The sequence below is a fragment of the Lactuca serriola genome, chromosome 5, assembly GCF_051521515.1.
Source record: "Lactuca serriola cultivar US96UC23 chromosome 5, Lser_US96UC23_V15, whole genome shotgun sequence".
NCBI classification, from domain to species: domain Eukaryota; kingdom Viridiplantae; phylum Streptophyta; class Magnoliopsida; order Asterales; family Asteraceae; genus Lactuca; species Lactuca serriola.
The window spans coordinates 158,602,071-158,674,159 of record NC_136412.1 but is presented as its reverse complement, the minus strand read 5'-3'; the positions used below and the strand labels follow the sequence as shown (position 1 = coordinate 158,674,159).

Sequence of the window (72,089 nt, the reverse complement as noted above, 5' to 3'; positions counted from 1 at the left end):
TCAATATGAGTTTTTCATACCCACTGGTCCTCAGCTCATATCTGAAATGCTACTGATCCCTCAGTATGAGTCTGGCATGCCCTACCCGGCCCTCAGATCATATCTGGATTGCTCCAATATCCTCAAGCCCTCAGTAGAAGTCTGGCATACCATTGGGTCCTCAGCTCATATCTGGAATGCTACTGAGCCCTCAGTATGATTCTGACATGCCCTACCCAGCCCTCAGCTCATATCTGGATTGCTCTAGGGTTTGTTGGAAATAGCACGAAGCAGTACAATTTCAACCCAATAAAATATACCGACATATAACAATCAAATATAGATAACCGTACATACAAAATCATAGGTAGTCCCACATATCTACCAGACTAGCATATCAAAACTATCATGCATATCTATCCCATACTCAACATATCAACAATATCAGGTTATCAAACCACTGGGCCGACCTTGGTGCCTTTGACCCGAAAGTATAGTGAAGAAAACTCATTTCACACGCAACACATAATTGATAAGGTCTGACTCCGAATCTCAGCTCTCAACTCAAATGCCTACAACCAACAAATGACCAATCCCATCAAAATCTCAGTAGCACCCAAAATACCCTCAAGGTCAAACTTGGTTAAAGTCAAAGTTAAGAGTCAAGGTCAATAGTCCATGTTGACCCAACACGCCATGTTTGCTAGCAACCACACCGTGTTCCGATAGCATCCAGACGATCAAGAAAACTCCAGCCAACACGCCTAGTTGGCTTTACAAACACGCCGTGTTTGCCCAAGTTCCAACAGCTTAATACGTTTAGCTGTTTTCTTCGATTCCAGGGACTCCAAGGCGCATATCTGGACCCAAATGCTATCAAGAAGGACAAAGCTTCCAACTTTATCCTTTGGAACTACTCCAATGGTCCCAAAACCCCACCACTAGGCTTGAAGGTTTAAAGGCTTAACCAAGAAGCACAAAATCCTTGAAGTCAGAAACCTTTCCTTTCGAGAAGAGATTCTAGAACTAAAACCATCCCAAAGGTCGGTGCTTTATAGACATGCATGTCCAATGCATGTCTTGAACCCAAAATAGATCAAAATTGGGGATTTATGACCTATTCTCCATACATGGCATCAAAACTCGACTATAGGCCAGATCCAAGACTCTACAAGGTCACTTAGACATGGAGATTCATAAAGTTGCTAACTTTATGAGATCCAACCATTCCCTCATTGAAGAACAACAACAAAAAGGCCCAAAACTCAAGATCTAGCAGCATAGAGGAATAAAAATAAGATCTTGGACACTTACAAAGGTCCATAAGAGTGCCAAACTGAAGGGTGAGGGCTTGCTTGTTGGATTCTTAATTCCTTCTTCCAATTTCTTCTTTCCTTGGCTCCAAAAACACCACACTGGCTCACAAGTAAGAATGACATATGATTAGGATGCTCAAGGGTTGATATGGGCAATTGGAGGCTGATAAAAGACCACCCATTGGGACTTAAGGAGATTATATAGGGTGCAAAACCCTGAAAATTAGGGTTTTCACAACCAGCCAACAACACACCGTGTTGCCCCTTAAACATGTTGTGTTAACCTTAAAGAAAGTTGTGTTTCTTCAATTTAGACACACCGTGTTGGTTCCTCCAACACGCCGTGTCTAAGAAAGGGGATTTATACCACAATTATTCCTCAAGATTTCTGGTGTTACAAAATGCAATAGTCAAAGTTGACTTCAGTCGACCATCATGTCGTGGCCATCCATGGCCACGTCCTAGCCATCCATGACCACGTCATGACCAGTAAATGACAACAAATACATGGATTTCCTAAATGCCATGTTGTGGTGACCTAAAGCCACGTTGTGGGCACTAGGTTCTTAATAGCTTAATAGGTTAAGCCATTTTCTTTTATTCTAGGAGCTCCAAAGCTTATATCTGGTCCTCTCTATGGTCTAGATGGATAAAGTTTCCAACTTTATCCCTTAAGACCTCCAAGATATCAAGATCTAAAACCCTGGGTCCAATAAAGGCAAAAGATAACATGGACTTAATCATTAAGAACTAAATCTTGAAAGTTCTTTAGCCATAAGTTCTAGAATAGTTTGTAGCAGTAACATTAACATAAAAATCCATGCTTTACAGACATGCATGTATAATGCATGTCTTGAACTCATATTAGGTCAAAATAAGGGTTTTATGACCAAGACTTCATGCATGACACCAAAACCCATTCTTACTTCAGATCCAAGGCATCAAACACCCCAAATGTCCCAGAGATTCATAAAGTTGCAAACTTTATGATATCTCATCATCCCAACCACCAAGACATGAAGAATAAGGGACACATCTAGAGATCTAGCAACTGAGAAATATAAAGATTGAGTCTTGGACACACACCAAGGTCCAGAAGATATGCTAGAAGATGAAGATGATGCTTGCAAGGTGAACCACCACACCAAAGGGCTTCCTTCTACTTTAAAAGGCCAAAAACACCACAAGATTCTTTACAAAGAGTTCAAGGAGGCTAGAACCATTTAGGGTTTGCAAAAGGGAGTGTTGGAGGCTGAAGGATCATGAAACCTAGCCATTATGCCCTTTAAGTATGGACTAAATCCCAAGAATTAGGTTTTTCTCCAAAACCAGCTACCACGTCGGGGCAACACATGGCCACATTGTGATTGCCATTAAAGCCCCGCGATCAAAAAGGCACTACCATGTCGTGGTGAATCTTCCACCATGGCGTGGCTACACAAAACTAAAATTAAAAATTAAAAATTAACTCATACATTTCGAGTGTTACACTATAAATAGGATGCTAGTAATCAAACCCGCTTACTCATTCATTGGTTTAGAATTCTCTTCCATTCTCTCCTTTGTCTCTTAAGAACATATTTTTGAACCATCTCTAGGTTTATTAGGAATTTATTCTCTCTCCCCGTTTTCTTTTGATTCTCCCTTTGACGTTCTTGGGTGTGAACCATTAGAGGGATTCTAATTTAGAACCTCTCAAACAAGTAAGGTGGCAAGGACAAGATCCTAAGCCAGGAAATCTCTTATTTCTAAAGAGGTATGTTATTTTGTTAAATCTAGTAGTTGTAGTAATAGATTGAAACTTAGATCTTTATAGGTTTCATGAGCACATATGAATCCTTTAAGTCTTTCATTGCTATATTCATGTGTTTAAGAATACCCTATAACCCAACAAGATTAACATTGTAATCAATTTGTATTTGTTGATATCAATACAAGAGTCAACTAAATATCGGATCAGATGTTACAAGTTGTCGATGCAAAGGTAGATGATCAAGCATTGTTCTAATTAAAGAATTGCTTCTAATTAGCTTGAGTTTCAATGGTCAAAACAAAAAATATCAAGTTTTGTTGTTCCAGTGTCTAGCATTGTTTCTTCATATCAATCACGTATAAGCATTAAATGGTTGATGCTTCTTATTTATCTCTTTTGAATGGTGAATTTAACGTATTTGTTAATTTAGTAAAAATATCTTGGCAAATTTTGTAACACCCGATCCCTGGTACGTATTTAAATTCAAGAAATGATGCAAATTACTCTGGGACTCGATGAGTTGGAGGCCCGACTCGTCGAGTAGACTCGTCATTTATCGGGGGTTTAAGTGGCCTACTCGACGAGTCGGGAGACTGAGTCGGCGAGTAGGAGCTGTCTGAGTTAAACCCTAAATTTGAGGGTTTGCATCCTAGTTAAACATTTTATGAGGACTCAATCCCAGCCTCCATCACCTGCATACCCTGTTCATGAAACCCCAAGCCTTATTTAAGTGTTCTTGATCTTTTTATTTCCATTTTTGTGTGATTGAAGCTTGAGAAGGGGAAGGAATCTTGTGAGATCAAGAGGGAGCAAGAAAATCTAGAGTTTTGGGCATATTTCTAGCTTATTTGAGGTATAAAGCTGAAACCATGGCTATTCCTCACTTAGATCTTGATTTGGGGCTATTTTCTGTATCTTTCTAAGTATTAGTGAAGTTATATTCGAGATTGGAGGTAGAAGTGGCTTTGTGCTTTAGATTTGGAACCATTGAGGGTTCCCGTGGCATAAAGGTGCCAACTTTATGACCATGGGAGATGCATACATCTTGTAGACCTCTTTCTATGGCCTTTTGAGCCAAAGGCCCCATGCATGTACTTCAAGTATGAAGCTTTACGTATAAAATGGACCCTAGGAGGCCAGGTCTATGGTTTTGACACATTAAGACCCATTATAATCAACTATATAGTTTTGTTCATAGAGGTACTTGGCGAGTCGTTCTTGGGACTCGGTGAATCGGGGTGCATTTTCCATCAAATCCTTCTGTTTTGGACCAGTTGTTTGATGGGTTTTGGTCATAAGAACATCCTATGTGCTCATACAAACCCTAATGCTTGGATCTAGCTTTCTCTATTGTACATGCAATTCATCCAAGACTACAAACCCTAGATCTAGCATATGATAATCAATATAGCATATAAATTAGGGTTTAGATCATACCTTGATTGTTATGTAGCAATAACAATCTCAAATCCTTCTTGTATTGACTTTAGAAAGCTTAGAGTCACAAATGTCACTCCTCTAATGGTTCACAAACACCAAGAGCAAGAGCATGAAGAGGAGAAGAGAAGGAGGCTGACCAAAACGTGTGGAAACCCTAGAGAACAAGTTCACCACGTTTTTGGGGCATAAGGGTTCTATATATAGTGAGGCTATTAGGGTTATCTAACAAGGAAACCCTAATTTGGATGCTTAAGCCCTAAGCAACCCATGGAATCCTCTCCTTAAAGGCCTTGGACGATTTCTAATGGGTTTCCCCATAGAATTCGTCCATCCTTATAATATAAGGCAATCCATAGCCCAATTGCAATTATCTTATAATTACAATTCCAGTCCCTTAAGTTTAATTAATCTCTTTTAGCCACAAACTTAATTATTATTAATTCTTGACTAATATTAATTAAAAAAATATGATTTCTCCTTTAATATATTATTCTCATAATATATTAATAAATCATATTTAATCCTTTCTCTCCATAATTCATCCTATCAAGTTGCTTTGGTGAAGGCAACCCAAAAGGACCATGCACCATCGGGTCAAGTACATACCAAAATAGTTATGGACTTAGACACTAATCCAACAGTCTCCCACTTGGATAAGTCTAATAACTATTCTACGTATGACTTCAGATCCTGATCTGCAATCGTAGCTTTCCAAAGCCGCTGTCAACTCTAATCCTATCAGATACGCGTGTCCTTTAGATAAGGGATCATATACTCCTCCATTCTAGATATCATATGAGACATGATTTCTAATCATTCTTTCTATATTATTTCTTGACTTCCGATTTATGACGATTGACTAATTGAACAAATCAAATTAGCCCTAGCCCGACCGAGCATTTACGTTTGTCATCACTAAATCATCGAGGGGCCCAAAGATATCGCTTTTATCCTACTTTGGATAAAAGGAACGGATAAACTTTGATTCAATGCTCGCTTGCACTCACTCACCGAATCACACAGAACAATATGTTTTATAACACCAAGTTACTGGTGCGTTTACATATTATCAATGTGCAACCGATTTGCAAGATACAACTCACACATCTCGGTTTCAAGAATATAAGATGTTATCGTCTCACCAATCACTTGTGATACAATTCATGAAGTGATCCAAGTGAGCGTGGGTTTAATCCAATGCTCAAATCATATTCATAAGCACTCATGAACGTTGCAGCAAACATTTTCTTATGTCTAATACTCTTTAGACAATCCACACACCAATTCACTACAGTCTTCATTCATACCTACTTCCAAAATATGAACGACTGTGGCCCGTTCGAATAATTTGACTGTTCTAAACCAATTAAATTATTCAGGAAGTCAAAACATGCAAAGTGAAACACAAGAATAATACTAATCCCATATGGCCTCAAATCTTTGAGTATAAATAAAACACCTTTTATTTATCACCATATCGATTACTCATTATTTGTTGTTTCGGGTAATCAACTTTTTACTTGAATTATTACACTTGTCCCATGCTCTTAGCATGCACACAATGTTTACCTATGGTTCTTACTTTGTGAAATAGATCAAACGAACACATTTCCAATCATACTCATTTCACAACTCCAAATCCTTTTTCATAAGTGAAAGAATATCAAATTCTTGCCACTTATTGAATGTGCTAGATTCTAACATTTTATGCAACGATCCTTTTGTAATGTCACTGCACTAAAGTCACAATGACTATTGCCAATGAAATCACAAAGTCCTCTATCGAAGATTGTTACAATACAATTCCTTAGATGTGATGTCTCTCACTCAAAGTACATTCCTTTGAACATCCTTTTGCATAAAATTTCTAATCTACACATTGATTCTCAATATCCAACTCCCAATATGGAAACCTTTCTATACTTACCATATGACAACTCATTCTCAATAGAATCTTATCTATTCATAATAATGTCGATGTGGTCCATCCAATACTATACTTCCAACTACTCACAAGCGACCAATCCTCGGAGAACTTTGGATTGTCCTTTGATAGTTGTTTAATTATCTTAGTCAAAACCGATTCTTGTCCTTTTTCCCTTTAAATCCGCTAGAAATTTGGAAAATTTTAGAATGGGCAAATATTATAGCATTTGCAATTGATCCTATTCCTGAAGCGTATGGGACATGAGATACTTTATCAATCTTCTGCCATAATATTTTATGTGCTACATTCTCAAAATTCGAACTATGAAGAGGAATGCCGTAATCATAATTGAAATTTAAGAACGCACTATGTATCATTGACTAATTTATTAACATTCCACAACCTAAACCTTTAGATTTGAAACGAAGCATAATATTCTCTCCCTTAATTATAGCAAAACAACTATTCAACCATTGCGACTTTGCAAAGTATAACTCTTGTTTTCTATAATTAATATTTCTAACTTGCAATACTTGCCTTAACAATCATACAATCCTAACATTTATGCTCCCACTATGATGATTATTATAAACATATCACTTATGCTCCCACTAGCTTTGACATTATTCAGAAACAGCTTAACTTTCAGAAAAACAATACCTATTGAATTTCTTAAGTTCATGTTTCTAATACCTATTGCTTTGATAATCCTTTATCTAAGCTTATACACCTTTGCCTTAGATAGATCATATGTGTGTCTAAACAATTCAGGCTAATTGCCAAACCTCAAAATTCAAATCATGGAAAGGGATATCGTAACCATAATCAAATTTGAGAATACAATTTCACAATCACTATCTTCTTAAAATCTCTATTAGTGAAAGCATTTCCTCACAGTCATTTTCATGAAGGAGGGAATCTTATGACACTTAGATTTTAATGGTGTATGTGTTCCTATCCATGTGAATTTGTCAAAACCAAAGTTCACGACAAATTCAAACTCATATGGACCGAATTTTCTTAATCTTGACTTCTTGCCTTATGGTAACACAGCTGCCCACCATGTCTTCCAAGTAGTTGAGCAGCTCACCCTTTCCTATCAATGTACTTTCCATTGATCAAGGTGCCTGCCTTTTATGCGTTCAAATGAGAACTCATAGAACTCACATGCATAATTAACTCAATTGGAATGGAACAGAAACAAAATAGTGTCAACACGATAGGTTGTAAACCTCAACTCATGTGCTAGTGATGATCGATAAGGTTTATTTTGATTTGTTCTTGAAACCTTTCAAGACCATTAAGACTCCCACTGACTCCTTAAGATATAAGATTCTCTTTTCAATAAACATTTCTTGACAAACAAATATTCAAGAGTTAGTGTAGTTTTTATCAAAACACTACATAAATTGGTCCTGGTTGGTCTTTGTCTTATCCAAGACATCACAACTTTCCACATTTGATGAATGTTATAAACCTTCTTAATACTTATCACTCAATTTCACAATCTTAACTCTAAGACTTGTTTTGGAACGAAGTATGATTGAATTCTTGATTTAACCATTTCTTCAATTCTTGATTCCTCTTCTTAGACATGCAATTGTACTAAGACTCACTTAGAGGATCAATTGAGATATGGTTCTTAATCATTAAGACCTATCATAAAGCATAAAAGGTACTCTCCCTTCTTCTTAGAATGGAGAAACTTTTATCTTTCTGCCTACTTGATTCTTCTTATTCGTTCTGCTATTGATTTAAACTTTTTCAATCAATTCAGAATTACACTTAATCTTATAAGTATAATCATATTTACTAAACCTTTAGTAAATCATGATGAATATCTTTGATACTCTTATGGTGGACTTGATCAACATGCAACTTTGTGTACTCGATCTCCTAGTCCTTCACTTGACACTTTGTCAATGAATTAGTCTAATTTCCAAATATGAAATTTCTCATTCATCGTGACCCCAAGTTGCATGATTCCAAGTTTCTGTCCAATTGAAACTTGGGCAATGAGAAACTCTTCCTATTTGGTAAATTCTCGACATTTTCACAAATAATATAATTAAGAATCAAATCCATTATTGCTAATAATAAAAACATTCAAACATCAATTTTTTCATATATGCCATTGCAAGGATAAATAAATAATATAAAATCAAATTTTATTTTATTGCGGAATTTTTTTTCCTTACAATGCAATTCATTGAAAAACTATGCTAATGCATCTTTCTTAGCAATCTAATTCTAACTCTAAGTAGCAGCTCGAGAATCTAATCTTCAAGTAATGCGATCGAAATCCATTCCTTCACGTTTAGATTCTGCTCACTTCTTCCCTTAAGCTTCCTCTCTTTTCTTTTATCCAACAAAACATCAATTGTAATCTTATCACATTATGTATTAAGAATCTAGAATAGAAGCTTAAAAGAGTTAGTTAATGGATTTTACCTAAAGCAAAGCCATACGTTTTGACTCTCCCATCTCTTAGATCTCTTAGGTAAATAGGACAGCTTCGTCTCCAATACCCTTCTCTTAACAATAAAAACAAATTGACTCTTTTGGAACAGGACATGGAACTACTTCAGACATTGCCTTTCTCTTATGATCAAACTTTTTGATCATAGCATGTCTTTCGTTGCCATTGTCTATATCCATAGAGGTCTTGAAGGCAGATTCACCAATAACCTTTGCTTTTTCTATTGCGCCAAACCATTGTTGATTCAGCAACAATAAGCATATATGTGAGATCTATAAGGGTCACGTCGCAGTTTATCATATAGTACTCTCTTACGAACTCACTATATCAGTTAGGAAGTGACTGAAGAACCCAGTCAACAACCATCTCCTCACAGACAACGAATCCCAACATTCTTAACCTATCAATGTGTGACTTCATCCCTAGGACGTGTGCACACACTAACTTTCCTTATTTATGTTTACTTGCCAAAAGGGCTTGAGTGAGCTTGAACTTTTCAAGCCTTCGAAATTGTGGGTTAGGGAGAATAATTAGAGGAGGTGGAGGAAGAGAAGCATGATCTCTTGTTCCTCGATCGAATCGTGGAATATCATCTTCATGCGGAATGCTTGTTCCACGGGATTTGGGAAGACCATAGTTGTCATACTTTGACATCTATAAAATGGGTGAAAACGAATTCAAGTTAGTTGATTGATTGAGTACTTAGTAAATCACCCAAATGAGATACTAAGGCTAGGACCCAACACAATATGCTACAACCTAGAAAAGGGATGCCATAATCTAGTTGTAGAATATTTGAAGGTAAGTGAATGACGATTCACTAAATATCGATATGCCCCTCTAGTTTGTGACTGAGATGCCGAGGATCACAAAGTGGGTGTGAATAACCATGCAAACTTACATGGTGCCCTCACATGTTACAGTCACCTATTCGATGTGCCGGTGAACCACACACGCTCCACCAAACTATGACAAACATTGAGTCACCCTTTGCTACCTTTGCTTAGAACCATTTAGTGTGTCGGTTAACCACATAAGCTCCACTAACGTCTTCGCAAGGGCACAAAGTGTAATTTCATGGAATTGCATCAATTCACTTTTGCCTAAGTAACTAAGATTGGGAATTTGTAAAACATTTAGTTACTTTTGTACTTCATTATACTTATAATGGAAGGTTTTATCCTATCCTACCCGTTCGGCTAACGACCCTCCACTAGTCAAGAGTGCGGTGGGTAAGAGTGGATACCCATTCAATCACCATTTTATAGGCAATTTCCTTAAACACCCCTTATAGACCAGCTTCGTGAATGAGGCCTACTAACGGTAAGACTGAATTTTACTCATACATATATATATATATATATATATATATATATATATATATATATATATATATATATATATATATATATAATGTTAGACTTTTAATGTTATACATAGTATAGGGTGTATTTTACACTTTTAAAATACTAGAAGGTCAAATTTAACAATTATACTTTTAATTCAATTAAATTGTAAACCTAAACTTTTATGGATTTATTAAACCTCTTTTAATTATACACCTTAATTAATTAATAAAACCATAAGGGTGTGATTTGAACTTTTCAAAACAATACTAGGGTTTTAGAATTTAACATTCGTAAATTAAACCTTTTAATCAACTTTTAAATTCCAAAACTTGAGGGCAAGTTTTGAAACATTTCAAAACATTTAGGTTTAGAATTTAAATATACATCAAAATTAAACTTTAATCAAAATTTAAATTCCAAAACTTGAGGGCAAGTTTTGAAACCTTTTCAAAACATTAGGGTTTCAACTATTTAAATTTTAAAACAAAACTTTGAGTTTAAATTTAAACTATAAAACCTAAAGGGGAAAAATTGAAACTTTTCATAACACAAGGATCAAATATAAATTAAAAAATGAATTTCATCATTATCTATATTTGACCTAATTTCAATTTCTTGCAAAATAAGTTACCCAATTAATACAAATAATCCAATCTTTATCATATACGGAAGTTATTATCTAATGAATTGGTAATTATCTTGTGATTGGGCAAGGATATTCAGTAAGAAACAATAAAATTCGTATTTTATAGGTTTAAAACGAATATGGTAATAATCCTTCAGCAAAACAGCAACAAAATCCGAAGTTTCCTCTGTCTGACGCTCCGACTCGCCGAGTCACACTTTGAAACTCGCCGAGTCCAAGTAGTGACTCGCCAAGTCAGGTCGAACAGTGAGCCAGAATACGATTTTCAGCTACATAATGCATCAATACAATAGAAACCAATCAAGACTCTGATACCACTGATGGGTTTTGGTCATAAGAACATCCTATGTGCTCATACAAACCCTAATGCTTGGATCTAGCTTTCTCTATTGCACATGCAATTTATCCAAGACTATAAACCCTAGATCTAGCATATGATAATCAATATAACATATAAATTAGGGTTTAGATCATACCTTGATTGTTATGTAGCAATAACAATCTCAAATCCTTCTTGTATTGACTTTAGAAAGCTTAGAGTCACAAATGTCACTCCTCTAATGGTTCACAAACACCAAGAGTAAGAGGATGAAGAGGAGAAGAGAAGGAGGCTGCCCAAAACGTGTGGAAACCCTAGAGAACAAGTTCACCACGTTTTTTGGGCATAAGGGTTCTATATATAGTGAGGCTATTAGGGTTATCTAACAAGGAAACCCTAATTTGGATGCTTAAGCCCTAAGCAACCCATGGACTCCTCTCCTTAAAGGCCTTGGACGATTTCTAATGGGTTTCCCCATAGAATTTGTCCATCCTTATAATATAAGGCAATCCATAGCCCAATTGCAATTATCTTATTATTACAATTCCAGTCCCTTAAGTTTAATTAATCTATTTTAGCCACAAACTTAATTCTTATTAATTCTTGACTAATATTAATTAAAAAAATATGATTTCTCCTTTAATATATTATTCTCATAATATATTAATAAATCATGTTTAATCCTTTCTCTCCATAATTCATCCTATCAAGTTGATTGAGTGAAGGCAACCCAAAAGGACCATGCACCATCGGGTCAAGTACATACTAAAATAGTTATGGACTTAGACACTAATCCAACATTGTTAAAATCGAAGGTTTCCCCAGTTGTTTAGGTTCACTAGGGACCTGGAAATCGTAGGACTCGGTGAGTGGATGAACAGACTCGACGAGTTCAAGGCAGTGTCCTAGCCATATGAAGACGGACTCGGGCGAGTTCAAAGGTAACTCGGCGAGTCATAGATTGAATATATTATTATGGATGAAGATGAACTCAACAAGTTCAAGGATGAATTCGGCGAGTCGGTTGGAGATTGTCCGATGTGTTTTTGAAGGCGAACTTGTCGAGCTCTTTCTAGACTCGACGAGTAGGGACGGGATTATGGCATTTTGTGGATAGGGGAACTCGACGATTTGATGGGCTCACTCGGCGAGTCGAGTCAACCAGATGTTGGCTTTGACCAAATGTTGGCTTTGACCATGGATTTGACTTAGACTTTGACTTGGACTGGGTGACCCTTATAAGGGTTACGAGTATGAGTTGATAACTTAGAAGAGTTGTCGTGTAGGGATTGAGGAGATGGGGAGAGTTGCTTTCCACACCAAGATCAGTGCAAACACTACACAGCTTCGAGGCGAGTTTCCTCCTAGTAGGGGTGGGTCTACATCCACAATGCCGGCCCACAAGTAAGAGTGTTGGATAGATGATTGTCTTTGTGACAATTATCTAGGATTGATATGCAACATGTTTACCGTGCTTGATGTGATTATTGTACTTGACATGCTTATTGCGTCTGATATGTGTTAGCAGTATTAAGGGGTATAATAGTCCCTGATTACCGGTTAAAAGATACCGAAGGGGAAGTTAGTTCCCAGTTACCGGTTGAAAGATATCGAAGAGGAGTCCAACTCCCGGTTACGCCTGGCATTTACCGGTTGGAAGATATCGATGATTATGCATTATTGTATATGGGTATGCTTGGGGAGCTCACTAAGCTTTATGCTTACGGTTTTTAGTTTTGGTTTCAGGTACGTCTTTATCTAAGGGGAAGGAGCCGGCGGTGTAGCAGCGTATCACACACTTGCACATGATTTCTGCATTTGAGAACCTGAGATTTTTACTCTGATATTACACTATTTGATGGAATGATTTTGGAGGCTTATGACTTGTGATTTTAAGTTAAAGGATTGTAATGTTGTTTTTGATGACTATTTCTAGAAGTAATATATTTTAAGACAAAACGTTTTGGGTCCCGATTTTGGGATGTTTCAAGTTTGTATCAGATCCTTGGTTTGAGGGATTCGGACACACCCTCGGGGGTGTCTGGACTCAAATCGAGGGCTCAAATGATTTTTACAAGATAATAGTTTTCTAAAATCTAAGTTAAGAAATTTTGAGAAAGAACAAGGTGTGTGATGCATGCGACCGACCGAGCTTGAGTAAGTTTTCCCAAGATACCCATACTTGTTATTTTATGTTATATGATATGATTATGAGAACTACATGCTAGATTAGGGCCAAGGATCTAGGGGCAAGGTTGTAGAACTCGTTACTCGGTACCTATTCGGCAGACTATCGAGTAGCAATTACTCGGGAGTACTTGGATTTGGAAATTTGTGTAGAAATATTTTTAAGGAAATTATATATGTCAAAATCATAAGATAAAATCATCAGTTGATTGAAATATATAACAAAATTGGATACATGTGAATACACAAAAAATGAAAAACACATAATGGTCTCACTTCGTGAATAATTACTGAAAATATAAGATATATATGTACTAATAATCACATGTGTGTGTGTTAAATAATAAATCATTAAGTATATTATACATATTAATCACCAAGTTGACCGAATTTCACAACACTACTCAGTTCGTAAGGGCCCGATCGGGGAGTACTCGGGATTATGTAACTCGCCTCGGCATGGGGGGGGAGTAGCGAGTACTCAGAGGAGTAATCGGCCAACTCAGTGAGTTTTACAACACTGTCTAGGAGGATGCCTTGTATGCCTGTTATATAATTTTGTGAACTACATGCTAGAATAGAACTAAGGATCTACGATGGATGCCTGATATGCCTGTTGTATGAGCTTATTGAGCCGTATGATAGGGTTGTCTACTCAGTAGTAGGATAGCCTGATTGGGTTATGTTTGATTTGGTTACTCAATGCACGAATGCTACTTGATTTGTGCTTATAGGTGTTCTAGCTAGCCTTAGCTAACTAGTAAGTGGATATGTAATGGTATTCGCGAACTAGTTAGGGAAGGATGGTAGGGACTCCTTGTGCAGCTGATGGCGGAGAGTAGGTCGGAGAGGGCCCTAGGTCAAGCCTAGGAAGAGATTAGATTGGAGAGCCGAATTGGTAGAAGGAATTTGGTGAAGTCAAGGCAGTCCTTGAGGAAAGTACAGATAGATGTGGAAGGTAGTATGGGCCCGTACTACTGGAAGGAGAGGATCCGTACTCGAGTCAAGGGAGGTTGAGATTGAACCAAGGACCTGGAGAGCATGCGAGACCTCTCGAGAGTGTGTGTGAATCTGATGTTTACATTTTTTATTTCAGAATGGTGGTTACGCGTCATGGAGCGGGAGGTTTAAGGTCTGGATCCGGTTCTAGATCAGGCTCAGGTGCGGGATCCATGCAGGTTGATGACGGGCTACGCAAGTTCATCGTGCCTGAGATCACGAGAGGTATCCTTGAGGCGACCCCGGTTATTTTTGGGTCAATCAAGGAGGGGATTGTTGAGCTGATGGAGGATCCCCTCCGGGCATTTAGGAGTGACTTGGCGTCCAGCCGGTCGGGTACGCGCACACTGTCCTTCAAGGACTTCCGAGGGAGTGGTGCGCCAGACTTTCACAGGGTGAAGGACCCCCATTGTGGCTATGAGATGGATTGCAGATATCGTGTTTGCATAGTTGACGAGCTTCTGCCCCAAGGGATCGAAGGTCCGCTTTGCTGCAGGATCTTTGAGGGATCGAGCTAGAGATTGGTGGGAGTTAGTGGGTGATTCACTGGGGGGGCCAGCCATTGAGGCTATGACTTGGTCAGACTTTGTTACCAGGTTCAAGGCTGAGCTCGCACCGGCTGTAGAGCTTCAGCAGCTGGCCTGAGAGTTTCTTGATATGAGGCAGACTACTAAGACTTTAGCGTAGATCACCGCAAGTTCCGGGAGAGGGCCTTGTTTATACCTCAGTACGCAGGGGATGAGGAGATGCGGAAGACCCGCTATCATGATATGTTGAGGGCTGACATTCGGGAGCATGTCGGCTATTCTGCTTGCCTGACTCTGGATTCCATGATTTCTAGGGCAAGGGAGAGGGAGATTGATTTAGAGCACCTCAGGAAGAGGAAATCAGAGACAGGACAAGTTGCTGGGGTTTCGGGGGTGAAACCCAAGGGATTCGACGCTAGGTCGAAGGGCTAGCAGGGCTGGGACTGCTGTGGGAAATGTGGTAGATCACACGAGGGAGTTTGCCATACTGGTTTGGGATCAGGCTGCTATATGTGCGGCAAGACCGGGCATTTTGGCAGGGATTGTACTGCTCCTGCCCACACTATGTAGATATCAGGCCTGATTTACTTTCATTGCAATCAGAGGGGCCATAAAAAGGCCAACTGCCCAGGTTGACAGCAGCAGCAGCACCAGTGGTGGCACCAACTCCAGCGACTACTCGGGTTATGGATGGCCGGAAGGTCAAGTCAAAGGCTCCAGTGGTGAGGAGACGAGCTTTCCAGTTGACAGCCAAGGAGGCACGTGCCGCACCTGATGTGGTGACGGGTATGGTTTCTTCTCTCTAACTTTTATAATATGTCGCTTGTGGTATTGATGTTTTATGCCATATGTTTTGTTTAGGATCGTTCCATGTGAACAGTATCCCGGTTCAGGTGTTGTTTGATTCGGGTGCTACCCGATCATTTGTCTCACTTGCGCTTAGCAAGAGGTTTCGTGAGTCTTCAGGCAAGTTAGATTGCACTCTAGAGGTCGAGATTTGGGATGACCGGTCATTCCGAGCATCAGAAGTTTTTAGGGACAATGTCTTGAAGTTGTACGAGGAGCGCTACTTAGTAGATTTGGTTCCAATACCTTTTCGGGGGAACAAGGTCATCATATGGATGGATTGGTTGAGCCCCAATGGGGCGGTGATCGACTGTACGCAACAGTTGGTTCGGATTAGGACCCAAGGCAGGGGAGAGCTGGTAATTCAGGGCGAGAGGCCACAACAGGGACCAAATTTATGTTCAACAGGGTTGTACATGGTACGTTGCCTATGTTTTGGATACCCAAGAGGCGGGACAAGCAACAGTGAGTGATGTGCCAGTGGTACGAGAGTATGCGGATGTATTTCCAGAGGAGCTGCCTGGGATTCCTCTGGAGAGACAGGTAGAGTTCAGGATCAACCTGGTCCCTGGTGCGGCTCTGATAGTGAAGGCACCGTATCGGTTGGCTCCTCCTGAGATGCAGGAGTTGTCTACACATCCGTAGGAGCTGTTAGACAAGGGTTTCATCAGACCGAGCGGTTCACCCTAGGGCGCCCCGATTTTATTTGTGAAAAAGAAGGATGGGTCGCATCAGATGCGTATTGATTACCAGGAGCTGAATAAGGTAAAGGTGAAGAACCGTTACCCACTCCCGAGGATTGATGATCTCTTTGACCAGCTTCAGGGAGCATCTTGGTTCTCCAAGATTGGTTTGTGTTCGGGGTATCATCAGATGAGAGTCAGAGAGGTGGATGTGCAGAAGACTATTTTTTGGATGCGATATAGTCACTATGAGTTCGTGGTGATGCCTTTTGGGCTCACCAAAGCTCCTGCCGCATTCATGGATCTCATGAACCGCGTGTGTAGGCAGATGTTGGATAGGTTTGTGATCGTTTTCATTGATGACATCTTGGTTTATTCCAAGACGCGGAGCAACATAAGGAGCCCTTGCGGGAGGTTTTGTATACTTTGAGGAGGGAGAGCTTGTATGCTAAGTTCTCCAAGTGCAAGTTTTGGTTGCACGATGTACAGTTTCTTGGGAACCTTGCCAACCAGAACGGGATTTCGACTGTCTCGGCCAAGGTGGAGGCCGTGATGAGGTGGGAGGTTCCGAGTTCTCTATCTAAGATTCAGAGCTTTCTTGGACTGGTAGGCTATTATCGGAGATTCATTAAGGACTTCTCCAAGATAGTTGTGCCGCTGAACCGGCTAACGAGGAAAGATATGGTCTTTCGTTGGGGGCCTGAGCAACAGGCCGCGTTTGAGACGTTAAGATAGAGATTGTGTGAGGTGCCAATATTAGCCCTTCTAGAGGGCATAGATGATTTTGTTGTGTATTGTGATGCGTCCATCTCGGGTTTGGGCGTGATATTGATGCAAAGAGGGCATGTTATCGCTTACACTTCGAGGCAGTTGAAGCCTCAAGAGGTAAACTATCTGACGCATGATTTGGAGCTGGGGGCTGTTGTTTTCGCCCTCAAGATTTGGCGTCATTACTTCTATGGGGTTCGTTGTACCATTTACATGGACCACAAGATCCTGAAGTATCTCATGGATAAGCCAAATATGAATATGAGGCAGTGTTGGTGGCTTGATGTGGTAATGCATTATGATTGCGAGATCCTTTACCACCCGGGGAAGGACAATATCGTGGCCGACGCGCTTAGCTGCAAGGCGGCGCCGATCAGGGATATATGTATGAGGATGACGGTTGTGACTCCGCTGTTAGAGCGAATTCGGGAGGCCCAACAAGAGGACATGAAGGAGGAACACCATAATAGTGAGCGTATTGTGGGTCAGATTTCCTCCTTTGATTATGACAGTCGTGGATTGTTGACGCTACACCGTAGAGTGTGGGTCCCATATCATGGGGGTGTGCGCCAGATATTGATGGAGGAGGTGCACAAATCCAGGTTTTCTATTCATCCCGGGGCGACGAATATGTACAGGGATCTTTGTCTTGATTATTGGTGTCCTTGCATGAAGAGGGACGTAGCTTGGTTTGTTTAGAGATACTTGACCTTCAGGAAGGTCAAGGCCGAGCAGCAGAGGCCGCACGGCAAGATGCAGCCGTTGGACTTTCCCATGTGGAAATGGGAAGATATTGTTGGATTAGTGTCTAAGTCCATAACTATAACGGGTATGTACTTGAACCGATTGGCTTGGTCCATTTGGGTTGCATGGCATCGGAACAATTTGGATAGACTTTTGTGAGAAAAGGATCATTATTATTTGTTAATATCTTATAAGTTCTAATATATTAATATATTTAATTAGTAATGATCAAGAATTAATTTGGAATTAATTTTGTGATCAAAAGGAGACTAATTAACTATATGGGGATTGATTGTGTAAATCATTCATTCTTATATATGTGGGCTTATGATCTATAGTTCTTCATGTTGGGCTAAACCCATGGAGTAACTCATGGATACTCCATGGAGGTTTTAACCCATGGATCATGAAGAATATGGAAAGACATGAGTTACATGGTGTAACCCTAACATCCACCATATATAAGGACCCCATGGCTCAAGAAATTGGCACTAGTGTGTGTACACATGAGGGCTAGCCGATTTGAGCATAGGAACCTTTTCTCTCAAGTAATTCCAAGTTGTTGGTGATGTTGTGTGAACCATTTGAGGTGTCACACTTGAGGCACTAGGCTCTTAAGCTCCATGGAATCAAGCTACAACAAAGAGGTATGTAATTCTACTAGAATTTATATTAAATGTACTTCATATTATGCTAGTTAGAACAATACCTTGGAAAATTGATATTTGCATGTATAATAGAGAAAACATTGATCCAAGGTATTTAGGGTTGCATGTACACCATAGGAGTGTTAGAATGCTCAAAACCCTTCAGTGGTATCAGAGACTAGGCTTGTTTTCTTTTATACTTGATGCAAATTGCTAAAAAAAAGCTGAAAAAATTGAATTTTTTGCTGTCTGGAAAGGGTACTCGACGAGTCCATTGAGGGACTCAATGAGTCCATGAGCAAATTCATCGAACTCGTCGAGTTGGTTCATGCAATCAACGAGGTGGACCCCCAAACAACATATTTTCGAGGTTTTTGGCTGGAATTGGACTAGGAAAATTACCCTAAGCTGTCTTTGAACTTGTAAACCTATTTTTGATGTGGTAATGTTCATGCTAATCCAATTTCATAGATAATTGTTAATAGATTCATGTTTTGTATTAGTTTAATGGTTAGGCTAACTTCATGAAAAGTGTTTGATTTGAATTATCTTGTTCTTATGAGTTGATTTAAATTAATAGAAAAGTTATGTGATAATATGTTTTCAATCCTAATCAATCTAAAAGTTGTTCATAATATGTGTTTTTATAACTTGTCCTCAAGTTATATGAAAACTCACATTTATGATTATTAAAACTCATAAGATTTCCATAAGTTATGAAAAATGGAGAGTCTCATTTTTAAATGTTTTAAAGTCTTCCATAACTTGGCCTCAAGTTATGGAACTTGAAGAGTTTTTTCATTAAAACTACTTTAGACACATAAGTTATGGAATTGAAAAGTTTTTGAATAGTTCAAAACTTGCCCTCAAGTTTTGAAATTTGTATAGTTTCCCCTCATGAATACTTTAGTTCCAAGTTAAGCCCTTGGAATTTTAAAAGTTAAAATTCAACCCTTATACTTTATAGTATTATAAGTTAATATATATATATATATATATATATATATATATATATATATATATATATATATATATATATATATATATATATATATATATATATAAAAGCAAGTCAGTCTTACCGTTAGTAGGCCTCATTCACGAAGCTGGTCTATAAGGAGGGTATAAGGTTACAGCCTATAAAATGGCAGTTTAATGGGTGTCCACTCTCACCCACCGCTTCCTTGACTGGTTGTGGGTCGTTAGCCGAACGGGTAGGACAAGGACTAGAATTCTCCCTTCATTAAAAGTATTAATGATTAATACTAAGTAACTAAACTATTATGAATTCCCATTCTTAGTTACTTAGAAAAATGTGAATTTTGTGCTAACCCATGAAATTACACTTTGCACTTTGCTTAAGTCGGTTAGTGGAGTGTGTGTGGTTAACCAACACACTAGCTTGATTTAACAAAGTAGGAAAAGCTTAACTTAATGTTTATCATAGTATCTGTGGAGCGCGTGTGGTTAACCGACACATCGATTTAGGGGTAAATATTAAGGGTACCAAATAAATTTGCATGGTTATTCACACCTTGTATTGTGATCCTCGGCATCTCAGTCACAAAACTTGAGAGGGCACAATCGAGATTGAAACATGCCATTGAAAAGTTCAATGAATATCAAAAGATCTAGGAGTTTCAAATCTAATTAAAACCTAATAAATTATTTCGTTTTTCATGGTGGAAATTTGTGAATCATCATTCGCCTACCTTCAAATATTCTATCTCTTGGATTACAACATCCCTCTTCCATGTTATAAAATATTGTGTTGGGTCCTAGCCTTAATATTTCATATTGGGTGTTATATTAAGGAATTTAAATTAACTACCTGAAAGATCTGAGAGAAGGTAAAAAAGTTTGACTCTAATTCAAGTAAGTCCACTATGTAACTCTCTTAAGTTCCTATTTGAAGATTCTTAATACATTTTGATGTATGGCAAGATCAAGCAAATGGAAGGAAACTTAAAGGAAGAGTATGTTGAATCTGATCGCGAAGATGGATTTCAATCGCATGGTTCGAAGATCGGATTCTTGAGCTACTACTTAGGAGTTATGATCAGATTTGCTAGAAAAATATGTAATAGCATAGTTTTCATTTGAAGTTGCATTGTAAGGAAAAAGTTTTTTTCTGCATTTTTAAATAAATAAAATTTTGTTTTATTTTATTATATCTCCTTGCAATGGCATTTATGAAAAATTGATGTTTGTATGTTTCTAGCAATAATGGAAATATGAATTTGATTCTTTCATTTGTGGTAGTGTCTAAATTTACAAAATAAGTAAAGATTCTCATCACCCAAGTTTCAATTGGACAGAAACTTGGAATCGTGCAAGTTGTATGATGAATGAGAATTTTTCATCTTTGGAAAATTAAGACTAATTTCTTGTTCACATGTATATGTGAGTCAAGTGAAGGACAAAGGGATCGAGTACACTTGGTTGTGCGCTGGTCACGCCCACCACAAAAGATCGATAAGACTAGTCGTCATGATTTACTAAAGTTTAGTAAATATGGTTATACTTAAAAGGTCAAGTATAATTCTGAAGCATTGGAAAAGTTTCGATTTATGGCAGAACGAATGAGAAGAATCAAATTTGGTAGAAAGATAAAAGTTTCTCAAATCTGAAAAGATGGGAGTACTTAGTATCATGTTTTATTATCATTTTAATGATTGTGAGACCATATCACAATTCTTCCTCTAAGGACATCTTAGTGCATTCTTATGGCTAAGAAGATGAGTCATGAATTGTTGAAATGGTTAAATCAAGAAGATGAGTCATACTTCGTTTCAAACAATTCTTAGAGTCATACTCCAAGATTGTAAACTGAGTGACATATCTTAAAGAAAGGTTTATCAACACTAGTCAAATGTAAGAGTAAAGAGTGTCCTACTCTTGTACATTTGAAATTGGTAAGTTATGATGTTTTGGATAAAACAAAGACCAACTAAGGCCAATTGTGTGAAGTGTTTGTCTTGATAAAGAATCTACACTATCTATTAAATATTTGGCAAGTGAGTCCTATATGTCAAGAGGATAGTGGGAGTCTTAAAGATCTAGAAAAAGCTTCAAGATCTAATCAAGAATAAAAACCTGTAGTTTATCACTAGCACACGACATGAGGTTTATAACCTATCGTGTTGGCATATTTCTATTTTTGTGCCCATTCCAATTAAAGTTAGCTTTGCATATGAGCTTTGAGAGTTCTCAATTGGTTGCATAACAACTTGGAAGCAACGGCAGGCCCTTGTGCTGCCAGGTGGAAAGAAGTTGAGACTGCACAAGTGCAATCCATCTGAGTTTAGATTTGTGACTAACCTTTTCTTGAGATTATGGTTTTGACAAATTCACATGGATAGGAACACATACACCATAAAATCTAAGTGTCATAAGGTTTCTCTCCGATTCATGAAAATGATGGTGAGGAAACGCTTTCACTAAGTAGATTTTAAGTAGATAGCAATTGTGATATTTGCATTCTCAAAGTCGTTAGTGGAGCGTATGTGGTTAACCGACACACTAACATGGACTTGTGAGGAATGGCAAAGGTCTAAACAATTTGTAACAACCCGTTATCCCGGGCATTATAAACCGAGTCTTGTAACCCCTTTTGAATGTAATGGGAATATCATCGATAAATGAATTGTTCAAAAGCTCTGATTTGGAGTACGCTATGTAGTAGATATCGTCTTAAAGGTTCCAAATAAATAAAGAACACTAAAATCTGAGTTATGGCGAAGAAGCTATGACCATTCTAAGATTTCTGTCAAAACCGACAACACCGATCAAACGAAAAACGCAAAGTTTCAATACGATAACATTTAGCCTTAGGTATCTAAATGAAAGTCATAGATAACATTAAACCGTGAGCGTACACAAAAAGAACGTCCAAATCTGACTTCGCATGAGGAAGTTATGATTTTTCAAAGAAATTCCTTAAAAACGATTAGTTATAAAATAAATAATAAAAATAATTTTGGAATTTGCCAACGGAGTCTAAACGAAAGTTGTAGATCGTAGTCTCACCTACGCGTGGATATAAAGACCATCGAAAACGGAGTTCGTATGAAGAAGATATGGATTTTTGAAGTTTATTAAATAAATTAATTATTTATTTAATTCAAAATTCGGATATTATCTGAAGAGGAGTCAGCGTCCTTCTCCGAAGTACGCGCTGCGTACTCCTGTACGCCCCGCGTAACCGAGAGGATTGGCCTCGGATCGTCCACGTCGCCATATCCGAGGAATCCGATCCATCCGACCCGCCCGACCCGTCCGACCCGACGTCCCATCCGACCCGGCGTCCCATCCGACCCACCTCCCCAGCAACCCGTCCCATCCGACCCGAGAACCCAAGAACCCGTCCCATCCGAACCGAGGCAGTCGAGGCTTCGGTCATGCATGACGTACGCGTACGCAGCGCGTACGAGCGTACGCCCCGCGTACCGAGGCAGACCTGCCTTCCTATAAATAGAATGCGAGGGTTTCCAAAGAAGGGGTTCATTTCTCTTCTCTCTCTCAGCATTTCCTCGTTTTCCGTGTCCGTTCAAACCCGAAGCTCTGGTCTTTTTGGCTCAAGTCCCGAAGGCCGATTCTACTCCCGAGATTCCCGAGAATCCCAAGAAAAATCAGTTTCCCGAGACGAAACTCTGCTCGGTTTTCCACCTCACAATCTTCAAACTATCAAGTGAGTTCATATCCCCTTTGAACACTCTTTAAATACATTTTAAATGTTTTATACTCTTTTTGGGGAGGAATACAAGTTAACACATGACTAAATTCGTGTGAAACATTAACCTTTTGATATACTTTTCATACTGTTGTTTTAACTATCTTGTGAAGTTATTATGATACAAAACCCCTCACAACACAGCTTTACCCTCTTTGGGATATAATATGTTTATAAATAGAAATATGTTTTATTTATACGTTTACATACAAACACATCATATCAAGGGTAACATTCTTTACTAAGTCATTTCATGCATTCAAAGAACTTATGATTATGCTTTGTCAAACATTGTGAAAGAGGTTAAACTTTGCATACAAACTACTACCTTATTACGGACTTAGTTGAGAATCCATGAGTCGTGTATATCTTCAAACGTTACTTTCTTTATTAGAAAATAATGCTACAAGTCCTGTCTATAACCAGAGTCTCCCGTTCGGAGAACGTGTCAAATGTGTATAGATCTATACGGGAAGTCATGATCCCGCGCCCTGACTGTTAGCTACAGTCCGTCTTTTGGGGTGACAGTTGTCATAACGCTACGACGCCTGAAGAACGTCGCTACAGGCATATTATGTTTAGTATGGTTATAAAACTCATCGGATATACAATTATTATGGTATTATGCTTTTATGAACAAGTAGTCATTAAAACTACTCTTCATTTAATAAGGGTGATTTTCGTATAGCTTTACTATGTAAAACTATGACACGACTTACAAGCACGTCGCTTGCTTGCAATTTTCGGTCTTCAAGACTGCCAGTTATGTCAGGAAAATAAGGGTTTTTCCTGTATACAAAACAAACAACTAATAGGAAAATAAGGGATTTTCTCGGTACAAATAGTTGCAATTTACATCATGAACATCCATATGCATCTCATACTTTTATAGGGAAAATAAGGGTTTTTCTGAAAAACATGCAAACACTTTCGAATGGCATACATCTTCTCAAAACACTACTTATGAACTCACCAACTTAAATGTTGACACTTTTTCTTTGAAATAACTTGTATTCACAGGAAACCGCTAGCCAGGTAGCAACTACTTCTGAAGACTAACGCACTGGCGTTAGTAACATATTTTGGATCGCCATTTTATATTTGATTTCTTTTGCAAACATGTAACACCTGCAATCATGTAAACTTTTCAAACATATTTATATTATGGTGGTGTGAACTTTCCTTTCTATGAACTGTTATGATACTGAATATGACGTCCTCCGCCCCCGAACGATTCCGCCGTTCTGGTTTGGGGGTGTGACACAATTGAGACTATGATTACGACATCCTTTTTCATAGTTCTGAAATTGTTTAGACACACATGTGTGCTATCTAAGGATAGGTGTATGATTTTGTTAAAGTTTTATCAAAGGATCTTGTATTAGAAATCTGCACTTTGGTAAGAAAGTCAATAAAGTATTGGTTTCTAGAAGTCGAGTTGATTTCTGAGTACATGTCAAAGTTAGTGGGAGCATAAGTGTTATGCTAATAAGCATCATGTTAGTGGGAGCATGATAATTATGATAAGTGTTGCAAGTTAGCAATGTTAATTATAGAAAACAAAATGTTTCAATTGGGAAAAAGTTGTTTTGCTATAATTAAGGGAGAGGAAATTATACTTCATTTCAAATCTAAAAGCTTATATAGTGAGATTTTAATCAAATTTAGTCATGTATATATATATGAATGTTATGTTGGATTGGTTCAACATAAGGAAATTCTATATATGGGAACATTATTTGCGTTCTAAATTTTGATTATGATTACGACATCCCTTTTCATAATCTGAATTATGAGAACATGGCAAATAGAAATAGAAATATTATAGCAAAAGACTGGTCTAGTATCATGTCTTTATGTGAGACATCATGAATCGTGTCCCATATGCTTCGAATATAGGATCAATTGCATGTGCTATAATATTCATCATTTCTAAATTTTCCAAATTCCTAGAGCATTAAGAGGAAAAAAAAGTACTAGAACTAGATATGACTAATTTGATTAAGCAATTGTCGAGGACAATCTAAGGTTTACCAAATATTGGTTGCTCAGGGACAGTTGGAAGTATAGTGTTAATTTTGGAAGGATCATATTGACATATTTTGAAAAGAGGCAACTCTTGTTCAGGAGTGATGGTCAAAATGGGAATATGGATTTGTCTCCATAGGTGGAAGTTATTCAATCTGTGTAAGATTAGGAAACTTAATGCAAGAAGGATGTTCAAAGCAATGTACTTTGAATATGAGACTTCGTTTCCATGAAGTTGATCTCCATTGGAATACTCTGTAATGTTTGTTGACAACTCTTTGTAACTTTGTGCATAATCATCACAAGAGGATCAATGCATATAAGTTTAGAATCTAACAGATTTAGGTAAATGGCAGAAATTTGGAATTCTTGCATTTGCGGTAAGGATTTGGGATTGTGAAATGAGAATCATTGAAATTATGTTCCATCGATCTATTTCACAAACTAAATATCATAGACAAACTTAGTGTGCATACTTAGTGTATGACATAACTAATGTTTGGAAAAACATAGTGTGCATACTTGGTGTATAGCATAACTAGTGTTTAGAAAACATAATGTACATGCTTAGAGCATGGGAAAACTATTCTTTTAATTCAAGTATAGAGTTGATAGTTGAAACAGTATACAGTGAATAATGTGTCAATATGGTGATAAATAAAAGGTGTTCTATTTATATTCATAGGTTCTGAGACCATATTGGATTCGATTATTCTTGTGTTTCACTTTGCATGTTTTGACTTCCAGAATAACTAGGTCGTTCTTCCTGAATGACTAAGTTATTCAAATCATCCACAGTCGGTCATAAGTTGGAAGTAGATATGAATCAAGACTGTTATGAAGTTGTTTTGTAGATGTCCAAGGTAGTGGACATAGCAGGAGTTGTTGCAGCATTCATGAGTGCTCATAATTATGAGTATTGAATTAAACCCACACTCATTTGACTCACTTCATGGATTTTTTCACGAGTGATCATGAGACGATAATATCTTATATTCTTCAAACCTAGAGATATGAGTTGTTGCATATGAGTTGGTTATACATTGATTGTACAAAAACGCATTGGTAACTCGATGTTATAAAACATGCCTTTGTGTATGATTCAATAAGTAGTAGAACAAGCATATGAGTCGAAGTTTATCCATTCCTTTTACCCTTAAAGGGATAAAAGCGATATCTGTGGGCCCCTCGATGATTTAGTGATGACACCTCGAGGTGCTTGGCCAAGCCAGGACTGATTTGATTTGTTCAATTAGTTGGTTGTCATAAATCGGAAGTCGGGAAACAACAAATGGATACAGAGAATGATTATAATTCATGTCTCAGTCCATATGCTATCTAGAATGGAGGAATATATGATCCATTATCTAATGGACATGTCATTGATTTGTTCTGAGTTTGACAACAACTTTTAAGAGCTACGATTGCTAGTCGGGTTTTGGAATCATACGCAATAATAGTTTTAGTCTCATCCAAGTGGGAGACTGTTGGATGAGTGTCTAAGTCCATAAATATAATTGGTATGTACTTGACCTGATTGGCATGGTCCATTTGGGTTCCATGTCATCGAAATAATTTGGATAGACTTTTGTGAGAAAAGGATAATTAAGATTTGTTCATATCTTATAAGTTCTAATATATTAATATGAAATCATATTATTTAATTAGTGTTGATCAAGAATTAATTTGGAATTAATTTTTTGATCAAAAGGAGACTAATTAAATATATGAGGATTGATTGTGTAAATCATTCATTCTTATATATGTAGGCTTATGATCCATAGTTCTTCATGTTGGGCTAAACCCATGGAGTAAGCCATGGATACTCCATGGAGGTTTTAACCCATGGAGCATGAAGAATATGGAAAGACACGAGTTACATGGTTTAACTCTAATAGCCACCATCTATAAGGACCCCATGGCTTAAGAAATTAGCACTAGTGTGTGTACACATGAGGGCTAGCCGATTTGAGCATAGGAACCTTTTCTCTCAAGTTATTACAAGTTGTTGGTGATGTTACGTGAACCATTTGAGGTGTCATACTTGAGGCACTAGGCTCTTAAGCTCCATGGAATCAAGCTACAACAAAGAGGTATGTAATTTTACTAGAATTTATATTAAATGTACTTCATATTATGCTAGTTAGAACAATACCTTGGAAAATTGATATTTGCATGTATAATAGAGAAAACATAGATCCAAGGTATTTAGGGTTGCATGTACACCTTATGAGTGTTAGAATGCTCAAAACCCTTCAGATATTACTATGGATTTCATCACAAAGCTTCCCAGGACTGCATAGGGAATGGATTCGATTTGGGTCATCGTGGATCGGTTGACCAAGAGTGCCCATTTCATACCCATCCAGGAGAGCATCTCAGTCGAGAAGTTGGTCGATATCTACATTTGAGAGGTAGTAGCTCGGCACGGAGTGCCAGTCTCAGTGGTTTCGGACTGAGACGTACAGTTTACTTTCAGATTCTGGAAGAAGTTTCACGACCAGTTGGGTACTTGTCTACACTTCAACACTGATTTTCACCCGCAGACGGATGGTCAGAGCGAGCGGACTATCCAGACTCTAGAGGACATGCTGCGGGCATGTGTTTTATACTTCGGAGGTAGTTGGGATACTTACCTTCCTTTCGATGAGTTCTCTTATAATAACAGCTATCATGCGAGTATTGATTGTCCTCCTTTCGAGATGTTGTATGGGATGAAGTACAAGACCCTGATATGCTGGGGTGAGGTTGGTCAGAGGGTCATGGGGAGTAACAAAATGGTACTCAAGACTACAGAGAGGATCCAGCAGGTTCGGAGCAGACTTCAGACTGCTCAGAGTCGGCAGAAAAGTTATGCCGACAAGCGTCGACCAGACCTGGAGTTCCAGGTCAGGGATATGGTACTCCTGAAAGTGTCGCCTTGGAAGGGCGTCATTCGATTCAGGAAGCAGGGCAAGTTGGGCCCCAGGTATATTGGACCTTTCAGAGTTGTAGCCCGGGTGGATAAGGTGGCATATCGACTGGACCTATCGGCCGAACTCAGTCAGATTCACACTACGTTCCACGTCTCCCAGTTACGGAAGTGTCTGGTGGACGATTCGACAGTGGTGCCTTTGGAGGATATTCAGGTGGATGACAGTCTGAACTACATCGAGCAGCCAGTGGCAATCCTCGATAGGAAGTTGAAGGATCTGAGGAACAAGAGGGTGGAGCTGGTAAAGGTGTAGTGGCAGCACCGCAAGGGCTCGAAATGGACTTGGGAGTCGGAGGACGAGATGAGGGAGCACTACCCCGAGCTTTTACCGGACTCAGCGGCAGACTTCGAGGACGAAATCTAAAATACGTAGGGGAGATTTGTAACACCCGATCCCTGGTATGTATTTAAATTCAAGAAATGTAGCAATTTACCCTGGGACTCAACGAGTTGACTCATCGAGTAGACTCATCATTTATTGAGGGTTTAAGTTGCCTACTCGACGAGTCAGGAGACTGACTCGGTGAGTAGGAGCTGTCTGAGTGAAACCCTAAATTTGAGGGTTTGCATCCTATTTAAACACTTTATGAGGACTCCATCCCAGCCTCCATCACCTCCATACCCTGTTAACAAAACCCTAAGCCTTATTTAAGTGTTCTTGAGCTTTTTGGTTCCATTTTTGTGTGATTGAAGCTTGAAAAGGAGAAGAAAGCTTGTGAGACCAAGAGGGAGCAAGAAGATCAAGAGTTTTGGGCATATTTCCAGCTTATTTGAGGTATAAAGCTGAAACCTTGGCTACTCCTCGCTTAGATCTTGATTTTGGGATATTTTCTATATCTTTCTAAGTATTAGTGAAGTTATATTCGGGATTGGGGGTAGAAGTGGGTTTGTGCTTCAGATTTGGAACCATTGAGGGTTCCCATGGCATAAAGGTGCCAACTTTATGGCCATGGGAGACCATGCATCTTGTAGACCGCTTTTTATGGCTTTTTGTGCCAAAGGCCCCATTCATGTACATCAAGTTTGAAGCTTTACGTATAAAATGGACCCTAGGAGGCCAGATCTATGGTTTTGACACGTTAAGACCCATCATAATCGACTTTATAGTTTTGGAAATAGAGGGACTCGGCGAGTCGGGGTGCATTTTCCACCAAATCCTTCTTTTTTGGACCAGTTGTTATGATCGAAGGTTTCCCCAGTTGTTTAGGTTCACTAGGGACCTGGAAATCATAGGACTCGGCGAATAGATGAACAGACTCAGCGAGTTCAAGGCAATGTCACAACCACATGAAGACGGACTCGGCGAGTTCAAAGGGAACTCAGCGAGTCATAGACTAAACATCTTCTTATGGATGAAGATGAACTCAGCGAGTTCAAGGACGAACTTGGCGAGTCGGTTGAAGATTGTCACATCGTTGAAGATTGTCCGATGTGTTGTTGAAGGCGAACTCGTCGAGCTCTTTCTAGACTCGACGAGTAGGGACGGGAGTATGACATTTTGTGGAAAGGGGGACTCGACGAGTTGACGGGCTCGCTCGACGAGTCGAGTCAACCAGATGTTGACTTTGACCAAATGTTGACTTTGACCATGGATTCGACTTAGACTTTGACTTGGACTGGGTGACCCTTATAAGGGTTACGAGTATGAGTTGATAACTTAGAAGAGTTGTCGTGTAGGGATTGAGGAGACGGGGAGAGTTGCTTTCCACACCAAGATCAGTGCAAACACTACACAACTTCGAGGCGAGTTTCCTCCTAGTAGGGGTGGGTCTACATCCACAATGCTGGCCCACAAGTAAGAGTGTTGGATAGATGATTGTCTTTGTGACAATTATCTAGGATTGATATGCAACATGTTTACCGTGCTTGAGGTGATTATTGTACTTGACATGCTTATTGCGCCTTATATGTGTTAGCAGTATTAGGGGGTGTAATAGTCCCCGGTTACCGGTTGAAAGATACCGAAGGGGAAGTTAGTTCCCAGTTACCGGTTGAAAGATATCGAAGAGGAGTCCAACTCCCGGTTACGCCTGGCATTTACCGGTTGGAAGATATCGATGATTATGCATTATTGTATATGGGTATGATGGGGGAGCTCACTAAGCTTTATGCTTACGGTTTTTAGTTTTGGTTTCAGGTACATCTTCATCTAAGGAAAGGAGCCTGCGGTGTAGCAGCGCATCACACACTTGCACATGATTTCTGCATTTGAGAACCTGGGATTTGTACTCTGATATTACACTATTTGATGGAATGATTTTGGAGGCTTATGACTTGTGATTTTAAGTTAAAGGATTGTAATGCTGTTTTTGATGACTATTTTTATAAGTAATATATTTTAAGACAAAAAATTTTGGGTCTCGGTTTTAGGATGTTCCAAATTGGTTAATGGTTCATAAATTTAATTGCTTTCGTACTTGAACTTCTGGCCTGATACAAAGTCTACTGAAGGTGGTCAAAATTGATAATAAATTGAAGAATAGTCATAAGTATTTGATCAATATTAGTTATGAAGGGCTTCGTGATCTTTAATTCAATATTTGCTTCGTTATGGTTCTCATTAGGCTATATAACTTCACCACTTCTTATTTGGAGAGTTTTTTTTATTCAAAGGAGGAAACTTTATCTCCTACATTTGGTATCAGAGCCCTAGGCTCGTGGGATCATCATAAGTTGTTATATGTGAACCATAGAGCTCTCTGTGAGCCGAACAAAGCTCTATAAGCCGAATTCAAATCAAGAAATATGTGTGATTAAATCCATATATGATATATATGTGATAGAGTTTTTGTAGACCAATATGTGTGAGTTGAAGGAAAGGCTATGTGTTGGATCGAAGTTTTAGGTGAACCAAGAAGATAAGTAACTTGTGTGGTCAAACTAGTCAAAGTGAAAAGGAAAAATAGATTTGTGTGATCAGAAAATGAGAACTTTGTGCACCAGCAACTGTGTGACTGCATTGAAGAGAGGAAGAAGATTTGAAATAACCCAGATGTGTGAGATATGTGTTGGTTGCTACTGTACCAGAGAAGATGGCCAATATGAAACATATGGTATTTTATGTTCGTTTTTCAGTCTCTATGAAGGACGTTGTCGATTTTTTTTGTTTGCAGGTCTGGCTCGTATAGTAGGTTCGTGAAGCAGGTGGTGTTTCATGGTGGGTATTAGGCTGCTGGTGCAGAATCCGGTAAAGGTGATGGTTGTGTTGGTATGGAATCCAGCGGCGATGTAACTTGGATGAACAAAGAAGAGAAGGCGAAGAAAAAAACTGCCAAGGTGATGATTGGTAGATTTTGATTTAAGTGTGAAGAACAGAAGATGGTGCAGCAGGTGGCTGGGGTTTATTGTCGTTTGATTTTCCGTTTTTGCAGGTGGCAGTTGGTCGAGAATGCTAGGTGTATGGACAAGTCAGAATTAAGGGGGTCATTATTATGTTCACTTATCACTTTAGTCAAAAATGGTGATCGGGCTTAGTCAGACTTAGTTATTTTCAACATATTAATTAGATTTAAAGCTCTGGTCAATTGTTTGTTTTCCTTTTTAAGCTATCAGGAGTGGTAGGGAAAAGACGCGTGGGAGCTGACGTGTCAGCCCCCTTCACGCGTGAACACCGCCCCACCTTCTGGTGGGTGTTTTGTTCCGTGGAGCTGAAGATGGGTGAAGACGATGGATTTGATTGGGTGCTTATTTTTGACCGTTGCTTTATTGACCGTTTGTAAAAAAAAATTAATTAATTAATTAATTACTAACAATTCTCTCTCTCTCTCTCTCTCTCTCTCTATATATATATATATATATATATATATATATATATATATATATATATATATATCAACATATATTTCACCTTTCAAACACACACCAAACTTTGAACACAAACAGATATACTCTCATTCAAAAAATACACTTTCCTCCATGGATCCAAACCAAAATAACCCACCCACCCCAAACACCCCAAATACTCCAAATGATCCGTTAGCAAACATTGACTATATGCAATTGTTATCATCCCCCGTTCAACAACAACCTTTATTTACCAATCTTTCATACCACCCACACTACTACCAAAACCAACCACAACCACAATTTGTTCAAACCCAATTTCAACCCTTTCAACAACAACCTCCTCCGCGATTTCAGCCCCAAACTTTCCAACAACCACAACCAAGTTCACAACCATCTCAAGTTCTATTATCGCAATCTCAACCCGTAAACCTCGACGATGAAGACGACGACGAACGGGTTCAAGAAACACAACCAAGTCGTAGAAGGCAAAAAAAATCCAAAGATTCAACAAAGAAGAAAAACACCCAATGGACCGAGGAGGAGGAGGCGACTTTAGCTAAAGCTTGGATTGCCATATCACAAGACGTGTATGTCGCCAACGCGCAATCGGGACATAGCTTTTGGAATCGTATTTTAGACCACTTCCACGCGTTATTGGGAAGGCAAACGAGCCGGACATATGATTCAGTCAATGCTAAATGGCGCGATCTTAGAGCAACGTGTACCAAATTTAATGGCGTATTTGACAATTTCAAAAATATGCATCGAAGTGGTAGCAACGATTTCAACATTTTGTCAACGGCGTTGCACCAATACAAAATTACCAACAATGGTAAACCTTTTGGCAACCAAAAAGCATGGGAAGTTTGTCGCAATGGCCCAAAATGGGTCCTTTATCCGGAAACGGCGTATTCGGTGTCTACCACTGGTTCCAACAAAAGGCCGAGAACGTCCGAGTCGGAGATCGGTGCTAACCTCGACCTCAATGATGAGTTCGACGCCACCGAGGGGGAGGGTCCATCAGACGTCCATCTTCGTCGACCACCGGGTAGGGACAAAGCGAGAAAGGCGGCTTCGTCTAGCGGAAAATCAACCAACGAGGACGTATTAGCGGAGAAAATCGAAAAAACTCTACATTTTTTAGAAAAAAAAAATTGATTCAACGGAGGAGCAACGCCGGCGACAATTGGCACTCACCAATCTTCAAATCGTAAACACAGTGCCACAACCCAATCTCGACTCGGAAAATTTAAGGGTCTTTATGAAAATTCAACAAGAAGTTCTCGACCAATATCGCAACTAGATTTGATGTTTTTTAATAATTTAGGTTTAATTTTCTAAGTATGGATTATGTTTTTTTAGTATTTTAGTTCTAATTTTCTATGTTTTAAACTATGTAATATGGTTTTAATTAATATAAAATATGTTATTTATAAAATGTTATTTATAAAATATGTTATTTATTTAATATTTTATTTATTTAACAAAATGGTAAAAAAATAAAAAAATAATGTAAAAGTGAATGTTGTTAGTGGTGACCAATTTCATAGTGGAGTGGGTTGGTGGTGAAGGTGACGTGGCGTATAGATGGCGCCACTTTTCCGGTGACTTTGTAGTGACCACTCCATATAGCCTTACTGAGGTAATATAAGGGATGACTCTAGTTTGTGTATGTTAGTTGGAAGTTAGCCTATTTAAGGGACTTCTGGATGATGAATTAATTAACCTGCACACTTTCCATATTTTTTTCTTTTTCTTTTCTCAATAAAATCACAGTTCACTTTTTTTTTTTCTTCCTTATTTGATTCAAAGGAAGAAGCTTCATCTCTTGTAGGCTGCCGTGGTGTGGGAAGGGCGACAATGTGGGGCTGTAAAGAGATTAAACATGCTTAAATGAAGGGATGTCATTTGAAACCAAAAGAAAAGAGAACAATGTGGTTATGTAGTGGTATAGAGACGTTAAAGAGCATGAAATCAAGGGCTTTTAGACAATAGTTAAGGAACAATATCGATTTTTAAGAAGGGGGTAAAGTGGGGATGAATAGATTTGGCATGTTGGGGAGCTCTGAAACTAGTGGTTCGTGAGGTTGGTTGATATTTGTCATTGAAAAATCAATTTCATTTGTAACTTTTTAAAAAACTGTTTGTCCATTTTCCAAGCTGATGCACAATCTTTTAATAATAAACAAATAAAAATGTCCAAATACCACAAAAAATATAGATACCGATAATAACTTATTCGTTGACGATAACATGATCAATAAATCGACCAATTGATGCGTGAGAAGATCCACCTTCGGAGACTGCAAACCTGCTCTTCTCCTTCATCTCTTTCACCTTCTTCCTCATCTCACCCTCGCTTATCAACCTCCTTATCCCACTCTCAATCTCCGCCGCCGACACAATAACCTCCTTCTCATTGCCACCTGGTCTCATATTGGAACGGTAATCGATTTTAATCTCCGCCGCTAATCCTAGCTCCACCACCAATTTAAAAGCATTCAGTTGTTGTTCGGCGTAGAGTGGCCAAGCTGCCACCGGTACCCCACACCATATGCTCTCCAATGTCGAGTTCCACCCACAATGTGACACGAATCCTCCGACAGAAGGGTGGGACAGCACCGCCGTCTGCGGCGCCCATCCGATCACCTTCCCCACCCCTGATGTCCGTTCAAGGAAACCCTCCGGTAGAACATCCTCGTAGTTGTCGTAGTCTTTGGGAAGACCCATCAGCTTATCCTTCGACGGCGGACGGCGGAGCGACCATAAGAACCTCTGTCCACTCTTTTCAAGTGCAACAGCTATCTCCTTCACTTGTTCCTCGTTGAAGCTTCCCATGCTACCGAAACAGAGGAACACCACCGAGCTCTCCGGCTGGTCATCTAGCCACGTCATAATCCCGTCGGCCTTACCATCGTTTGTAGAGTTTTTCAGGTTCAGTATCGGCCCCACCGGAAAAACCAGTGGGATGTTGGCGTTGCTCCTTAAAAAGGACTCCATGGCATACCTTTCGAGCTCTTCGAATGTATTTACTAGTATGCCCTTCATCCCACGATACTTTCTTGCTAGACCAATAAACGTGTTACACCCACCATCCTTATCGAACAACACCGAAGGTAAGACCTTCGCCGGGACCGGGTTGGCGTAACTCGGAAGGGACACCTCCAATTCCGAGTCTTTCAACTCAGTGACATCAAAGTCTTCGTCGTCATGCTTGGCCTGTAAGTCAAACATCAGCCCGAGTGCGGCGGCGCTTGAAGTGAAGTAAAGGTAAGTTGGAACTCCAAACTCGTTGGCAACGTCGGTCATGGCTACACAGAACATGTCGACAACGAACCCAACGAGTCGAACCGAGTGAGACTCAGTGATGCCACCGACGATATCTCTGACACGAGGCTTCTGGTTTTCGAGGAACTTGGAGATGAAGGTATTAGGTGAGATAAGGTCTTTTGTTGAGTCGTCACTCGGGATGTCGATAAAGCGTAGACGGGGAGTGGAAGTCGGAGTTTCGGTATCCGGTTTTGCTTCGAGGGGGAGGTTCATGATGATGATGGTGATGGAAAGCCGTTGATCACGGTCGAGGAGGAGTTTGGCGAGCTCCACCGTCGGTGGCAGGTGGCCGGCTCCCGGAGATGGGATGAAAACTAGTTCTGATGTGGTCATGTGTTTGTTCTTGGAAGTTGTGTGGTTGTGTTTCGATGGTTTGATTTCGTTTGTTTATATGTACGATATCTACCCACGGAGTTTAAAAAGATGACGCTATTGCATTGGTCATTATTATGGTGAGTAGCAAAATCCAATTTCACTTCTTGTAGATTGATTGATGTACTCTCGATTATTTGTTAAGATCTGAGATTGGTCATTGGTATTAGCACGGAAAGATTTTGCAGTTCCTTCTCTTACTTGGTTGATAGACATTCCTCTTTTTCTTTTTTTAGTTTGATCAAAACTTTTTGATTTTTATATTATTATTATTTTTTATATTTTATAATTTACTGTTTGGTGGAAAGTTAAATACACTCTTGGGATACATTTGATGTGTGTATATTTTCGTATAAAACTTGTTACAATATGATTTGTATCCAAATAATAGCTTTATTTTTCTTACGATAAGTTTGTATTATTTTGCTTAGCTATATTTCTCATTTATACCAATGGTGGAAAAAGATCATTTTGGAAGTTACCGTGGTGATTTACAAGTGTGTGGAGTTGAGTCGCGAGGTACCTATTGTTCTTGTTAAGTTGTGAAATTAAGATTTCTTTATAATTTATTGTTTTGAATAGTACAATCAATATATATTATTTACTATGAACTTAAAGGGCCGTGCTAAGCATGATCTATGGAGGGTATTTTGGATATTTTATAAGTCTTTTACACATTAAATTAAAAAAAGAAACATATAAGTGTCCTGACGGGGATAATGTCATGTAACACAATGAAGTTTTAGGTTACAAAATTTGACCCACTATGTTATTTTTTTGCGAAATCGGCTATCTAATTTTTACTGTACATGTTAATTAAGGCATTAGCGTTACTTTTTAATCATTCCTCCGTTAAGCAGTTATTATAAATTACACAATGGCCTCTATGATTTAAATTTCTTTTGTAGTTGGTCTTTTATCCGCTATAGTTTAAATTACGACACAACCAAAACTGCCACGTTTCTAAAATTATGGGGACCAAAGTGTAACATTGTCATTGTCTTCCCCATTAAATCTTGTTGAAACATAGTAGGCAGAAATTACCATTTCGGGTGTATCAAATTCAATCTATACCAGGCAAAAAAATCAAATTAATTATTGATTGATGGTTCATCGGATTCAATTCCATAGACATTGCATCATATTTTGTATATAATTGGTATAGCTGGACTATCTCCATTACAGTAGAAGAAAGAATACACAAAATCAAATCCATAAGATACGTAAGTTAGAAATCCTAAAGTTTATAAAAACTTGGAAAGAACACCAATTGCACAACAGTTTCAAACTGACGGCTCCCTTTAATCATATGAACACACATAATCAAAAGAAAAAATAGCCAAGTGAAGATTAACAAACCATGGTTCTTGACCGTCGTCTTTGGAGAGAACTCTACGATAAAACATATCCGAATATCTTATTTAAATCATGAGAAAATAAACCACGGATTAAGAAACTGTATCTTCCTTGGAGAGGAAGGTTTCCATCGTAAAATTGGAGTCGGAATTTCAGATCGTAAACGAGATCAAGGAGTTGTGATGATTAATTCTAGGGCATCGTTGATCATTGAGATGTTTGTTTCCAAATAGATTTGAATCTTGGATTGTAGAAACGTTACGTTGAGCGATCTACAATCCTTTAGATCAAGGAGCGGAGAAATGAAATGATGAGGTCGGGGATGAACTATGGGTTTCTTAAAAATTATATTAATTAAGCTAATTAATAATTATCATGAAATGTTACACTTTGGTCCCCACATTTTTCAGAAACATGGCAACTTTTGTCGTGTAATTTAAACCATTGTTGGTAAGGGACCAACTACAAAAGAAATTTAAACCATAGGGGCTATTTGTGTACTTTAAGAATAACAGGTTAACGGATGAATGATTAAAAACTAACGATAATGACTTAATTGACATGTACAATAAAAGTTAGGTGGCCTATTGCGTAAAAAAATAACATAATTAGTCAAATCAGACCAAACCCAAAACTTTATTGTGCTACAATGATATTATCCTGTCGTGAAGTGATATCTTGATTACTCTTTCAACTCTTTCATGTTGAATGAAAACATATGCCCTCCAGAAGCTACCATCAAATACTTAGAATAACATTTTGAAAGTCCATTGTTTTTTATATAATTTGAATAACATTTTGAAAGTCCATTTTTTTATATAAAAAAAATAAGAAATTATGATATAATACACAAATAATTAATCATTTACAGCTAAACTTAAACCAGACATCAATTTAGGGGATGCAAAAAAAAAAAATAATATTCTGATTAATGGGATGCACATGGTTCCGATTTTGATCAAGTTCTTCATCTCCACCACATCAGAGCCAACCTTAAAAGGGTACATGAGAAACCATTCGAAAATTGCATTCCAATATCCGAGCAAGGAATAACAACTCATGTCTATCTGTGAATAATGCATATTCCAACAGAATCTGACGAAACTAGGACTTTCAAGCATCAATATGATTGTGTACATTCTCGTAAATCCAACAACAACAAGTGAAACAATACAAGTTGCATTCATGTAGGTCCTGGAAAACCATGATACATAAAAACAACATGGTTTTGATTTAGAATGATATAAATGAAGAAAACTTAGGTGCAAGAGTACATAGTTAACTACTTAATTTATAAGAAAAAACGCAACTAACTCATGCAGACAAGCATAATTCCTATGGCCATTCAGATTTTGTAACATCCCGACAATGAGGTATTTCCAGATTTAACCCGTAAGTATGAAGGTTTATGATTTTTAGCCCTTGTGAATGAGAAATCTTGTAAAATGGCCCACGATGACATTTTTGTAATGTTGGGCCGAGGGCTTAGTACGTTGGTGTACGATTCGTACGCACAGTGTACATGCAAGGGCTTAGTAATTTGGGCATACATTATGTACGTAGGGCATACGTGTGAGGGTTTCAAACCCTAAGATTTAGGGTTTAGACCCTATTTAAGCAACTTTATGGCCTCCACCCTCATCTCTAATCATCCTCCACTATCTTCATACGAGTTTAGCATACCCTAGCCATTTTCTTAAGCATTCTTGACCCTTGTGTGTGTTTTTGGTGGTCTTGAAAGAAAAAGAAGGAAGTAGAGCCACCTTGGAAGCTTGAAGAAGATTTGGATCTTGGGTCTTCACCTTTCTAGTAACCTCCAAGAGGTATAAAGTTTCAAACTTGGCTTATATTTCCTTAGATCTAGCTAAGTTCTTGTTTCATGAGCATTTTGTCCTGAGTCTTGACGTTTTTGGATTATAGCATGCTCTAGTCCATTCTAGTTGTCCTTTCATATGTTTTGAGGGGTTTAGAAGCATAAATATAAGGTTTTGGCTCTTAATCATTCTCCATGCATGTGTTTTTTGTCTTAATGGATTAAGAGGAGGGGTTTTTTTTAGCATTTAGCACTTATTGGCCATGCAAGACAATAAAGTTAGAAACTTTATGGTCAAGGATGATATTATGGACTTGGATCTACAATTTGGTCAGAATAACTTGATTATTAAGAACTTAACTCATTAAGTGGAGAATTAGTATGTATGTTGGGTGTACCGATTGGTATGTTGCGCGTACATAATTTGAGCCCCGATTCCTCGGACAACGAGTATGCCCTGCATACATCTGAAGTACGCCCCGCGTACAAGGTTTGAGTTGACTCGGTTGGGTTAACTTGTCTGATTTGTGGATTTTGACCGATTTTGACCAAGGGTATTTTGGGAAATTGTTATTTATTTAGAATGAGAAATGTTTTGATTATTAGGAGTCAGGTAGAGCCGACTGTCTGAGTAGGGATTTATTCAGACCGTATTCGGACTGATGTGAGTTTTCCTCACTGTACTTATGAGTCGAAGGCACAAAGGTCGGTCCATTGGATTATATATCATGTTTTGTTGTATGTTGTTATGCTGAGATTTGTGTTTACTGGTTATTTGATTAGACTAGTAGATTTGTAGGACTACATGTGTTGCTGATTATTATGATAACATTTATATCGATATTTTATGGTTGTGGTTTAGTAGGTTGAGGCGGACGAGCTGATATCGAGGGCGAAGACATCCAGGGCGGTCCGGATAGACTGAAGGCATGTGAGGCGGTTCAATCAGACTAAAAGCCCAGAGAGCGGTCCAGATAGGCTGAAGGCCCGGTGAGGCGGTCCAGTCATGCTGAAGACTATGTATGAATGTTGTTGCTTGTTATGCTATATGGTGGTACTTTGGGGGAACTCACTAAGTTTTGGCTTGTAGTTTTAGTTTTGTTTCATGTACTTCTGAGGATCGTGGCAAGGCGAAGGCGTGACCGTACACATCCTTGGTTTTATGATGTTAGATCTTAGGAGACTCTGAGGTATACATAATGTTTTGGGTAACAATGCTTATGTAAACACTTTTTGAGTAAATGGGTTGTTTTTTAAAAGTTTAAATTTGTTGTGATTTTTGTATGTTACAAGTTGGTATCAGAGTTTTGGTTTGAGTGAATTTGAAGAGCATTTGTCTGAATCCAGACTCAAACAAAAGAACTGCAAAAGTTTTAAGACGGTTTTCAACAATTGTTTTGTATGTATATATATATATATATATATATATATATATATATATATATATATATATATATAATATTATGTAGATTAAATAAATTTTTTAACATTATAGATAGCATTAATTGTCCTCACTACACAAACGATCTCATTTTTGTTCCGAAAAATTGTAATATTAAATATTATTTTAATTATATAAATAAAAGTAACATATAAATATTGTTAGAATCATATAAATAATAAATATATACATATTAATATTTATATATGAATTGTCCAATCAAATAGATGAACCTGGAAAAGAAAACACTCTGTGTAAAATAAAAATGTCACTAATTATTGAAAAATTCTTAAAAGTTAAAGTTGCATGAATTTTCATATCTAAAGTTTTTAATTGAATTCATTCTACTTTTTGATGCTATAAATTTGATCTTACGAGCTAAAGGTTCTTCATCATACTTTCAAAATTGTTTCCACTTAATTATACATTCTCAATTCTTTCATGCTTCCATAATATTCACATGATTAGTTCTTTCATATATTTAATATAAGGTATGTACATTTTCTAAATATTTTGCATATATTTTCTATTAAACGCTATAGCTATATATATATATATATATATATATATATATATATATGTATATGTGTGTGTGTGTGTGTGTGTATATATATATATATATATATATATATATATATAGATATAATACAAATTTATGTCTGTTATTATACGATTTGTCTTACAGTTACATTTATGGCTCTAAATCGTGTATTTATGATTAGTCTCTATTGGGGTGATAATGTTGAATATGAGAATGAAATCATCAAAGGTGATAAATCAACTGTTTCTGCTTCAAACATTATTAGGCATAAAATACGGTACATTAAACCATCTTGACGAATCAAATCTAAATCGTCTATTTATGATTAGTCTCTATGATAGATTTGAGGCAAATACTAAGTTTGGATTTGATGATCCTAACTCATAATGCAGTAGTGAGTCATTAAGCTGTGTTGAGGAAGACTCTAGTGATGTTAGTGATAATACAGTTGTAGACTTTATGAATTATGTTGGAAATATAGGAGATGATGTCATAGAAAATTTAGAGGAAAACATTCATATAGATGTTTGGAAGGAAACATAAAACCAAATTAGGTTAGGAATGCAATTTGAAAGTAAGCAGCATGTGAAAAATGCAGTAATACTTTGGTCTATCAGTTAAAATAGAGAGTTTAAAGTGTACGAAAGTAAACATAACAAATGGGTAGCAAAATGTAATATTGAGGTGGGTAAAGGAGAAAGCTCTAGTTCTATGCACCATACACAACCTTGTCAATGGTATATACGTGCAACTAAGAAGAAAAATGTAACATTCCATTTGAAATTAAATAAATAAGATTAAATAAAACAAGTAAATAAATAAATAAACCCTAAAACCCTGAGATGTGAATTATATTCTACGTTATTGTATTAGCCCTAAATTCATAATAATTTATCAGTGTTAGCTATGGGAGTTAAATATCATAATCTCAAAATTTGGAGTCTATATTGTATCTTTTCGACTTATATTGAATGGATTATTGGGAAGAAAGGGCTAAAGAGTAATATAAGGATTTAGATTGTAATGTTTAGAGAAGGAGAGGCCGAATATGTCATATGGAGTGAAGTTTTAGTATGGAGACGGGAGTTTAAGATCCGTCTGTCACTTCCCTTCTTTTTCCCCCGTTGCATCACTAAAACCCTAACCCTAGCTTGTTCTTCTCCAACTATCACCCTCGTCTCTACCATCTCCCGCGTTGCCATCCATATGGCCGCTGCCACCGCTGAGCGTCACAACAACTACCCTTCCGGTGAGAGCAAGTTGCCGACATGAGTGTTGGGTGTGTCCGCTGCCACCATTTTGCCACCTTTCTTCTTCATCTTCTTTCTGTCTGTCACAACTAGGAATTTGAAGACTTGTAAACATTGAACAATGATAACAAATGTGAACCAACAATGTGAAAGCATGTAAGATGCTTATTCAATAACAACAAAATTTCAATCAAACACTTCATACATGCACTGCAAATAGCCAACAAACAATTGGAAACCCTAGAAATCCTTGTTTGAGTCCATTTTGGACTAGGATTTCCTTATTGGGCCTAATGGACCAATAAGCTTCCAATTGGACTATCTTGGGCTTAGAACTCTCGAATGGGCTCTAATTGGACCCACTTTCATTTATTTTAATATTTTGGGACATATTGGGCCTAGAATGAAACAAAATATTTAAATGGACCTTATTGGGCCATAACTAACCTAATTTAGCCCTAATAGGTCATAAGAATCACATTTATATTTATTTGGACCAAAAATCACTTAACATAACTATGAAATTGGGCTTAAGCATTTGAGGCCAAAACATTCTCTTTTCCCTCTCCATTCTCGGCCTAAGCCAAACCCAAGAAGAAGGGTTGACTTTTGCTAGCCACCTCATTGTTATTTTGTAGGTAACTAGGCCATTATTCATCATACATCCAAGCCCTTACTCATGTTTCCATGCACTCTCTCCCCTCTCTCTTTTTCCTTCGGTTGAGAGCAAGAGAATAAACACACACACCTCACAAAACTCTCTCTAAATCACTCAAGAATCATCAACTCTTCTTCATCCAAAATCTTGAAAATTTGGCTTGAAGTCTAAGGATTTTCATCAAGTAAATCATCATTCAAGGTAAGTTGGTGCTTAAATCTATGATCTAACTCACTTCCTTTCATCAAAAATCATCTCTTAATCCATTCAAGTTCATGATCTTGCATCTTAGAACCCACTAAGTTCGAGATCCATCCAAGGAACTTGATAGGGCCGAAAATAGCACCAAACTTCTCCAAATCTTCTTCAAAATCCGAACCACAACTCAAGGTGAGTTTCATACCCCTTTCTTTTCGGTTTTCATGAGTTTTATGGGGGGGGGGGGGGGAATACAAGAAAATGTGTAGATCTATGTGTATATGTATGCTATGTGTGATTTGATGCATGTATGTGTGTGATATCATGTGTTTTGTGATGAATATGTTATCAAAAAGTGTGTAAAACCGAGATCTAAGACATGAGAAAGGAAATAAACATAACTTAAGCTATTTTACACTAATCAAGTCAATAAAAATAGTTTATAAGGTTAGAATGAACATACTTGAACATAAAACCCATTTTTGGGCTTAAATTGTCAAAAATACAAACTTGGGGTAAAAATCAACAAGTCATGGTTTCTTGAAGGTTAAAAGGGGCCAAAACAGTTTCCCTAAATATTTTTCTGATTTTTAGAAACTTCTAAGGACTTAAAATGTAAATTTTTAACCTAATGGGCTAATTATGGGCTTCTCGGCCCAATAAGCCTCCAAATGCGAAATTTTACAAGTTGAGGGGCTGGAAATGTAACTTTCTATAAAATAGGGGGTATTTAGCATAACAAAATGTTTATAAGGGTCAAAAATGCTTTTCATTATAAAAAAGGACCAAAAATGCAAACTTTTTAGATTTTCGGCTAAAATTGTAAAAGTTGTGAAAAATGAGTCCTTAACTGATTATCACTATTCTAGAGGGGCTGAATCTATCAACTAAGTAAAATTTCGGTTAAAAATCGTGTTTTCAGCAAATAAATTATACAAAAGTGTCAAGAAAAGCATTTTAAGGACTAAAAATGAAGCTATTTTATTTAAAAGGAACAAAAGTGTTACTTTTTATAAAAGGAGGGTAATGAAAATGATTAAACTCCATTTTTAAACAAATTAAGTCATTAATACAAAATACAAGATCCACGACTACCGACGAAACGAAAAAACAAATACATTCTCAACAACAAATATCGTTACAAAACGAATTGATTCGGTCTCGAATCAATAACAAAACAAAATCATAAAACCAAAGCATTTCAATAAACACACAATAATTATGATGAGTTAACTTACAAACTTTGGACTTGGAAGTTTCAAATTATGCTTGTTGGGCCTTGCTAGCCCAATAACATGATCTTTGGGCCCGAAGGGCATACGCTTACGTGTTAATGGGCCTTCTATGACCCAATTCCACGTAAAAGGACTTTCAATAGCTCTAACGTGCTATTGGGCCCTAGTGGCCCATTAGTAATGCTAGTGAGGTCGAGAAGTCAAATGTGAGTTGGGCCAAGTGTCTTTCGCATTTCCGATAGCCTTGAATAACTCTTGGAAATAAAGGGGGCTTCGTACCCTCCATTCTCCTCGGTTGTTGGGCTTATGAGAAATCAAAGTAACAGATTCAGGACGATAAACATTAGTAATCAGGGTGGGTGGATTAAGTGAGTAGTAATGGCCGACGCCTTTAAGGATCGTTCGTAACCTGTAGTTATAAACTAGTCATTTTCTTTAATGCATGATTATAACAACTCACAAACCCTAATTAATCCAATGTCACCCAGGTAATCAAAATCGTTCGACGAAATGGTATAACAATAAACAAGTCATGTATTTTACGTATTGGGAAAACATCGGGTTTTCCCGGGAAGTTCAACAATTTCACTTGCGTGATTTATACAAAAGTTCAACAATTATACACGTTTTAAAAAAAATCAACAAGCATATATTCACGGATCTTCACACTTTTTATAAACAAATACTCTTTTTAGAAAATATCGGATTTTCTGGGTTTTACAAACTTCACCAAATCATTTTACCATAACATTACTTATGAACTCACCAACATTTCATATGTTGACGTTTTTCAAAATAACTTGTATTCTCAGGTAACAGGTAAGCCGAAGAATAAGTACCAAGTTATGTCATGGTGTTTTTCTTAGATTATCTATCGAACAGCTTATGTTATGGATTTGTAATGTCTAAAACAATGTACTGAATGTAAACAATATCAGCTATAATATTTCAATGCATGGTGATGAATTATGTTATGATTCATGTATATTCATTGTGATGGTATTCAATTTAAGTCACAAGAGCCCTCAGACGTTTCCGCCGTCTGGTTCGGGGGTGTGACACTGTCGCCATCCACAGCCACACTCGGCAGTTGCCGACACTGTTTTGGCTGCCCCTTCGCTCCTGATTTCGTTCTGCAGTAGCTAGCCGCCGCCGCTCGTGCAACCTTCATTTTCTGATAGCTCCGGTCGAGGTTCGCTACCCTAAGGAGGGACCAGCTATGTTCGCAGTGTGTGTAAGTGTGTTTTGGCTATGGTTATCAGCTGTGTATGTGTGTTTGTTCACCGAAAACCGAAAAGAACCACTATGGCCGCCAACCATGGTGGTTGTTGCCTTTTGCCATCTTGTGCCGCCATCATCCACCGTGGGAGGTGGCTCTGTGTACGTGTGTGTGTTTTTTTTGTGAAAATATGCATGTGAAGTATGGCATGATGTTGTAGAAGCAATATTTGGTCAGAAAAATTAAGGAATATCTACCACCACCGCCGCGAGGTAGTGGCTTTCGCCGTGAGCCGCCGTTGACCAATACCGCCTGAGGTGGCAGTGGGTGGTGTCCGACCTAGTGAAACCCTAATTGATCTAAAAACTTAACTTTGGACCTTCTAACATGTGCTTGGGTTGGAAACCCTAATTAGGGTTTAGAAAACCCAAATTTTGGAGATTTTAGTTTTGGACTTGTTGGGACCCGCATTTTGGACCGTTGGATTGGAATTATGGATTATGCCCGACCACATTGTGTGATTGACCTAGTGTAGTGATGGGCTTAATGTATTAAGTCCTTAATGAGTTAAGTGATCTTACTTAACCCTAATCGTCATTTTATGTGAAAACCCTAATTTTGTTTGGGCCTTTCTTTTGGGCCTAGGTGTTTGGGTTCGTTTGGGCCATCTGAGAATAAGTGTATGGACTAGGATATTTGGATGGGCTTTAGAGTAAGGCCCATGTAAGGGGTTTGGGCCCAATTTGGAAAATTGGGCCATATGTTGGGCCTTGGTTGATTGTTTGGCCTTTGGGTCTTCAAAGTGTGAGTTGGGGCCTTGGACTGGGATCAAGCTAGGTTGGGATAAAGTAGTCTTTTTACCCCAAGTATGGATTTATGGTTATGCATTGGGACCCAATTATTAATTGGGTGTTGTTTTGATGTTGACAGTTCGGGGATCTGCCAGCCAGCAACTGGAGTTTTATCTGCAGGACTTTAGCAGTGCGAGGTGAGTTTCCTTACTGGGTTTAGCGGTTCGAAGTCACCAAGGTCGGCCCATGTTTATATTATGTTGTTAGTATGCTAGTTGTGTCCATGACTCTTGCATGTGTTGTGTTTATATGTTTTTCGGGTCAAGGCTCGATGTCGGGCGGATCCCGATGACTATCTGTATGCTATGTATATTATTTGTGTATGTGTTTATATGCTTTCCGAGCCCATCTCGATGACCGAACGAGGTCTAGTGATCGGACGGGGCTCAATGACTGGGTGGGGCCCATTGTATGTTTATTGTATGTATGGTATGTGCTATCTTGGGGAACTCACTAAGCTTTGTGCTTATGGTTTTCAGTTTATGTTTCAGGTACTTCGGTTTTCAAAGGAAGAGCTCGAGTTGACTGCATGACACGCACACTTATTGTTCCGCATTTGACTTGTTCTGGGATTTATACTTTGATTATAATGTACCTATTTTATTTAAGCTGTTAATTGATGATCCTTTAATTATAAATAAAATGAAATTTTATGTCTGTATTTTTGGCTCGGTACAAGTTAGTATCAGAGCCTTGGTTTGAAGGATTTGGGCACACTCTCGGTTGTGTCTGGACTCAAACTGAGGATTTGGTAAAGTTTTTCAAAAAGAAATATATTTTAGAAAGAAATTTTTTCTAAAAGAAGAAAGGGTGTGGTGCATCCAATCAGTTGAGCTCAAGTAAGTTTTCCCAGAATACCCATACATGTTATTTGTTATGATTTGACTTATGAATCTATGAATCGCATGCTAGTTAGGACTAACAATCTGCTTGGTTTTCTACATGATAGAATGCTTGGAGAGATGGCTTCTTTGCCTATTGTATGAGCTTGTAGACTTGCATGCTAGTTCTTATTATTCAGCGATAGGTTGGCCTATCATGTGATGCCTAGTAGTCTAGGAAGCATGAGATGCTGGATTGGGTTTGATTCGGATGTGTAAGGCAATCCATAGAGGGAGTGGGAGCTCCTAGTATGTATTGTAGTAGGTTGGGTTGGAGTGATACTGCACGAATGTTGCTTGCTTTGTGCTTGGTGGAATTTCTAGGTGATAGAAGTTAACTATTAAGTGAATATGTCAAGTCACATGTGACAAAGATTGGATAATCTCAGAGTGACAAATTTGACTCTATTACGCATCTCTTGTTTGAGTCCAACCGTTGTAAGGAGGAGTATATTACTTGAACGATTGTCTAAGCTTGGTTGCATGTGATTGTGTTCATGAGGTAGGCGACTGGCATTATAGGGAGTTCTTCAACAGCTAATGAAGTGTGAGGTTTGGAACCTAGGAAAACCCAGGGACTACTTCAGTGGGTTTTGTTGTGTTAGGTCGCAAGTGTTTGGTGTATGGATTTGAGAAGATGACTTAGAGGATTCGGGAGGTTTCTTGAGGAAAGTATGGATAGGTTTGGAAGGTAGTATTGGGCCCGTACTATTGAAAGCACAGGATCCATACTTTAATCGGGGAGAGTGTTCGAAAATCTAGGAAGCCTGTGGGATGAGTATTCATGGGTATACATGGATCTTTCGCATGTTGTTTGCAGTATGGTGTTGAGCTCTCAGGAATTGGGTTCAGGTTATGGTTCTGGCTCAGGCTCCGGTACTCAGCCGATCGATGCGTGGATGTGGGAGTTCATCTCATCGCAGATTACTCGTGGTATTTTAGAGTGGACCCCGGTGGTCTTGGATTTAGTCAAGGAAGGGATATTAGAGTTCTTGATGTTAAGCTCGGGGCCTTTCGGGCCGAGATTATGATAGGGCAGTCGGGGGCTCATTGGGATCCCAAGGCTTGGAGGATCTTATGGTTAGTTTTGTCACTAGGGATCGGAAGGGAGTTCTGTACCATGTACTTAGGAGGAAGTCAGGATTTCTCCAGATGCTCCGGGGTTGATATTAGGAATTGGTAGTAGGTTGGAATTTCGATTGGGTTGTGTAAGCTATATCTCGGGTCGATTATCCGTTATTGTCTAGATTATAATATCAAGGATTGGGATATGCCATTCTGCATGTCGGGAGTCTTTGAAGAATCTTCAAGAAGTTCGTATCTTGTTGAGTGGGTTCAGTGTTTCCTGTTGTTGATCCGGGTCTTTGTCGGGATCAATTCAAGAGTATTTCTTGGAGGACCTATGGTCAGGGTTATTGGGTTAGTTCTCCCGTGAAGTCAGGATTCATGGGTTTTTATCATATGTTTAGGTAAGATCGGAAATTATCTATAGAAGAGCTTGTGAGTTCAAGCACTACCATTGCTAGGAGAGGAGCGGTAGCAGGTAGATGGTGAGGACAGATGCATGAGTTTATTGGCCATAGAAAGTGTCAGGGGAGTTTTATATCTGTATGGGTTCTAGTTGGTTAAAGTTTAGTGATTCCTTGAGGATAGAAATTAGAGTTTAGGTTTGTCAGTGCATGGAAAGGGTTATGGTTCTTAGTCGCCGACATAAGAACTCAAGGAATTAGTATGGTATCATAGGAGGTGTTTTGGATCATCATGTTGGGTAAGGTCTCGAAGGTACTCTTTCGGATTCCAGGAGTTGGCCAATCGTTGAGATTAACTAGTAATGGAACGCTAGTTTTGGTAAGTGCACGTCATAGGCGGTTCATGCTGTTTGAGGTTTGATGGGTTGGGAATCCATTAGAATTATGAGATGAAAGAGCATTGTCAAATCCAAGTGGGGGAGAATCAATTAGAATTTTCGGGAGTTGGATCGGGTGTGGAACTAGGGCAAGTTCCATATCCTGGTCAGGAAGAGAGATGACCCAAGTGGCCGTTTAGCTTGGGGTTGTGTAAGTGAGAGTCTAGGGAACTACCAACATTTGGCCAACATCTTCTTGTTATGCATAGCAGGTTGGTGGAAGGATCTAGGTCGAGGGTTGTGTTAGAGCCTCGCCACTTGTTCTAGCCTGATGATGGCTTCGGGGTTCGAAGCATGACTTGAAAACCGGATTGATTTTAGTCGATCGCGGGTTCGGTTCAGAGTATTTGGGGTGGTAATCATGGTTGGTTAGAAGTTTGTGAGACCGTGATGGGATCATAGCATTCTTCATTTGAGGTATCCAATCGATGAGGTGGTCACGAGTTTTGAGGGGATTAGTTCACGTCGTAGGCACGACTGACGGGATTGCCGAGGTATGTTTCCCTGTTTTAGATTGAGGACCATTGGCGTCCAAGGTGGAGCTGGGCCTATGTAGCTTTAGATAGGTGGGACCCGTGGGCAAGGCTCGTGCAATTATGGCTAAGCGGGTGGGACCTGGTAGAGACTGATGGTTTAGGTATTGGGTCTTGGATTTCAGGAGTGAGTGTGTGGTAAATATGTGGTGCAGAGGGATGTTTGGACTAGGTAGCTTTGTTATCTAGACTCTTGGGAACCTGGTAGTTGGACCAGGTGCGAGACTGATACTCTCAGCTATGGGTTGGGAGTCATTTATATCACGGTCTAGCAAGGGGATGTTGTTATCAGAAGGTATTGAGTGGTAGGCAAGTGCAGTTTCATGGATCATGGGTCATAAGTTAAGCATTGGGTTGGTTTTGATTGGAATCTCGAGTCGGGTATTGCAAGTGTTTTGTGTGGGATTTTCATTTCAGTGGAACAAGGATTGGGGTATTTATATGCCGAGGTCATCGATCAAAGGGTTCAAGGGTAATGAATGGATTCAGTTTTGGATGGTAGGTGAGCGCTTGTGATTGTGTCTTGGATTGGTTCCATCAGTGTGAGGATCAAGATAAGCCGGGGCGGTATTATTTATATGGAACTCGAGTGTGGGGTAGCAAGTTATCCTGAGGCGATGTCAGGTCACCTGCAATCAGGTTTGGATAATCTTAGATTAGATGATTAGATTCTGTTGTGCAGCTCTCGTCTAAGTCTAACCGTTGCAGGGATGAGTCTCCTACTCGAAGGATTATCTGAAACTATTGTCAATTATGAGTTTTCTGCAGGTATATTAGGTCTGTGATTCTATTTTCTAGTAGGAACCTCAAGTTATTACAGGTTGAGTAGTTAGCTGGGAGATGAGGGAGCAGGATTCTACAATAATAATTCAGTATGCATGGTATGTCAGGGAGTCAGACCATCTCGAGACTTCAGATTTCAGATTGAGTAAATGTGATTATGTTGCAAGAAATTCATCCATATGCAACTTAGAGAGCCTTGTAAGGGTTGGTTTTGGTTGCTTGTGATGGGTTTTGGTCATAAGACATCCTATGTGCTCATACACACCCTAATGCTTGGATCTAGGTTTCTCTATTGTACATGCATGTTATCCAAGACTATAAACCCTAATTCTAGCATACAAGTAATCATATTAACATAAAAATAGGTTTAAGATGTTACCTTGATTGTTATGTAGCAAAAACAATCCCAAATCTCCTTGTATTGACTTTAGAAAGGCTTAGAGTCACAAGTGTCAATCCTCTAATGGTTCATAAACACCATAAGCAAGACGATGAAGAGGAGAGAGGATGGAGGCTGCCAAAACCGTGTGAAAACCCTAGCAAGAAGCTTAGCCACGTTTTTGGTCCTTAAGGGATCTATATATAGTGAGGCAATTAGGGTTATCTAACAAGGAAACCCTAATTTAGTTGCTTAAGCCCTAAGCAACCCATGGAGCCCTTCCCATGAGGCCTTGGACAATTTCATATGGGCTTCCCCCATAGAATTCGTCCACCTTATAATAAAAGGCAATCCATGGCCCAAATAGCAATTATCTTATAATTACAATTCCAGTCCCTTAAGTTTAATTAATCTCTTTTAGTCACAAAACTAATTACCAATTAATTATTGAATAATATTAATTAAACAACATGATTTCTCCTTTAATATATTATTCTCATAATATATTAATAAATCATATTTAATCCTTTCTCTCCATAATTCATCCTATCAAGTTGCTTTGGTGAAGGAAACCCAAAAGGACCATGCACCATCGGGTCAAGTACATACCAAAATAGTTATGGACCTAGACACTAATCCAACAGTCTCCCACTTGGATAAGTCTAATAACTATTATGCGTATGACTTCAGATCCTGATCTGCAATCGTAGCTTTCCAAAGCCGATGTCAACTCTGATCATATCAGATACGCGTGTCCTTAGATAAGGGATCATATATTCCTCCATTCTAGATATCATATGAGATATGATTTCAAATCATTCTCTTTGTACTATATCTCGATTTCTGATTTATGATGACTGACTAATTGAACAAATCAAATTAGCCCTAGCCCGGCCGAGGATTTACGTTTGTCATCACTAAATCATCGAGGGGCCCAAAGATATCGCTTTTATCCTACCTTGGATAAAAGGAACGGATAAACTTTGATACAATGCTTGCTTGCACTTACTCACCAAATCACACACAATAATATGTTTTATAACACCAAGTTACTGGTGCGTTTTCATATTATCAATGTGCAACCGATTCGCAAGATACAACTCACACATCTCGGTTTCAAGAATATAAGATATTATCGTCTCACCAATCACTCGTGATACAATTCATGGAGTGATCCAAGTGAGCGTGGGTTTGATCCAATGCTCAAATTCATATTCATAAGCACTCATGAACGTTGCAGCAAACATTTGCTTATGTCTAATACTCTTTTAGACAATCCACACACCTATTTATGACAATCTTCATTCATATCTACTTCCAACATATGAACGACTGTGGCCCGTTTGAATAATTCGATTATTCTTAATAAATTCAGTTATTCTGGAAGTCAAAACATGCAAATGTGAAACACAAGAATAATACTAATCCCATATGGCCTCAAACCTTTGAGTATAAATAAAACACCTTTTATTTATCAGCATATCGATTACTCATTATTTGTCGTTTCGAGTAATCAACTTCTTACTTGAATTATTACACTTGTCCCATGCTCCTATCATGCACACAATGTTTACCTATGGTTCTTACTTTTGTGAAATAGACCAAATTGAGCACATTTCCAATCATTCTCATTTCACAACTCCAAATCCTTTTCATAAGTGTAAGAATATCAAATTCTTGCTACTTATAGAATATGCTAGATTCTAACATTTTATGCAATGATCCTTTCGTAATATCACTGCACCAAAGTCACAAAGACTATTGCCAATGATATTACAAAGTCTTCTATTGGAAATAAGACAATTCCTTAGATATGGTGTCTCTCACTCAAAGTACATTCCTTTGAACATCCTTTTCCATAAAAGTTTCTAATCTAGTCATAGATTTTCAATTCCCAATATGGACACATTTCCATAATTTCCATATGACAACTTATTCTTAATAGAATCTTATCTATTCATAATAATGCCGATATGGTCCATCCAATATGGAAACATTTCCAAATTTTCCAATACTATACTTCCAACTACTCACAAGCGACCAATCCTTGTCGAACTTTGGGTTGTCCTTTGATAGTTGTTTAATTGTTTTAGTCAAAACCATTTCTAGTCCCTTTTCCCTCTAAATGCGCTAGACATTTGAAAAAATTTAGAATGGTCAGTCATTAAAGCATTTGCAATCGATGCTATACCCGAAGCGTATGGGACACGACGCATAATGTTTTATTTGCTATGTTCTCAAAATTCGAATTGTTAAGAGGAATATCGTAATCATAATCGAAATTTTTAAGAACACACTATGTACCCTTGACTAAATTTATTAACATTTCTCAGCCTAAGCCTTTAGATTTGAAATGAAGCATAATATTCTCTCCCTTAATTATAGCAAAACAACTTTACAACCCTTACGACTTTGCAAGGTATAACTCTTGTTTTCTATAATTAATATTTCCAACTTGCAATACGTTCCTTAATAATCATACAATAATAAATTTTATGCTCCCAATATCTTGATGATTATTATAAAACATAACACTTATGCTCCCACTAGCTTCGACATGTATTCATAAACATCTTAACTTTCAGAAAAACAATGCTTATTGAATTTCTTAAGTTCATGTTTCTAATACTTAGTGCTTTGATAATCTTTTATCAAGGCTTATAGAACTTATACACCTTTGCCTTAGATAGTTCATATGTGTGTGTAAACAATTGCCAAACCTCACAATTCAAATTATGGAAAAGGATACCGTAACCATAATCGAATTCGAGAATGCAATTTTACGATCACTATCTTCTTAAAATCTTTTTTAGTGAAAGCATTTCCTCACAATCATTTTCATGAAGGAGGAAATCTTATGCCACTTAGATTTAACGGTGTATTTGTTCCTATCCATGTGAATTTGTCAAAACCAAAGTTCATGAAAAATTCAACCTCATATGGATCGAACTTTCTTAATCTCGATTTCTTGCCTTATGGTAGCACAGCTGCCCAACATGTCTTCCAAGTAGTTAAGCAGCTCACCCTTTCCTATCAATGTACCTTTCATTGATTAAGGTGCTTTGCCTTTTATGCGTTCAAAATGAGAACTCATAGAACTCTCATGCATAATTAACTCGATTGGATTGGCACAGAACCAAAATAATGTCATCACGATAGGTTGTAAACCTCAACTCGTGTGCTAGTGATGATCGATAAGGTTTATTTGATTTGTTCTTGAAACCTTTCAAGACCATTAAGACTCCCACTGACTCCTTGACATATAAGATCCTTTTGTCAATAAACATTTCTTGACAAACAAATATTCAAGAGTTAGTGTAGCTTTTATCAAAACACTTCATAAATTGGTTCTAGTTGGTCTTTGTCTTATCTAAGACATCACAACTTTCCATATTTGATGAATGTTATAAACCTTTAATACTTTTCACTCATTATCACAATCTTAACTTTAAGACTTGTTATTGGAACGAAGTATGATAGACTTCTTGATTTAACCATTTCTTCAATCCTTGATTCCTCTTCTTAAACATACAATTGTACTAAGACTCACTTAGAGGATCAATTGAGATATGGTTCTCAATCATTAAGTCCTATCATAAAGCATAAAAGGTACTCTCCCTTCTTCTTAGAATGGAGAAACTTTTATCTTTCTGCCTACTTGATTCTTCTTATTCGTTCTGCTATTGATTTAAACCTTTTTCAATCAATTCAGAATTACACTTATTCTTATAAGTATAATCATATTTACTAAACCTTTAGTAAATCATGACTAATGTCTTTGTTTCTCTTGTGGTGGACTTGATCAACACACAACTTTGTGTACTCGATCTCCTAGTCCTTCACTTGACACTTTGTCAATGAATTAGTCTAATTTCCAAATATGAAATTTCTCATTCATCGTGCAACCAAGTTGCATGATTCCAAGTTTCTGTCCAATTGAAACTTGGGCGATGAGAAACTCTCCGTATTCGGTAAACTCTCGACTTTCCATAACATAATAAGAACCAAATCCATTATAGAAACATTCAAACATCAATTTTTCATATACGCCATTGCAAGGATAAATAAATAATATAAAATCAAAATTTAATTTTTATTGCGGAAAAGTTTGTCCTTACAATGCAATTCATTGAAAAACTATGCTAATACATCTTTCTTAGCAATCTAATTCTAACTCTAAGTAGTAGCTCAAGAATCTAATCTTCGAGAAATGCGATCGAAATCCATTCCTTCACGATTTCTGCTCACTTCTTCCCTTAAGCTTCCTTTCTTTTCTTTGATCCTACAAAACATCAATTGTAATCTTATCACATTATGTATTAAGAATCTAGAATAGAAGCTTAAAAGAGTTAGTTAATGGATTTTACCTATATTAGAGCTATACGTTTCGACTCTCCCATGTCTTAGATCTCTTAGGTAAATGGGGCAGCTTCGTCTCCAATGCCCTTTCTCTTGGCAATAAAAGCAAATTGATTCTTTTGGAACATGACATGGAACTACTTCAGACATTGCCTTTCTCTCATGATCAAACTTTTCGATCATAGCATGTCTTTCGTTGCCATTGTCTTTATCCATAGAGGTCTTGAAGACAGATTCACCAATCAACTTTGCTTTTCTATTGCGCCAAACCATTGCTAATTCAACAGCAATAAGCATATAGGTGAGATCTATAAGTGTCACGTCACGGTTCATCATATAGTACTCTCTTACGAACTCACTATATGAGTTTTGGAAGTGACTGAAGGACCCAATCAACAGCCATTTCCTCACAGACAACGAATCCCAACATTCTTAACCTATCAATGTGTGACTTCATCCCTAGGACGTGTGCACACACCGACTTTCCTTCTTTATGTTTACTTTCCAAAAGGGCTTGAGTGATCTTGAACTTTTCAAGTCTTTAAACTTGTGGGTTGGGGAGAACAATAGGAGGAGGAGGAGGAGGAAGTGAAGCATGATTTCTCGTTCCTCGATTGAATTGTGGAATACCATCTTCATGTGGAATGCCTGTTCCACGGGATTTGGGAAGACCATAGTTGTCGAACTTTGACATCTACAAAATGGGATAAAATAAATTCAAGTTAGTTGATTGATTGAGTCCATAGTAAATCACCCAAATGAGATACTAAGGCTAGGACCCAACACAATATTCTACAACTCGGGAGAGGGATGCCGTAACCCAAATTGCAGAACATTTTAAGGTAAGTGAATGACGATTCACTAATTTCCACCATGAAAAACGAAAAAGAAATTTTAAGTTTTAAATCTATGAAAACTCCTAGATCCTTTGAAATTCATTGAACTTTCAATGGCATGTTTAAATCTCGATATGCCCCTCTTGTTTGTGACTGGGATGCCGAGGATCACAAAGCGGGTGTGAATAACCATGCAAACTTACATGGTGCCCTCACATGTTACAGTCACCTATTCGATGTGCCGGTAAACCACACACGCTCCACCGAACTATGACAAACATTGAGTCACCCTTTGATACCTTTGCTTAGAACCATTTAGTGTGCCGGTAAACCATACATGCTCCACTAACGTCTTCGCAAGGGCACAAAGTGTAATTTCATGGAATTGCATCAATTCACTTTGCCTAAGTAACTAAGATTGGGAATTTGAAAAACATCTAGTTACTTTTGTACTTCATTATACTTATAATGGAAGGTTGTGTCCTATCCTACTCATTCGGCTAACGACCCTCCACTAGTCAAGAGTGCGGTGGGTAGGAGTGGATACCCATTCAATCGCCATTTTATAGGCAATTTCCTTAAACACCCCTTATAGACCAGCTTCGTGAATGAGGCCTACTAACGGTAAGACTGACTTTTACTCATACATATATATAATGTTAGACTTTTAATGTTATATATATAGTATAGGGTGTATTTTACAACTTTTAAAATACTAGGTGGTTTAATTTAACAATTATACTTTTAATTCAATTAAATTGTAAACCTAAACTTTTATGGATTTATTAAATTTCTTTTAATTATACACCTTAATTAATTAATAAAACCATAAGGGTGTGATTTGAACTTTTTCAAAACAATACTAGGGTTTTAGAATTTAACATTCCTAATTAAACTTTTAATCAACTTTTAAATTCCAAAACTTGAGGGCAAATTTTGAAACATTTCAAAACATTAGGGTTTAGAATTTAAATATACATCAAATTAAACTATTAATCCAAAATTTTAAATTCCAAAACTTGAGGGCAAGTTTTGAAACCTTTTTCCAAAACATTAGGGTTTTAACTATTTAAATTTCAAAACAACAAAACTTTTGGGTTCAAATTTAAACTATAAAACCTAAAGGGGAAAATATGAAACATTTCATAACATAAGGATCAAATAACAAATAATCTAAAGTAACATTTAATCACATAATTATCCATATTTGATTTATTTAATGATTTCTTGCAAAACAATTTACCAATTTAATCAAAATAATTAATCAATTATCACATAAGGAAACAATTATCTTATTAATTGATAAATATCTTCAATTAGATCAAGAATATACTCATATATATCAAAAAATCGGATTTATATTGATCTATTGTGATAAGGAAACTTTCCATAAGCCAAAACAGCAAGAAATCGCGAAGATATCCCCATCTGACGAGTTGACTCGTCGAGTCTGCATGGACTCCGCAAGTTCAGCTATGGACTCGGCGAGTCTAGCCTCCAGAAACCAAAAAATCGAATTTTTCAAACATGTCAAACATCAATACAATAGAAACCAATCTAGGCTCTGATACCACTGATGAGTTTTGGTCATAAGACATCCTATGTGCTTATACAAACCCTAATGCTTGGATCTAGGTTTCTCTATTGTACATGCATGTTATCCAAGACTATAAACCCTAATTCTAGCATACAAGTAATCATATTAACATAAAAATAGGTTTAAGATGTTACCTTGATTGTTATGTAGCAATAACAATCCCAAATCTCCTTGTATTGACTTTAGAAAGGCTTAGAGTCACAAGTGTCACTCCTCTAATGGTTCACAAACACCATAAGCAAGACGATGAAGAGGAGAGAGGATGGAGGCTGCCAAAACCGTGTGAAAACCCTAGCAAGAAGCTTAGCCACGTTTTTGGTCCTTAAGGGATCTATATATAGTGAGGCAATTAGGGTTATCTAACAAGGAAACCCTAATTTAGTTGCTTTTAGCCCTAAGCAACCCATGGAGCCCTTTCCATGAGGCCTTGGACGATTTCATATGGGCTTCCCCCATAGAATTCGTCCACCTTATAATAAAAGGCAATCCATGGCCCAAATTGCAATTATCTTATAATTACAATTCCAATCCCTTAAGTTTAATTAATCTCTTTTAGTCACAAAACTAATTACCAATTAATTATTGACTAATATTAATTAAACAATATGATTTCTCCTTTAATATATTATTCTCATAATATATTAATAAACCATATTTAATCCTTTATCTCCATAATTTATCCTATCAAGTTGCTTTGGTGAAGGCAACCCAAAAGGACCATGCACCATCGGGTCAAGTACATACCAAAATAGTTATGGACTTAGACACTAATCCAACAGCTTGGGGAAGGCTGTGGTATGCTCGAGGTTGTGGCCATGCTGCTTAGGTTGTTGGTTTGTTGGGTATGGTATGGAATGATTTCGAGGAAAAAATCAAAATTTAAGTGGGGGAGAATTGTAACATTCCATTTGAAATTAAATAAATAATATTAAATAAAATAAGTAAATAAAAAAATAAACCCTAAAACCCCGAGATGTGAATTATATTATATGTGATTGTATTAGCACTAAATCCATAATAATTTACCAGTGTTAGCCATGGGAGTTAAATATTATAATCTCAGAATGTGGAGTCTATATTGTATCTTTTGGACTTGTATTGAAAGGATTATTGGGAAGCAAGGGCTAAAGAGTAAAATAAGGATTTAGATTGTAATGTTTAGAGAAGGAGGGGTTGAATATGTCATGCGGAGTGAAATTTTAATATGGAGACGAGAGTTTAAGACCCGTCTGTCATTTCCTTTCCTCTTTCCATCGTTACATCACCGAAACCCTAACCCTAGCTTGTTCTTCTCCAGCCGCCACCCTCTTCTCTACCATCTCCGGCGCCGCCATCCCTATTTTCGCTGCTACCGCCGAGCGTCGCAGAAACTACCCTTCCGATGAGAGAAAATTGTCGACGTAAGTGTTGGGTGTGTCCGCTGCCACTATTCCGCCACCTTTCTTCTGCATCTGGTTTCTTTCACCATCCACAGCCGCACTTGGAAGTTGTCGTCGCTGTTCCGGCTAGCCCTTCGCTCTTGATTTCGTTCCACAGCAACTAGCTGCCGCCGCTCGTGCAACCTTCTTTTTAAGATTGCTCCGGTCGAGGTTCGCTACCCTAACGAGGGACCAACTGTGTTCTCAGTGAGTGTAGGTGTCTTTTGGTTGTGGTTTTCGGTTGTGTATGTGTGTTTGTTGGCCGGAAACCGAAAAGAACCACCATGGCCACCAACCATGGTGGTTGCCGCCTTCTACCATCTCGTGCCACCGGCAACCATCGTGGGAGGTGGTTGTGTGTGTTTTTAGTGAAAATATGTGTGTGAAGTTTGGTGTGATGTGGTAGAAGCAATATGTGGATGGAAAAATTAAGGAAAATCCACCACCACCACCGCGAGGTGGTGGTTGCTGCCATGAGCCACCGTTGACCACCACCGCCCAAGGTGGTAGTGGGTGGTGCCCGACCTAGTGAAACCTTAATTGACCTAAAAACTTAACTTTGGACCTTGTGGCATGTGCTTGGGTTGGAAATCCTAATTAGGGTTTACAAAACCCTAATTTTTGAGATTTTAGTTTTGGACTTGCCGGGACCCGCGTTTTGGACCGTTGGATTGGAATTATGGATTATGCCCGACCACATTGTATGATTGACCTAGTGGAGTGAAGGGCTTAATGTATTAAGTCCTTAATGGTTTAAGTGATATTACTTAATCATAATCGTCATCTTATGTTAAAACCATAATTTTATTTGGGCCTTTCTTTTGGGCCTATGTAACACCCAAAATCTGGTAGGCCAGGAAAGGAAAGAAAACCCCAACTTTTAGGGACGACTCGGCGAGTCCAAGGAGGAACTCGGCAAGTCCGAGCGGGATCCAGGTCGAGGAGTAAATGACCAACTCGGCGAGTCGGCCAAGTGAACTCGGCGAGTCTGGTCTGTGCGAGGAAAACCCTAAATTCGGGACTTGGAGCCTATTTAAGCGCCTCATTCTCTCCCCTAGGGTTCCTTTACTGCCTCTTTCACCTAGAACATTAAACCCTAGCCGCCATATCCTCTATTTGAGCCATTTGTTGCCTTGGTAGGTGCATTAAAGCTTGGAGAAGGAAGAAGGAACTTGGAGGAGCAAGAAGGGACTATAGATCTGGGATTGTGAGTTCATTATGAGCATTTGGAGGTAATAAACTAGTTCCTGGACCCTTTTTGCACCTTGATCTATGTGTGGTTGTTGTGGCTTTTTAGCCATAATGTTATTATTTCGAGTTAGAAGCCAGATCTGAAGTTGCTACTTCAGATCTAAGCATATTATGGTCTTGAGAGGCATAAAGTAGCAGCCCTTCAGTTGATTATGGAGCCTCCTTGCCTTAAACCCTAGTTTGTGGTGTATTTTGCCTAGATCTCCTTCTCTATACGTAAAGTTTGCAACTTTACGTTAGGAATAGGCTTGGGAAGGGTAGATCTATAGTTTGGAGTCCATGCATGATTCAAAAGTCCTCTGCATGTATGGAGGTTTGAATGGACACAGCGAGTCCTTTGAGTTGTCACAACTAGAAATTTTGTGTCTTGTAATCACTACACTCAAGTAAAATGTAGAATCAAAAACTCAAAGAGCATGTATGATGCTCACTCTATGACAACAGAATTTCAATCAAATACAGCATACAAGTGCTACAAATAGTTAATAAGCAATTGGAAACGCTAGAAGTTCTTGTTTAGGTCCATTTTGGACTAGGAATTCCTTATTGGACTCAATGGGCCAATAAGCTTCCAATTTGACTATCATGGGATTAGAACCTTTAAATGGGCTCTAAATGGACTCACGTTTATTTATTTCAACATTTTGGGCCATATTGGGCCTAGAATGAAATAAATTAAATATTATGAATCATAATTAACTCAAACTAGCCCAACAAAGTGTAAAAATCATATTATATTTTTATTTGGGCCAAAAATCATCCAACCTAACTCTAATATTGGGCTTAAGGGCATTAAAGCCCAATATTCTCTTTTTCTTTCCAAAATTCGGCCCAAGACAAGCCCAAGAAGAAAGGAGTTGACTTCTTCATGCCACCTCATTTATGTCCACCATACTTCCATGCATGGACCAACATACATCTATGTATGTTAACTCAACCCTGTCTTCTTCTTCCCCTCTCTCATTCTCGGCCGAACACCCTCCTACACTCACAAAAAAAAATTCATTCCAAACCTCTCTAAGTCTTGAAGAGCATTCCTCCCTCCCTCTCCTAAAATTTTCGAGATTTAAAGGCATTCCAAGGAGATTTTTCACCAAAAATCACCCTCCAAGGTAAGGTTATACTAAATTCTATGACCTAGGTTCCTTGATCTATCAAAAATCTCTTCTTAACTCATGAGAAATCATGATCTTGTATCTTAGAAACACCTCAAAGCCGAGATCTTCATCAAGGGGTGCTAGGGCCAAAAATCACCAAACTTTCTTCCCTTTCACCTCCAAAAACCGAAACCACACCCTAAGGTGAGCTTCATACCCCCTTATTTTCGGTTTTTATAAGTTTTGTGGGGGGGGGGGGAATACAAGCAAATGTGTAGATCTATCATTATGTGTATGCCTTGTATGATTTCTATGTTTATTTACATACTTTTGTGTGTTTATGGTGTTGAAACTAGTCAAAAGGACCTAAAAATCAAGATTTGTGTTATGATGCCTGAAACAAGTGCTAAAACATATCATTATACATAAGTCATTACTAGAAAAATAACCAAGTTGGTTTAGATGAACATCTTGGGCTAAAAATCACATTTTTAGACTTAAAATGCTAAGAATATGAAGTTTAAGGGCCCAAAATGTCAAAATACAAATTCTGGAGGTTAAGAAGTGTCAAAACAGTTTCATAAAGGAATTTTTCCAGAAATATACACTTTAGAATGTTTAAAATGTAAATTTCTAAACTTAATGGGCTAAAAATGAACTTTTCGGCCCAATAGGGCCCAATATCCGAAATTTTCCAATTTGAGGGGCTGAAACTGTGTTTTTCCGTAAAACAGTGGACTACTAGTGTTCCAAGTCCTTTTCAAAGGTTAAAAATGCTTTTCATAATTAAAAAGGACCAAAGTTGCAAAAATTTTCCAATTTGGGCCAAAAGTGTAAAAATTGCGAAAAAGAGAGGTTACAGCCGAGAAAACTGTATTTTGAGGGACTAAAACTGTTTTCAACTAAAAATGTGCTGAAAAATATCAATTTCAATAAGTTTTGGTGTTAGAATGCCAAGAAAAATGGTTTAAGGACTAAACCGGAAATTAATTTATTCAAAGGGTTGAAAAAGTAAATTTACAAAATAAAGAGGGGTTGTAAACAGAAAAATTTCAATGTTAATTCAATACATCCGTTGTGATCAAATATTGACACTGCGACTACCGACGAATTACAATACACAAAAACACCAAAAATCGTTATCAAACGAATTGATTCGGTCTCGAATCAATAACAAATCCGAAACTACTAACACGACGACAACTCGATTCATACACGGAAAATTTGGGAATTCAATACACACGTGAGAGTGCACAGACGTCGATACACCATCTTTGGGCCCAAAAGTGTAAAATCTTGTTTGTTGGGCCTAGCTAGCCCAATGACCTGATCTTTAGGCCCGAAGACATCAACCTTACGAGTTGTTGGGTCTTACATGATCCAACACAGCGTGAAAGGACTTTCAATGGCAACGTGCTGCTGGTCCCCAAGGGTCCTTCGGTACTGCTAGCAAAGTCGAGAATTCACCAATGCGAGTTGGGCTAAGGGCCCTTCGCATTCACTATAGCCTTGAACGACATAGGTAATTACCTGGGGCTTCGCACTCACTTTTTCCCCTCGGTCGTGGGGCTACATGAGTCCGGGTGGTTGGGTTAAGTGAATAGTGCGAGCGACGCCCAAGGGAATCGTTTGTACGGTTGTCAACTGATCATTTTCATTAATGTACGTTTACAACAATTCACAATCCACAATTAATCCAACGTCCCCGGAGCTCAACGAATACACCAGTCATAACGAAATAACGAAACATAAAATTATTTAATGCAAAGTAATGGGAAAACGTCGGGTTTTCCTAGGGTTTTCAATTATTACACCTACGAATTACATACCGAGTTTTACAAATCGTACTTTTACATTTATAGAAACAAACAAGCATACTTTCGGATCTTCACACCTTTTATACTATACAATTTTCAGAAAATATCGGATTTTCTGGTGGTTTTCAAAACGATACAAAACATTGGATTTCAAACATTACTAATTAACTCACCAACATTTCATATGTTGACGTTTTTCAAAATACTTGTATTCTCAGGTAACAGATAAAGTGAAGGAAGAATTGTACTCTATGACGTTTTGCTGTTGTTTAATTAATATCGAACAATTTACTTTTGGGAATGTAATATTTTGAAACTATGTACTGAATGTAAACGCTACCAGTTGTAATATTCCAATGCTTGGTATTGTATGATGTTATGTTTCATGTATATTCATTATGATTCTATTCAATTGAGTCACGACAGCCCCCGGACGTTTCCACCGTCTGGTTCGCGGGTGTGATAGGTTGGTATCAGAGCTCTGTTTATAGTGAACTAGCATATCGAACCATACATTGATATGCAACTATAAACCAAAAAGGGACTAATATAACTCTGAACAAAACAAGTAAAAATACAACAACAAAACATCTTTTCTTGCATTAGGAACAAGGAACATAACGCCGAACCAAACAAAATAATGCTAGTATCTCGTTTAATTCAGGACTGTTCTTAGTGGTATCAAGGAGTGGATGTAGCCTGATCAACTACATTCTCTCCAAAGTATAACTAACACACGTTCTGATGAGATCGGTATAGCTAGGGAACCTAAAACTATACCCTTTTATCACCAAAAAGAGAACGTCTATTTAGTATATATCATAGACGTGGGAGTGACGATAGTTTATACTTTCCCCTAGTCGTCATGGAGGGAGATCAGCTGTGTATCCAGTTCCATCAAGTTCTAGTGGCTCACGGGATGCTTGAAGATGAACCAGAAGGGAATCCAGAGGAAGCACACGACGTCGGACCTGACGAATACATAGACACCGACTACGAATTTGGAGAGACCGACGACGACATCGAGGAAGGCCAAGACGGGGACAAGGACCACATCCCGCCGTGTGAGAACGAGGCGCAACCAGACCACCCCGCTCCACCAGTGAACCCTCCAAGGGAGAACCGTTCCCCCGAAGCTGAGATCGCCGCACTGCGACAACAGTTGTATGCTATGGAGGCTCGGGCAGTGCGAGTTGAGCATGAGAGGGATGAGGTTATTGGAGACATGACGGAGATGGCTCAGTTACTGGCGCAACATTTCGGCATATGACCCCGCCAATACGTAGGACGCAGATCGTCGTGGTTAGGGATAGACATATCTTAGCAGGTCGTTAGGAACTATGCTATGTACCCCCGACTCTATGTTAAGTGACTACACTACTCATAGAGCCGTTATGCTGTCGAACTAGTGTCACTCATGTATGCTCTTACGAGCAAAATTTTCATATATCAAATGCGGATAATATTAGTAAACTTTTACGTGCTTTGTTATGATATTACAAATTGCTATGTGTTGAGAATCTATGATTGTATGTTGAATGGTAGGAATGTTTTAGTACGTACATTGCACCTAGTCAGTAGGGTCACAACCTTCCAGAAACCCCAAACACTCAACATCTTTCCGTTTCATGACAGAAAGATGCCTCGCCGACCTACTCGCGGAAACCCTGGACCAACCCCACCCGAAGTTGACTCCACTGCATTCCAGGCAGCTGTGTCTGCTGCGGTCACCGCAGCTATGGCACAACTCCACCAAGGGAATAACGGAGGAGGCAACGGGCAATGGGCAGGGAGTTCGAACAACAGGATGAATCAAGGACCTACTAAAACATGTACCTACAAGGATTTTACAAATTCCAAACCACGAACTTTTAACGGCACTGGAGGAGTGATCACTCTGAAGCGATGGATCGAGAAGGTGGAGTCGGTATTCGAGATATGCGATTGTCCTGAGCAGATGAAAGTGAAGTTCGCGGCCTGCACTTTTGTCGATCAAGCGCTCACCTGGTGGAATGGACATGTGGAAGCCATGACACTTCCTGTATCTAACTCTATGCCGTGGGCGAAGATGAAAGAAATGATGATGGTTGAATACTGCCCACGAGGTGAGATTCAGAAAATGGAGCAAGAGCTGTGGAACCTCACTGTGCAGAATGTGAATATCGATGCCTACATATCGAGATTTAGTGAACTATCTCTGTTGTGCCCGGGTATGATCACCTCGGAAGGAAGGAAGATTGAGCGATTCATCTGGGGACTAACATCACCAATTCAAGGAAATGTGATAGCTGCAAACCCCGAAACATATGACAATGCAAAAAGATTGGCAAAGAAACTGTATGACCATAACAACAAAAAGGGTGAGAAGCCAGCGGAGGCTGAAGGAAAGAAGGAAGGTGATGGCAAGAAGGGGAAGAACAATAAGAGGAAGGGGCGCCAGGGCCCCGAGACCTCTAAAAAGCAGCAGACAGTGGCGGTTAACACTGTCACCACACCGGTTCCAGCCGCACCACATGCTCCAGCCTCAGCTGCTTCAAATGCTTCAAGACCTTATTCCGGTAATCTTCCCAAGTGCAACAAGTGCGGTTTCCATCACCATGGAGAATGCAAGGAGTTACAGTGCACTAGTTGCAACCGAAGGGGACACACGGCGAAGTACTACAGGGCTTACCCTCCCCAGAACCAACAACAGGGAAAAAACAACCACAACAACAATCGCAACAACAACAACGTCACCACCGGCGGCAACAATGTAGGGCCTAGCCACACCTGCTATGGGTGTGGAAGGACTGGGCATTTCCGCTGAGACTGCCCTAACAATAACAATCCAGGAAACGGAGGAACAGGAAGGATGCTGACCATGGGTCAGGGAGAGGCGATTCAGGACCCCGCTGTAGTTACTGGTACGTTTCCCCTAAATCACACTTATGCATGCATCCTATTTGACACCGGAGCTGAGCAAAGTTTCGTAAGCAATAAGTTTAAGCATTTATTAAAACAACAGCCCCAGAAGCTAAATGAAACCTTTAGGCTGGAAATGGCCAATGGGAAAACCGAATCTACCGGGGAAATCTACATCAGATGTACCCTAACCCCCAATCAACACGTCTTTCGAATAGACTTGATGCCTGTATCAATTAGGAGTTTCGATGTGATTATTGGCATGGACTGGCTAAGCCCCCACCATGCTGAAATTATGTGTCACGAGAAGGCCGTTCGCCTGCGCCTTCCCAATCACGAAACCCTAGTAATTGACGGAGACAAACCTAGCATGAACCTTCGCCTCATCTCGTGCATCAAGGCACAAAAACATCTACGAAAGAACAAGTTGGCGTTCCTGGCTCACATAGTTGATAAGACCAAGGAAGAGGTTAACGTTCAAGACATTCCCGTAGCATGTGAGTTCCCAGACATGTTTCCTGAAGATCTTCCAGGAGTACCCCCGGAGAGACAAGTGGAATTTCGAATCGACCTTGTTCCAGGAGCAACTCCTCTCGCTAAATCACCCTATCGGTTAGCTCCTGCTGAGATGCAGGAATTATCCAACCAACTCAGCGAACTCTTGGACAAGGGATTCATCCACCCTAGTTACTCGCCATGGGGAGCTCCAGTCCTCTTTGTCAAAAAGAAGGAAGGATCTTTTAGAATGTGCATCGATTACAGAGAGTTAAATAAACCCACTGTTAAAAATCGCTACCCACTCCCACGAATCGATGATCTATTTGACCAGCTCCAAGGAGCTAGTTATTTTTCTAAGATAGATCTACGGTCCGGATACCACCAAATCAAAGTCCAGGAAGAGGATGTTCCAAAAACCGCTTTCCGAACTCGCTACAGACATTATGAATTTGTCGTAATGCCCTTCGGTCTGACAAATGCCCCTGCTGCATTTATGGATCTAATGAACCGAATCTGTCGACCATTCCTCGACAACTTTGTCATTGTTTTCATCGACGACATCCTCGTCTATTCCCGAAGCGAAGAAGAGCATGGCCAACATCTCCGACAAATCCTAGAAACACTGCGATTGGAGAAGCTATACACAAAACTCTCCAAGTGTGAGTTCTGGCTCTGGAGTGTGAACTTCCTAGGTCATGTAGTTAGCCAAGATGGAATTCATGTGGATCCCTCTAAAGTCAAAGCGGTTGAAGGATGGGCAATCCCGACAACACCTACGGAAATCCGTCAGTTCTTGGGTCTAGCAGGCTACTATAGGAGATTCATTCAAAACTTCTCTAAGATCGCCAAGCCACTTACCTTTAATCGAATTCTCGTATAACAATAGTTATCATTCGAGCATCAAGGTCGCTCCTTTCGAAGCACTATACGGGCGTAAATGTAGATCACCGTTATGTTGGGCTGAGGTAGGTGATACCCAACTAGAAAAAACGCATACATCAGACAAGGAACTAACAGGACCGGAGATCATTCGTGAAACCACGAAAAAGATCGTCCAAATCAGAGCTCGATTACAAGCATCGCGCGAACGACAAAAGAGCTACGCCGATAAACGACGAAAGCCCTTAGACTTTCAGGTCGGGGATCGAGTACTATTGAAAGTCTCACCCTGGAAAGGGGTTATTCGTTTCGGAAAACGGGGAAAACTGAACCCACGATACATTGGACCTTTTAAGATCGTCGCCCGAATAGGTCCAATGGCGTATAAGCTGCAGCTACCCGCAGAGCTAAACAGTGTTCACCACGTGTTCCATGTCTCTAATCTAAAGAAGTGCCAATCGGATGAAACACTCATCATTCCCCTTGACGAGATCGAAATCAATGAGAATCTCCTGTTCGTTGAAGAGCCGGTTGAAATCATGGACAGGGAGGTGAAGCGTACTAAGCAAAGTCGCATCCCGATCGTGAAAGTACGGTGGAACGCGAAGCGTGGGCCAGAATTCACGTGGGAACGCGAGGATCAAATGAAGCAAAAGTACCCTCACCTATTTTAGCATTCTTAAATCTAGCTTTCAAACAGAATTTCGGGACGAAATTCCCTCTAACGCGGGGATGATGCCACAACTAGAAATTTTGTGTCTTGTAATCACTACACTCAAGTAAAATGTAGAATCAAAAACTCAAAGAGCATGTATGATGCTTACTCTATGACAACAGAATTTCAATCAAATACACCATACAAGTGGTACAAATAGTCAATAAGCAATTGGAAACCCTAGAAGTTCTTGTTTAGGTCCATTTTGGACTAGGACTTCCTTATTGGACTCAATGGGCCAATAAGCTTCCAATTTGACTATCATGGGATTAGAACCTTTAAATAGGCTCTAATTGGACCCACGTTTATTTATTTCAACATTTTGGGCCATATTGGGCCTAGAATGAAATAAATTAAATATTATGAATCATAATTAACTCAAACTAGCCCAACAAAGTGAAAAAATCATATTATATTTTTATTTGGGCCAAAAATCATCCAACCTAACTCTAATATTGGGCTTAGGGGCATTAAAGCCCAATACTCTCTTTTTCTTTCCAAAATTCGGCCCAAGACAAGCCCAAGAAGAAAGGAGTTGACTTCTTCATGCCACCTCATTTATGTCCACCATACTTCCATGCATGGACCAACATACATCTATGTATGTCAACTCAACCCTCTCTTCTTCTTCCCCTCTCTCATTCTCGGCCGAACACCCTCCTACACTCATAAAAAAAATTCATTCCAAACCTCTCTAAGTCTTGAAGAGCATTCCTCCCTCCCTCTCCTAAAATTTTCGAGATTTAAAGGCATTCCAAGGAGTTTTTTCACCAAAAATCACCCTCCAAGGTAAGGTTATACTAAATTCTATGATCTAGGATCCTTGATCTATACAAAATCTCTTCTTAACTCATGAGAAATCATGATCTTGTATCTTAGAAACACCTCAAGGCCGAGATCTTCATCAAGGGGTGCTAGGGCCGAAAATCACCAAACTTTCTTCCATTTCACCTCCAAAAACCGAAACCACACCCTAAGGTGAGCTTCATACCCCCTTATTTTTGGTTTTTATAAGTTTTATGGGGGGGGGGATACAAGCAAATGTGTAGATCTATCATTATGTGTATGCCTTGTATGATTTCTATGTTTATTTACATACTTTTGTGTGTTTATGGTGTTGAAACTAGTCAAAAGGACCTAAAAATCGAGATTTGTGTTATGATGCATGAAACAAGTGCTAAAACATATCATTATACATAAGTCATTACTAGAAAAATAACCAAGTTGGTTTAGATGAACATCTTGGGCTAAAAATCACATTTTTAGACTTAAAATGCTAAGAATATGAAGTTTAAGGGCCCAAAATGTCAAAATACAAATTATGGAGGTTAAGAAGTGTCTAAACAGTTTCATAAAGGAATTTTTCCAAAAATATACACTTTAGAATGTTTAAAATGTAAATTTCTAAACTTAATGGGCTAAAAATGAACTTTTCGGCCCAATAGGGCCCAATATGCGAAATTTTCCAATTTGAGGGGCTGAAACTGTGTTTTTCCGTAAAACAGTGGACTACTAGTGTTCCAAGTCCTTTTCAAAGGTTAAAAATGCTTTTCATAATTAAAAAGGACCAAAGTTGCAAAAATTTTCGAATTTGGGCCAAAAGTGTAAAAATTGCAAAAAAGAGAGGTTACAGCCGAGAAAACTGTATTGTGAGGGACTAAAACTGTTTTCAACTAAAAATGTGCTGAAAAATATCAATTTCAATAAGTTTTGGTGTTAGAATGCCAAGAAAAATGGTTTAAGGACTAAACCGGAAATTAATATATTCAAAGGGTTGAAAAAGTAAATTTACAAAATAAAGAGGGGTTGTAAACAGAAAAATTTCAATGTTAATTCAATACATCCGTTGTGATCAAATATTGACACTGCGACTACCGACGAATTACAATACACAACACCAAAAATCGTTATCAAACGAATTGATTCGGTCTCGAATCAATAACAAATCCGAAACTACTAACACGACGACAACTCGATTCATACACGGAAAATTTGGGAATTCAATACACATGTGAGAGTGCACAGACGTCGATACACCATCTTTGGGCCCAAAAGTGTAAAATCTTGTTTGTTGGGCCTAGCTAGCCCAATGACCTGATCTTTAGGCCCGAAGACATCAACCTTACGAGTTGTTGGGTCTTACATGATCCAACACAGCGTGAAAGGACTTTCAATGGCAACGTGCTGCTGGTCCCCAAGGGTCCTTCGGTACTGCTAGCAAAGTCGAGAATTCACCAATGCGAGTTGGGCTAAGGGCCCTTCGCATTCACTATAGCCTTGAACGACGTAGGGAATTACCTGGGGCTTCGCACTCACTTTTTCCCCTCGGTCGTGGGGCTACATGAGTCCGGGTGGTTGGGTTAAGTGAATAGTGCGAGCGATGCCTAAGGGAATCGTTTGTACGGTCGTCAACTGGTCATTTTCATTAATGTACGTTTACAACAATTCACAATCCACAATTAATCCAACGTCCCCGGAGCTCAACGAATACACTTGTCGTAACGAAATAACGAAACATAAAATTATTTAATGCAAAGTAATGGGAAAACGTTGGGTTTTCCTAGGATTTTCAATTATTACACCTACGAATTACATACCGAGTTTTACAAATCGTACTCTTACATTTATAGAAACAAACAAGCATACTTTCGGATCTTCACACCTTTTATACTATACAATTTTCAGAAAATATCGGATTTTCTGGTGGTTTTCAAAACGATACAAAACATTGGATTTCAAACATTACTTATGAACTCACCAACATTTCATATGTTGACGTTTGTCAAAATACTTGTATTCTTAGCTAACAGATAAAGTGAAGGAAGAATTGTACTCTATGACGTTTTGCTGTTGTTTAATTAATATCGAACAATTTACTTTTGGGAATGTAATATTTTGAAACTATGTACTGAATGTAAACGCTACCAGTTGTAATATTCCAATGCTTGGTATTGTATGATGTTATGTTTCATGTATATTCATTGTGATGGTATTCAATTGAGTCACGACAGCCCCCGGACGTTTCCGCCGTCTGGTTCAGGGGTGTGACAGAGTGGACTCGGCGAGTAGCATGAAGACGAGGAGGAACTCGACGAGTGGGATGAACGGCTCGTCGAGTCAGATGAAGTTGGGCAGGAACTCGGCGAGTTGGATGAACAACTCGGCGAGTCTATTGAAGGTTGTCTTGGACTCGGCGAGTCTGTTCTTGGACTCGGCGAGTCAGGCCGCGAAACCCCAAACCCTTCGAGTTGAGACTCGAATCAGTGAGTCGAATGGAGACTCGGTGAGTTGGACAGGTCAGGACTCGGTAATCGGTAGACTCGGCAAGTCATGGACTGACTCGGCGAGTCGAGTCGCGAATAGAAGGACTCTGAACATATGAACTCGGCGAGTCAATAGGGTGACTCGGCGAGTAGGGTTGACCTGGGAGGTTGACTTTGACCAGAGTTGACTTGGTAGCCTTTCAGGGGTCAGTCAGACTCAGTGTTGCATTGTTATTGGTAGCTCGGGGAGCGGGTGGAGCAGTAGTTCAGAGAGTTGTCGGGCAGTGGCTAGTGGGATCATCAGCAAGTTCAGCCAGTGCAGGTGAGTTTCCTTTTGTATGAATGGGTCTACAGCCACAATGCCGGCCCATGTAGTTATGATTAGAAGACCCGGGGGTTAGCCCTAGGCACAGTATGCTAGTATGATATTCGGGACGAGGTCCAATGATAGAGGGAGGGTGCCCAAGGAATGGTTTATGTGATAGTTTATACTTGTTGTCTGTGTGATACTTGTATGTGCCTGGTAGGGAGGTGAGTGTGGGCGAGGTCCCATATCTCATCAATAGCAGAGTGTGGATGGTGT

The 72,089-nt window shown here is 38.7% G+C and overlaps 1 pseudogene; it reads right to left on the bottom strand.

Annotated features, from left to right (window-relative positions):
• Positions 1 to 34,258: 34,258 nt before the first annotated feature.
• Positions 34,259 to 36,007, bottom strand: LOC145053179 (UDP-glycosyltransferase 71E1 pseudogene; annotated as a pseudogene).
• Between the last annotated feature and the right edge of the window lie 36,082 nt (positions 36,008 to 72,089).